The sequence below is a fragment of the Prosopis cineraria genome, unplaced genomic scaffold, assembly GCF_029017545.1.
Source record: "Prosopis cineraria cultivar Desert tree isolate PC_DT_omini unplaced genomic scaffold, ASM2901754v1 PC3, whole genome shotgun sequence".
NCBI lineage: Eukaryota > Viridiplantae > Streptophyta > Magnoliopsida > Fabales > Fabaceae > Prosopis > Prosopis cineraria.
In genome coordinates, this window is record NW_026555334.1 from 47,940,714 (window position 1) to 48,009,896 (window position 69,183).

The 69,183-nt window shown below is 32.9% G+C and overlaps 4 protein-coding genes and 1 pseudogene across 8 annotated transcripts; 4 read left to right on the forward strand and 1 right to left on the reverse strand.

The window, feature by feature from the left end:
• Positions 1-3,356: 3,356 nt before the first annotated feature.
• Positions 3,357-11,935, forward strand: LOC129306011 (uncharacterized). The gene is made up of 13 exons (XM_054946300.1): positions 3,357-3,496; positions 3,702-3,873; positions 3,977-4,194; positions 4,665-4,725; positions 4,945-5,017; positions 5,412-5,489; positions 5,790-5,947; positions 6,480-6,648; positions 7,277-7,742; positions 7,861-8,262; positions 8,614-8,817; positions 10,993-11,126; positions 11,478-11,935. Exons 2-13 carry the CDS (start codon positions 3,702-3,704, stop codon positions 11,659-11,661), a joined length of 2,319 nt encoding a protein of 772 aa, XP_054802275.1. The 5' UTR covers positions 3,357-3,496; the 3' UTR covers positions 11,662-11,935.
• A 6,776-nt stretch (positions 11,936-18,711) lies between these two features.
• On the forward strand, positions 18,712-28,290 carry LOC129305883 (probable UDP-N-acetylglucosamine--peptide N-acetylglucosaminyltransferase SEC). Its single transcript, XM_054946055.1, is given in 29 exon segments — positions 18,712-19,056; positions 19,611-19,756; positions 19,870-19,968; positions 20,077-20,127; positions 20,381-20,497; positions 20,679-20,735; positions 21,291-21,410; positions 21,680-21,742; positions 21,852-21,930; positions 22,233-22,342; positions 22,440-22,475; positions 22,477-22,494; positions 22,594-22,661; positions 22,747-22,849; positions 23,028-23,230; positions 24,658-24,754; positions 24,963-25,034; positions 25,115-25,191; positions 25,283-25,399; positions 25,495-25,579; positions 25,660-25,827; positions 26,023-26,133; positions 26,229-26,315; positions 26,423-26,550; positions 26,769-26,851; positions 27,052-27,157; positions 27,305-27,451; positions 27,799-27,919; positions 28,017-28,290. Coding segments are annotated over 29 exon segments (2,955 nt in total). The 5' UTR covers positions 18,712-18,884; the 3' UTR covers positions 28,131-28,290.
• A 13,430-nt stretch (positions 28,291-41,720) lies between these two features.
• Positions 41,721-47,388, forward strand: LOC129305940 (U11/U12 small nuclear ribonucleoprotein 48 kDa protein). Of its 5 annotated transcripts, none has more exons than XM_054946174.1 (5): positions 41,721-43,238; positions 43,748-43,862; positions 45,132-45,239; positions 45,371-46,044; positions 46,120-47,388. In XM_054946174.1, the coding sequence occupies exons 1-4, from the start codon at positions 41,995-41,997 to the stop codon at positions 45,971-45,973; spliced, it is 2,070 nt and encodes a 689-aa protein (XP_054802149.1). In that variant the 5' UTR covers positions 41,721-41,994; the 3' UTR covers positions 45,974-46,044; positions 46,120-47,388. The 5 variants fall into 5 exon arrangements, with proteins under 5 accessions (XP_054802149.1, XP_054802150.1, XP_054802151.1 ...); XM_054946175.1 differs by having other exon boundaries at positions 46,158-47,388; XM_054946176.1 differs by having other exon boundaries at positions 46,979-47,388.
• A 3,376-nt stretch (positions 47,389-50,764) lies between these two features.
• Positions 50,765-51,992, forward strand: LOC129305672 (bidirectional sugar transporter SWEET9-like; annotated as a pseudogene).
• Positions 51,993-52,266: 274 nt separating this feature from the next.
• On the reverse strand, positions 52,267-54,591 carry LOC129306847 (receptor-like kinase LIP2). The gene is made up of 5 exons (XM_054947609.1): positions 54,206-54,591; positions 53,734-53,909; positions 53,467-53,659; positions 52,974-53,365; positions 52,267-52,892 (listed from the first exon to the last, which is right to left on the reverse strand). The coding sequence occupies exons 1-5, from the start codon at positions 54,306-54,308 to the stop codon at positions 52,701-52,703; spliced, it is 1,056 nt and encodes a 351-aa protein (XP_054803584.1). The 5' UTR covers positions 54,309-54,591; the 3' UTR covers positions 52,267-52,700.
• Positions 54,592-69,183: the final 14,592 nt, after the last annotated feature.

A 69,183-nucleotide genomic window follows, 5' to 3' on the forward strand; every position in this document is an offset into this window, starting at 1 on the left:
CCACCCCTTATAGCATAAGCCAAAGGGAATAAGTAATTACTTGTATCAATTGTAGAAGCTGCTAACAAAGTTCCACTGTATGCAGTGCTTAAATGACTTCCATCAATAAACAACATTGGACAAGCACCTTGGAGAAATCTTTTGATGCAGCATCCACATGCAATAAAAAGTCTGTCAAATGTGTTATTTGTCAAGGCAAGCCACTTTGTAATTGTGTTTAGGTCTGTTTCCTTCAATTTCTCATAAGGCCATAGGATCAATATATATGATTATTGTGAAAACCTATGTATATCATCCGATGACCTATCTTTTCCCCTAAAAGCTTGTTGATATGTGAGGTTCAAGCCATACTCTTTATAAAGATCTTGTTTGATCTCATTTAGAGTTTTCTCCATATTCCTCGTTATGGCATTAGTGATAATTGATGACACTACTTAAGCTAGCCTTTCAATTTAATAAGAGGTCGTCATAAACAGAATGTGTTTGTTCATTGTGGAAATTTTTTGCACAAGGTTGTCTTGCCAAAAGCATAGGCTATTGTCTTCCATTTACAACCATTGCATTTGACAACAATCTTCTTAAGGATATTTCTCACAAATATGTAACTAAATTTATGAGTAAGGCTATACTTATATATTGCTTTTTTGAATGTAGTTACATTGTCATCAAAGGTTTGTCTAACACCCCTAAATAAACCCTTTCATTTTATTGAATTAACCTTAAGGAGTGGTGTAAGAGTATTTCACGCTGAATATGGCAAAAAGAGTGATATACCTTCAAGTTTTTGCCCAAAGGGAGATCTTAGTAGTAAACATGCTAAAAAATCCTCCATCTTGCATTTACAATTATTCACAAGTCAACAAAAATAGTGATTAAACTAATTAAAATTACTAATAATATAGAACAACAACTTATTCCATTAAATACTCTATTGCTTCATCTATAATTTCATCATCCTTTTTTTCAACATATACATGTGCAAACTCATCATTATATTTTATTAAATATTGTACTATCTCATCATCTTAAAGATCTACGAATTTATTGTTATCAAACTTCACTGTAAATTTCAAGTTAGTTGCAATACTTTAGACTCTTGTTAGTGGTGATACCATCCTCAACAATTCTTAATAATTTATGTCTTCTTTAATCAATTTAAAAATTAATCTCCGATCTTTATGGGTCACCTTCCCTTGTCAATCTTTTACAAAATATCATTCAATGTGAAAACAAACAAAAATACTTCTTTTACTAAAGTACTTGTTACATGGGAATTAAACTTGAAAGAACTAGAAGTAATGTACAAATTTATTGTTTCACAACTATCCTTCTAGTAATCCCAACTATAACTTCAAAAATTTAGCATCTATGTTACATTTTTCAACATTAGCTCACTTCTCATCACAAAAAAGAAAAATTTTGCAGCATGATGATAAGAAACAATATAATTCTTTCACTCAATTTTATCCAACACTGTCTTTATTAGAAATCACGATGCTCTCATTTTTTCTTGCATATATAATCATCAATAAGATTACTTTTTTTCTAGATATGGAAGAGAAGCAATAGATTACGATGTAAAGTGGAGTATTTATTTCATATGCACCACAGACAATCACAATGGTTCGATAACAAAGATAGAGAAAAGGGAGAAATGTAAAAGTCAAGAAAAAAAAAGCAATGCATGTACTTTTAGATTACGAAGAGGGGAGAAGGTGATGATCTAAATGACGATTCACTCCACTAAAGACTAGGATCGAAGGCAAGGAGAGTAGCAAGCAAAGTATGGGAGAAAATTTTTCATACCCAGAGAACACATTGTAAGTTGTTATCTACATTTAGTGTTTAGCAGAGGGCAATCTTGTAAAGTCATATATGTTTTTTAGCTCAAGTAAGGACTGTGGTCTTTTATTAGATTTCAATATTTTATAATCCTTAATTAAAATTAATAACCTTAAGGGGATCTTAGTTGTCATTTTCCTTATTATATATATACATATAATGTTAGGTAAAGGTGCAAATTTGGCCACGTACTATTTTTCGAGGAGCATCTGGTAGTCTAAACTATCAAATAGTGTAAAATAAATCATAAATTTTAAAAAATAGAGCATCTAATAACCTACTGTTAACTTCAACTTACGGACGTTATATGGGGCCCACAATGGCATATGGCATGTCATGAGCACGATATGTCAACATGATAAAGGTATAAATTGAGCCACAAATTATTTTTTGAGAAGCAATCGGTAACCTTTACTATAAAAGAAAGGACCATCCAACACCTTCCTCTCAATTTTGACCAAACACCAATTATTTTTATAATTATGAGGCAACAAAGGATTAATCTCTTCAATCTTCTTGCCTTCATTTTCAATCTTAGCTCGAAAAAAAAGTTCAAAGAGTTCTTATTTGAAGACATTTTATGAAGATGATGTTAACAAAGTAGAAGAAATAATTCGTGGCTAAATTAAATTAAAATTAAGCTTTTCTCATGTGTAGTAAATTCAAGATCTACTTTATTGTTATCATCCTTGTAAATGTCTTTAAATAAAAACTCATTGAACCTCTTCTTCTGGAGTTGATATTGAGAACAAAAGCAAGAAGATTGAAAAAATTAATGCTTTGTGGGTCTCATAAGTATGAAAATAAATGGTGTTTTGGTCAAAATTGAGGAAAAAGTATTGGATGATTTGTTTTTTTACAATAGAAGCTACCCAATACTCTTCAAAAAATAGTTTGTGACTAAATTTACATATTTATCATACTGACATGTTGTGCCCATGTCGCATCACGTGTCATTATGAGCCCCACATGACATCCGTTAGTGAAGTTAATAGCAGGCTAATGATATTCCATTTTTAAAAGTTTGTAATTTATTTTGTATTATTTAATAATTTATATTATCAGATACTATTTAAAACTAATATATGACTAAATTTGTTACTTTACCTTTAATATTTCAACAACAAAAATAAACGACTCGTCGTTGGAAATTTGGAATCACATTGTTCGCGCTCGGATTCGCTGTCTGCCTCACCAGAATTATCTACGTTCAGCAGCTGCCTCAGCTGCGTTTCACAGTGTCACTTGCTCTGACACTCCCGATTTCTTATCCCCATGTCCACTGCTCTCCTGCCTTCCACATCTTTCCCATTCAATTGAGTCGACTATCTCGTCGAAGCGTCGTCATTCGGGCTGCGGTTTCAGCTCCAGAGAAGCGAACGAGAAGGAAGAGGCAGCTAAAGGATGACGACGCAGCCCTCGAGAATGTGCTTCGCTTCACTTTTATGGAGGAGCTCATGGACCGTGCCCGGAATCACGACCCCGTCAGTGTCTCTGAGGTTATCTACGACATGATTGCTGCTGGGCTCAGCCCCGGTCCTAGGTCCTTTCATGGCTTGATAGTGTCGCATGTCCTCAATGGTGATGAAGAAGCCGCGGTATTCCCTTTTTTATCACTTGGCTGCACACAAAATCCTGCAATGCGCTTGTTAAGGCAAATTTCTTCGTGCAAAACATCGTCTCCAATAATATTTTTGTAAATATTGTCTCCAAGTTGAAACCTATGTTTTTTCACGGACTTAATAATGGGGCAAAATAGAACTGAGCAAGGAAAAAAAAACAAGGGATCAATTTCGGGTTTGAGCTCAAACCCAGGGCCTTTTTGAAACTAAAACGTATATATCCTTACGTATATGCAGATGCAATCACTGAGAAGAGAGTTGAGTGCAGGGCTTCGTCCTGTTCACGAGACATTTCTGGCCTTGATTAGATTGTTCGGGTGCAAAGGGCGTACCTCCAGAGGTCTAGAAATACTTGCGGCTATGGAAAATCTAAATTATGATATACGTCAAGCATGGATGGTGCTTATTGGTACGAAAACCTCTAAATTATTCATTTGATGCATTTATTGAACACAACCTCTTTATTTTATGGTTTCGGATGTGGTCTTTGTGACCCGTATCATCTCATGCAGAGGAACTTGTTAGGAACAATCATTTGGAAGATGCCAACCGAGTGTTCTTCAAAGGTGCCAAAGGAGGCCTGAGAGCTGCTGATAAGGTTTATGATCTTCTAATTGAGGAAGACTGCAAAGTGGGGGACCATTCCAATGCCTTGGAAATTGCATATGAGATGGAGGCGGCAGGGAGGATGGCAACAACATTCCATTTCAATTGTCTGCTCAGCGTGCAGGTGCCCTTCCTGAATGTGGTTATTGCTCTCTCTTTCATTTCTTTCTTTTGCATTGATGAGACTGAGTAGGTCATAGACGTCAGAATACTTTGACAGCTACAGGCTGTACAAGCAGTTCTTTCTTCTTAGGTATTTTCCATTTGATGACTATTCTGGCCCTGATTCGTGGGCCATATTAATTTTTTATCCTCTTCCTGAAAGCACCAATCAAATCCTTGCTTTGTAATTCGTGGTTCTCTTTTTTATTGTAAGTCTTCGTGAAGGTAATTAATGTGGTTCTTCTGAAGAGAAGATGTGGCTGGGGTACATTAGTTTCACATGTTTTGCACAAACAATTGTTATTTCTGTTAATAAATTTGCAATTAATTGTGAAAAACTGATTGAGGTTGTTTGAGTTTTGCTAGCTACTTCACATTATGATTGAATATTGCACCAAACTTATGTCATCTCTCTTGCTTTAACTGAATTAGGCTAGCTGCGGAATACCTGAAATAGCTTTTGCTACATTTGAGAATATGGAATTTGGAGAAGGTCAATATCTTCTTTTACTTCTTCCATGCCCCTTTTCTGGTGCTTATATTTCTTTACTGCTATTAATTCTGTTAACCTTTTCAGTATAATCTTGGTTTCGCAGTGTGTGTTTCTTGTGTTAAACTTGTCTCCTTCTCAAGTTTCAAATGCTAGAAAAATTTTATCCAGTATCTTGCTCAAATATTTTTCCATGTGAAATGGTTTATCTTTTTGAGACAGATTATATGAAGCCTGACACAGAGACCTACAATTGGGTTATTCAAGCATATACTAGAGCTGAATCTTATGACAGGTTAGTGCATTGCTTGTGTGTGCCATGCACAACATTTCCATATAGCAATATTGTTGCATGATAGTCCATATTCTCAATGAGTTTAAATTGTTTCTCAGCCTCAACCTGCATGGTTCTTGAAGTATAAGCAAATTTGCTAACATGAATTATATATACTTATCATTTAACACCATTTCCTGCCCTTTGATCTATATTCTAAGACATAAGAGGCTGTAATGCCTTTAATTTTCTCTTTAATATGTGCTAATTTACTCACATTTTACTTGTTTTCAGTTTTATGAAGAATAATGTGAAGTCTTCCCTATGGTTCCTTAAATTTAATCATCTCTAGATTGGTTAGTATTGTATGTTTGATTTGATCACCCTGTTTTTTTTTTTTTCCTATGACATTTAGAATTCAAGATGTTGCTGAGCTACTTGGCATGATGGTTGAAGATCACAAGCGGATACAACCAAATGCTAAGACCCATGCGTAAGACGCATTATCTTCATAGTTTTTTTTTTTTTAAACCTGACTCTCTATTATGCTAAATGCTGCACACATGATAACATAGCTATGATAAATTTTGTCATTTTGGGGACAGTCTACTAAGCTATGCATTAATTTTAGTTCCCCTCTAAGTTTTATGTGCTCTGTAGAAAACTGAATAATAACTTATAGTCTTTGGGGATTTATGTATTAACTAAGCTCCTAAGTTACTTCACTTTGGCAGTGGGTCCTATATTTTGTCACCTTGATTTTTTCTTCTAGCCTGTTTAACCACCTTTTCAGGCTGTTGGTGGAATGTTTTACTAAATACTGTGTAGTACGAGAAGCTATCAGGCATTTTCGTGCTCTTGAAAACTTTGAAGGTGGTACAACTTTGGTTCATAATGAAGGGAAATACGGAGATCCACTTTCACTGTATCTACGGGCTTTGTGTCGAGAAGGTAAGGCTATATTACTTTATAATGCTGTTTTGTCATTTTTACTGATGTTATCTCTACTTTTACAGAATTTGAAATTTCATTCTGTCGCCTGTATAATATAATTCTCTTTCCCGTCCTTACTGCTTTTGGTAATCCTCCTATCTCCTTTATGATATAGTTCTCTTTCCTGTCCTTATCCCGTTTGGTAACCCTCCATTCTTTTGTTTCTCCCATCTCTTCCTCATTTCAGCATATTTATTTGTAATAATAACTGAAAAGTTGAAAACTGTTTAGTACCAGTGAATGTACTCTTCGGGCATCTGACCCCTTCTTACCAACTTGTGTTCAAGAAAATACAGTGTTGAATCCTTTTACTGTGTGATACAGGTATTTATGCTGACTAAGAAATTTATATTGGTTATGTTGCTCCTAATCTGATACTAAGGTTTATTGAGGAGGAGAGTTGGAATTAACTTTGGAAGGATTTTTAGCCTGAATTCTCCTACAACTATTTCAAATGGTTGCCTCAGCTTGTAGTCATTTTTAAATTCAGGGAGGATTGTTGAAATGCTTGAAGCTTTAGAAGCTATGGCCAAAGATAAGCAAGCAATTCCACCACGGGCAATGATATTGAGCAGAAAATACCGCACGTTGGTCAGCTCATGGATTGAACCCTTACAAGAGGAGGCTGAACTTGGTTATGAGATTGATTACATTGCTAGGTATTGTTTCTGTTGCAATGTTTCTTCTGCATTCTATGTGCGTGTTTGTGTGACAGTATCTATCCTTGATTTGGGCAATGAATCCCTAATTGAGGCTATTATGATTATTAACTTTTAGTTTGAATTTAAATTTCATCTTTTTTCAAAGAAAATTTAGATTTCTAGATGCTGTGCATGGGCAGCGTGCAGGCTAATCTCATGGTGATGAGTTGTGTGTTTCTATAGTTTACTTCTTTAATACAGTATAACTGCAAAGTAACTGATCAAATTCTAAATATTGGTAATAAGTAACTCCTAGTTCCTATAGTCAAATAACTTTTTGATACATGGTTATGCAGTAAAGAGGGCCTAGTATATTTTAGCAGTAAGAGTCTGTTAGAGGGGTATGGTTGGGATTACATGAAATGAGTTGCAGGTAGTTAGTTAGGGAGAGAGTGGATGAAAGAGGAAAGCTTGTAATGATGCTACTCAGCTTGATGATTCATGAATTCTTTCATTCTCTGCCAGGTTTTCGTTCTTCTCTGTACCCCATTTTAGCATATTCTTTCTGGTTTCATTTTTTCTTTCCCCCTCTATTTAAGGCAGGTGCCAGCAATAATCAAAAGCATTCTTCCTATTTCATTACCAGATATATTGCAGAGGGTGGCCTTACTGGAGCGCGCAAGCGATGGGTGCCTCGAAGAGGAAAAACACCTCTAGACCCTGATGCTGCTGGATTTGTATATTCCAACCCTATGGAAACCTCCTTTAAACAAAGATGTCTTGAGGAGTGGAAACTACACCATCGTAAACTTCTAAAGACCTTGCAAAATGAAGGACTTTCAGTTTTAGGTGATGGTGCATCTGAATTTGATTACATTAAAGTGGAGGAGAGGTTAAAGAAAATTATAAAGGGTCCTGAGCAGAACGTTTTAAAGCCTAAGGCTGCTAGTAAGATGATAGTGTCAGAATTGAAGGAAGAACTGGAAGCACAAGGCCTGCCAACTGATGGAACTAGAAATGTTCTTTACCAGCGTGTACAGAAAGCAAGGAGAATAAATCGATCTCGCGGTCGGCCCCTTTGGGTTCCTCCTGTGGAGGAGGAGGAAGAAGAGGTAAATCCTTTATCCAGTATTCATACATAACACACATGTTAAGAAATTGCCTTTTAATTTATTCTTGCCTTGATCTTCAAGATATAATGTATAAATTTGAATGCGGTTTATTTTCTAGGTGGATGAAGAGTTGGATGCATTTATTTCAAGAATAAAACTGTATGAAGGAGACACAGAATTTTGGAAGCGACGCTTCTTGGGAGAAGGCATGACTAATAATCATGAAAAGCCAATGGATTCCGGTAAACCTGGGCCTCCTGAAATTTTGGATGATGTTGAAGCTGTGGAAGATGCTGCAAAAGAAGTTGAAGATGATGAAGCTGATGAGGAGGAGGAAGAGGAAGCAGAACAGCCTGAAGAAGCAGAACCAGCTGACAACCAAGATGTAGACAGGGTGAAGGACAATGAAGTTGAAACTCAAAAGTCCCTTCAAATGATTGGAGTTCAATTGTTGAAAGATTCTGACCAACCAAACTCCTCATCAAAAAAGTCAAAAAAAGTGTCTAAGTTGCAGGTTGAGGTATGAAAGTCACATGGTGGCCTTTACCCCTTTTTTTAAGTGTGGGAATGGTGTTTATTTAACTTGCTTAGTCAGTTAGGCAAATATGCTAAAAATCCCAGGCTATAAGCAGCATCTGGGTGAGTATTTTTCCAGACAGTCTTGCATATTATTTGCTAGTATTTATTGTTGATGGGTACTAAAGTGAGATGGAAACCCTAACCCAAAAGCTGGCTGTTGAGATTGGAGAACTAACCTTTTTAAATACCCCATTAAGCATCCCATACTGTTTAGTGGGATCCCATACTACCAAGTTTCTATCGACTGTCAACTTGTTAATGTGCTTCTGAGACCTAAAGGATTTCCATGCAGGATGATGATGATGATGATTGGTTTCCTGAGGACATATTTGAAGCATTTAAGGAGCTAAGAAAACGGAAAGTGTTTGATGTATCAGACATGTATACCATAGCTGATGCTTGGGGATGGACATGGGAGAAAGAATTGAAGAACAGATGTCCACGTAGGTGGTCTCAGGAATGGGAAGTTGAGTTAGCGATTAAAGTTATGCAGAAGGCAAGTAACCACACCTTTATTACATATTCATGTGCATCTTATTTTTAGCAGTCATTTTTATGGTCTTTGTTGTTTTAAATTGGTTTCAGCTACTAGTTAACTTGATTTCATGTAGGCATTAGAATTTTTGCTTCTTCAATAGCATCAATTCTTATCCCAATTAAGTAAAGTTAGCTATATGGATTGCAAAACACTTTGTATATCATTCACCAAGAGGTTCTGATCAATGACCTCCTCAAGTGTCTTTCTTGGTCTTTCTCTACCCCGTTTGGTATCTGGAACTCCCTCTGTCGTGTTTGGTAGTTGGAATTGGTTTTGATGAAAGTGCAAGTAGAAGTGGAATAAGAAGTAGAAATGGAATAAAAAGTAGAACTAGATTAAAAAAATATATTTGGTATGTCCACAGAATTCATATATAATTTCAATATGATATACGTGTTTATAATATTGAAAAATCATAATGCCTTGAGCAAAATAAAAAAAAAATCTATGGAAATTATTCCACCATGAAGAACTGTGTACCCCCATCAACGCTCACTGTAGCCATCATGTCCAGCCAAGAACACCAATTGTCACCAATGTGTACCACAATCAACACCCACCTTTGAAGAACCCATTCAAACTAGAATAAACAAGATTCATTTACCATAACAAGAAACATAAATTTGAAATAAAGATATGAAAAATTGGGCGAGATCTGAAACAGAAATTTTTGCATAGATCAGAAACTATTGAGACCGCCGTTTATCATAATTGAAGTGAGCCACAAATTGATTGTGGTTCAGTGGTCTGATGCTGAAACCACCTGCCTGCTGTTGAACCCATATCATATTTGATAACCACCTTTTGAGCTTAGTTGCTGATGTTGGTGAAGGAGGTTGAGACTTGAGACAGTGTCAAAAATGGCAGGGGGCATATTTATGAAAATGAGGTTGGGGGTAGGAGGTACAGAAAAAGAGAACCAGCGCTTTCACAAAAAATGGGAACTTTGGTAAAGAGCTTGCGAGATGGAGACTATAGGGCAATGGGGTCACGATACACCAATCAAAAGCAATCATTGCCACTAAGGCCCCGTTTAGCACATGGGAACCAAAGAGAGCATGGAAATGGAAGTGTTTAGTGCTATCCCTTCCTCCACGCCCTCTCACCCAACCTTCCCCACTTCTCTCCTGCAACGTCAACTGCCTCCTATTATCTGCAATAAAGATTTGTAATGCCACTCTTCACTCGATGAAGAGCAGATTTTATTCTTAGTTTTAATTTCACCCATGGAAGTCTGCGTGGATTTTGTTCAATTGCTTGTTTGGAAATGGCTGTCTTGCTTCCTGATAAATGTGTATTTGATTTCTGGTTTTTTTCTCTTGCTGTAAATGGAGTCTAAGCAGTAGTTTGAGGTCAGTGGTTCACAACAGTCCACAGTCTTCTAGGATGGTGGTTGTCCAAGCACTGGGAGTTGTTACTGATGAATATCACGGTCTTTTCATATTACATCTACATAAGTTAAATTAAAATGATAGAAAATTTCCATAGGGATACCAAACAGACTTTAAATCCCCACTTCCACTTTCATTTCTACTTTCATAAAAAGCTCTTCCAAGATACCAAATAGGGTGTATGAAGTGTCAGGTATAGTGGATGGGACTAAAAATGGTGAAAGGGTAAATTTGTTAGTTAAGTTAAATAATTAAGGACAAAATGATTTTAAAAATACAATTCCATGGAACTCTGCTCATTTCTATGGTCACGAGGAAGAATTAACTTCCACCCATTTTGATGAAAATGGAAATGGAAAATTTTCAGCTTCCATCTAACCAAACAAGCATTTTGGTGACTTCTACCCTCATTTCTACTTCCATGACACCAGACATAGCACTACATCTTTTCATAAGACTAAATGCCATTTGCTCAACCCTCCTTACTGGTTCTTCTAATGGCCTTCTTAGTTAAATCATAATGTAAGTGTAAAATTAATTCATATTCTAAGTTTGGCTTCGACATGCGCGCGCACATGCATACCTGTTACTCTTGTAACTATCTACGAGACTTCCTCTGGTCTTGTTAAAAGTTCTGTATGATATTAAGAGCAATCGCTGATACAGGCATAATGATTTCTTGATTTCACCAATGAAGAAGAAAAACTAAATGCTGAATGAGATGTTGGGTTGTATGATGCAGGTTATAGAACTAGGAGGAACACCGACTATTGGTGATTGTGCTATGATATTGCGTGCTGCCATAAGAGCACCTTTGCCTTCATCTTTCTTGACGATATTGCAGACGACTCATAGTCTTGGTTATAAATTTGGGAGGTAATTCTATTTTTTCTAATGACAATGCTCCTGTAATTCTACATTGCTTTACCTGATGAATGAAAATTTTGAAACTCAACTCATTCCATGCTTTCTTAAATACTAAAGCTCTACATAACTTTATAGAAAGTTTCCTTTTTTTGTTTCCACCTTCGTTTTAATTTGTCTTTCTTTCTTTTGGGCATTGATGGCATTGTTGGTTGTCGGCCTTTTGGGTTATGTTAGATGGTGCGATATTTTTATCTCTTTGATTGTTAACTGTAAGATGAAGGCAACATTTGTTTACCACTTTCCCTGTTCCCATATACGTAGTTCGCTGCTTACAAGTTCCTTTTTAATGCCAAATTTCAGACCGCTCTATGATGAGATCATCTCAGTGTGCCTTGATCTTGGGGAACTAGATGCGGCAGTAGCAGTAGTTGCGAGCTTGGAGACAACAGGGATCGTAGTTTCAGATGAGACCTTGGACAGGGTGATATCAACTAAACAGATGATTGACAACACTTCTAATGTTGGTGGTGCTGAATCGTCATAAGTTTGTTGCTGTCGTTCAAATATGGACAATGCACCTTGCTAAATACCTTGGGCTCAGCCCAATGTATAGCATCCCACACCAGTTTTGATGTAAGTTTGCAACAGATGCACGGGTATATATGATAAAAAGAACTAACTTTAAGTAACGAAAATATATTTCATATAATTATAATCATAATATGTGGCATGTGGTGAAGAAAGAAATGTGATAATACTTGACAGAAGCTATTGTATTTGGCCACAAAAGAGTTCAATAAAGAAGTCATCATTCACTACATAGGCAGCCCAGTTTTGATGTAAGTTTGCAATATTGTCAGTGAATAGATATGATAGAAAATGATACTTGAGAGGTCAATGAATAAATATGAACAATTCAAATTAAATCTGTACTTTGTGAGGCTTATGTATCCATGTGAAAAGTTCCCTTCGCTTGTAAGGGTTTAGTTTCTCTCCTGGGGTTTCCTTAGTGTGAGCATTAGTCCTCTCCTTTGGTGAGAGTTTAGTTCCTAACGCGTCTTTTCGGCCATTAAGGGGGAGCACCTTAAGTGTCAGCATTATCGTATCATCAAAAACAGAGGTTGAGTTTTTGACAAAAACAAAGGTGGTGAAGAATGGAGCAAATCACGATTCAAGGTCTGATGGAGAGTAGCAAAATCACAAATCGATGTGATCGAGAAAGAAAGAGGATAGTTGTTTTCAAACTGAGTTTGGTGATGAGCTTTTTCTGGCAGATCTAAAGACAATGATATTGAGGATGAAGAAATCAACATTGGCAATATTTAGATCGACGAGTGGTGATAGTAATTAGGTTATGGGAGTAGTTCTTTGGCCAATTAAAGAAATAAATTGAGTAAACAATTTCTTCTACACCAGTGACTTCAATATTTGGCAGTGGTGACGGAACTCAGATTGGCTATTCTAGGCGTAACAATTGGAGAAGATTTCAAAGGTTCAGTGGCTACTCTTTCTCATAGAATACAACTTTCAGAGGCAATGGAACTTAAATATAATGGAGAATGAGACAAATCTAGAGGTGATATTGAGTTTGGTTTTGAATTGCTCCACTTGGCATGGCCTTTCATTGTCTCTATATGACTTTGTGTGAGAATTTGGTTGATGATAAATATTCTGAGTTTGGGGAAAACAAGTGGCATGACATTTTCCTTCCTGCTAGAATCATTGAAATTGGAATGAGATTAATGAATAATCTAAAATGCACTCCTTTATCTGATGATGGATTGGAGAATATAGATGTTAGTGCCATGGGATTCTGCTAGTGTCTATGTTGGCATGATGATTTGACTGCAATCAGTGGAAAAATTGTTAAAAAGTAGATGACAAGAGATGGGTTCCACCAGGATGTTATACTTGCAGCGGTGTATTAGTTGCTATATATGAGGTGACATTGTTAAGACATGAGGTTAAAGGTGGATTTGACCTGTGGTTAAACACTGAATGGCTAATTTCTGCAATGTGTTCTGAATTTCTGGAGGTGTGCGAAGGCTTTCAGAGAGTTTCTTCCTCCTTTGGTTCAAGGCAGTGTTTTTTTTTTAGAATTATAAGGCCACAATAAAATCATACAAAAGATTAAGGTCTAGTTATATCCAAAACCATAAGGTTTCTACAATCATGCAGTGGTTTGAGGCAGTGTTTGAAAGCTATAAGTGTAGAAGTAGCAAGGGCGTCTAAGGGGTTGAGCTCTATTGTAGAGCAAATCTTAGGATTACTACCCTTTATAACCATTTTTCTAGTCCTCGGAGCATCATATGTTGGCTATTTCATTGTTGGATTGCAGGGTGTCCTTATGAGTGTTTCTTTACCATCATTGGATGTTTCTTTTGTTGTTTTTGTTTGTTTCTGGGTTGGGTTTATCTGTTTTTGAATTTTATGTTGGTACTTTGTAAACTCTTTTGATCATTAATAAATTTGACCTCATTAGCCCAAAACATTATAAATCTAAATAATTAAAATCAATTTAATAATCTAGATCTATATTTGCTCCTCCTCTACCTTCTTTTTAAAGGAGGAAAGCCAACTTTTAAGGGAGATTGGTCATCCTTTTTTTATACTTCTCTACTATTATAAAACACTGAGAAAAATTATTTGGTCATTAACATAAGGTGCACAAAATTTATTTATTATTATTTTTCAATTTACTCTTGTTGTATGTTTAATTTTATTGCTCATTGTATATTGTGTATCTCCCTTATCATGTTTTTGATAGAGATAAAGTTGATTTTTTTTTATTTTGAGACATGTTTAATGAACCAACCATTTATAAATTTCAATAAAATAGTTGATTATAAATGTTTTATAATAGAGGTCGAGGGGGAGTATCCAAGACCATAAAGCATTGTATAAAAAATTTAGATAAAGATATGCTAACAAATAAAAAAATCTTGAAATCCAATTGGGAGCTTGTTTGGATACATAACTTTTAGCTTTTGAAATGTACTTTTACACTTTTTGAATGAAGGATGTTGTTTGAGAATTTTATGATTGAGCAAACTAACTTTTTAAATGTATATTAAGAAAGCTATTGAAAGTAGATTTGAAAACTTAACTTTTTGAAGCTTTTCAAACTGACTTTTTGGTATTGAGTTTTTGAATTTACTATACTACCTTTATTCCGTTATAGTACTTATTGCGTGCTTTGTTTTATTAGAATTTGAATTTAGTGTATATAGGGAAGCAATTTTATAAACCTTTTGTATATGAAAAAGAAAAAAATATTTTTAATCCTATTTATAGGGTATGCCATTCAATATTAATGACTGTTGAATTATTTATTACATTTTTTTTCAATATTAAACTTTACATTTTTTATTCTTATTATTTAACATATTAAATTTTATGTTATTTTGAATTTTTTTCACATTTTTAATATATTATATTTGTATAACAAAAGTTATAAATTATCATAAATCAATGTCATTTGTGGTCATTATATATTCAAAAGTACATTTCAAAAGCACAAATCATCGTTAATCCAAACAACTTTCAATTTACTAAATTGACTTTTAAAAAAATGTATCCAAATACAAATTTGATTACAAGAACTGACTTTCATCAAATAGACTTTCATCAAATGAACTTTTAGCAAACTAAAAACCAAACACACACAGAGTTTATTAAAAATCTTTAACAAAAAAATCCTTGTATTAAGCTTTCTATGTAGCCTGATATCTTTGATCTTCTATTTTTTTAGGTTAAGGTGTAATTTTATCACTAAATTATTCTCAAAAGAGCAATGTTGTTCTTAAATTACCTGTAACCTCTCTAAGGTTAAACTACGATTAACTCCAAATCATAGTTATCTGAGATTTTAAAGAGAATTTCACAAAAATTATTTCATAGGAATTCCAATCTCGATAGTTTAAATCTCAAACATAATTTAGGGACTCCAAATTAGAGTTTTAAAAACAAAGTGAAAGTTTGGAAACTAATTGAGTCCTAAATAATGAGTTTTAAAATTCAAAAATTATTTCTGTATAGAAAATGACACGTGCACCGCGGCGTGTCTCCTCTGTGCCATGCGCCACGGTGCATTGCACGAGATTTAACAAATTAGTGCTGTCATTTGACAACACAGGGAACGAACTTTCGGCGCATCCTAAATCTCCGTCCGACGTCCGATTGAAGTGGTTTTGGTGTCTACACGGAGCTTTCTTCTAACTTTAGCTAATGGCATAGGTTTCACACTCAAATTTATTTTCTATCAAAAGTTAGACACCAAGACCCATTTTGATACATTTTCACAAAATTTCTCAAATGGGGTGTTCCAACTCAACCAAACGTGCCAATAGCTTACAACAACCCTCCAACCACACTTAATGGACTCTTGCGGACTTGTGCAATACACCACATGCAATCAAACAAACTTGTTTCATAAAATCACCACTCAACCCTAACTTTCACAAAATATAGAGAAGGAGGAAAAGTTGTACAAAATCAACCATTTCATTTATATTTCTCAAAAATACATATGTTCTTACTTGTACAAGTATTTTGGTTTTATCCACAGGTTCACAATAAAAACGCACTAACTCAGGGCACAAAATATACTAGTTAAATATAAAATCATGTAAGTAGTGCACCAATCATGACAATTGCTACTAGTTGGCAAAGACATTGACAAATACACATGTAAAGAGCAAAAGAGAGGCATATAGAGGATTTACTCCACCAATCCTAAGCCTTTGTATGTTTTTCCCGACTTGGATCCGATGAGTTAGGTCCTGAAAATATTAAAAATTGAGGGGTGAGTACAACCACTCAATAACCAAGTTTCACTTAACCCTTGCAGTTACATACTAATTATAAATAGATACAATTAGGCACATAAATATATATTTCACATAGCATTAGGTTATAGTTCACAAAACTAACAACCATGTGACTGGACTTACCACAAAACACCATATCATGTCATTTCACAAAAACATAACATAAGGTCACAAAAATAATAACCATGCACCCTTAACAAGTGTCAGACCACAAAACTAACAACCATGTGGCCAGACTTATATGCATGATCATGCGCCAGCCTTATATCCTTTTGTTACCTCCGACACGAAACCGGTGGCTTTCACGTGGCTACGTCTTTCACAGACTAACCCAACCTTTTACTTGTAAGGAGCTATTGGACCAAGGGTAACTCACACACTTATGTAATCCGATGGGATGTCGTACCCTTAACTAGGCTCCTCATGAACCGATGGAGACTAGTTAGGTTTGAGTCCCTCGTAGAATAAGTGGGACAGTCTTGAATCAACCATGGGACAAGGGCTACCTCCCGATTCCAGCGGTCGGTGCCAAAGCTAATTCTCAATTCCAACGGTCATTGCCAATACCACATGGATTTCTACTCCTCTCCCCAGACGAACTCCTGCCAATGATCATGCTATGCATATTTCATACATAATATGCATTTTAACAATCATTTCTCAACACATAAACTCACATAACACAAATACTTCACAATTTAACATATAATTCATCAAAAATTCTCTACCCATAGTAATAAATCACAAGTAATTTCATAAAACATTGAGGGTGGTAGAATCAAGGTTTTCTCTTTCCCAAACTATTTCGCAATCAAGTATTTACCAATATGCATCATCAATTTATCTTACAAATCACATTTTACAACATAATTAACATTTAACTATAAGAATTAAATTTTCCCTAATTACCTCAAATCTTTAAGAGGTCAAAAGTTTACCCCTCACTATATCATCTTTCCTAAACTTCAACGAGCTCGAATGGTGTCAGAACAAACCTCTCTACAACTATATCATAAGGATATCATCATTATCTAGCTCTTGCAACTTTATCAACATAGACTTTACATATACTATTTTATTAACTCATAATCAATAATTATTTTTACCTAATGGGCTCATTAAAATCCATTAATGCACATTATTATTGATAACACCTCAAACCATCATTAATGTACATTAACCTCTCCCATCTACCTCATAAATACCAATTTCGGATATTAAATGCTCCTATGGACCAATCACTTGCAAAATCATAAGTGTGGTGTTTCAATATATTAAACAGCTCCCATTTAACTTATTTTAACCAATAGAATCGAACCCATACTTTTATGAACCGAAAATCCATCTTCTAACTTAAACCTTGTCATAAACAATTATAAACGAGTGAGAGAAAGGAAGAAGAAGGCACCATGATCTTACTTTAGGTATTTGGGAGCTCCAATCTATCAACAATGAGATCAAATGTCGTGCCCTAACAGAGCCAAAACCAAGCTCTTCATTTTTCTCTTCTTTCTCTCTTCTGTTTTCATGCAGCTTATGAGCTGATTTATTTGACTTTTAGCCGCGCGTGCAGTGGTACACGTTGCCCTTCACTGTGGTGCATAGCATAAAGGAGCTCGTTACGTTTAAATTGTCTCCGTGCGCCGTGGTGAACCAACCACGCACCGTGACGTGTGGCACAAAAAATAATTTTTCACTTTTTTATCATCTTTCCTTGTCCGAGTGGCCCGCTATCGATTCGAACCCACTTTTAGGGCTGAAATCATAAAATTTATACCAAGTTAAGCTTCTCTGGCCACACACCTCATTAATTCACTAATTACTCTAATTAGGTTAATAAATCAGGGTTAAAATTTTTTGAATGTTACATTACCCATCGTAACAATGTTGTCCTTAAGTTAATTAAATCAGAGCAATGTTACTCACGTCGTTTAAACATCCGTTATTGTAGTTGGTAGGACTTGTTTTTTATGAGTTAAGGTATAATTTTGCTCCTAAATTATTCTCAAAGGAACAATATTGCTATCACTGTTTTAAAAATCATAAACATTTGGTAATTGTAGTTAATGGACCCACTTTTCATTATTTCTCTAGTAATGATTTAAAAATCGGACAATCAAACCATCGACTGGAGCTGTTACCAGCTTGCTTTGGACTAACAAATATAGTTTTTTGATGCAAACTAAGTCATTAATGGTTTCGATCGATAGCTTGACTATTCGGTTTTTAAATCATTGCTAAAGAGATAATGAAAAGTAGGTCCTATTAGCTACAGTTATTTGATGTTTATGATTTTTAAAATGACGAGGGCAACATTGCTTCTTTGAAAATAATTTATAAGTAAAATTGTACTTTAGCATATAAAAAATGGGTCCCACTAACTACAATAACGGATGTTTAAACAGTAGTGACGACATTACTTTGATTTATAATTTAGGAATAATATTATTTTTTTAAAAATAATTTAGGAAAATTACACTTTAACTGTTTTTTTTTTTTTTTTGTTTCCCTCCTTTTCCCCGTCAACTCTGATTTTCTTAATAGTTGTCGAGAACGTGACGGTGAATGGTCCTTCCATCTTCCTTTGGATTAGGAGAGCATGATGATTTGGAGGAGCTGCTCAGGCGTCTTCCATTGAAGAAATGAAAAGGAAAAGAGTTTACTTACGTGTCAGTCCTCCACCTAACATCACTTTCCTTCTCCATCATCAACGGTCCAGATCCCTTCTCTACCACACCTATAAATTCCCCCCGGGCGCGGTCTTTTCCATTCTCTTTGCTCCATCACAGAACACCCTCGGAAATTTCCCGTATTAGGGTTTGAGTTCCCGGCCCACTGTCTCTCTCTGTTCTTTCCGGCGATCCTTTCTTTATGATCTCCTCTAACCCTCGTTTCAGGTGATCTTTTCTTCCCTCCATCGCTCTTCGTCGAGCTCGCCATGATCTCCGTCCAGGGCGACCATCGCCACCATCATCTCCACCCCCAGCTCCCCGGTTCTGGCAGTATAACTCGCCCTTCCTTCATTGCTGATCGGGTCGAATCTTTCTCCGTCAAGCCCGAGCCTTCGTCCCTTACTCTACTGCCGGTGCATCGTCATGATTCTAATGAAGGTGTGGTTTTCTCGCGCCTTGTATCTAATTGAGTTCAAACGTGGACGAATATATGAGGAAATATGGAATGCCCTACCCCTTTGATTTCCCTAAATTACCTTTCTACCTTTATTATCGGCTCTGTGCATCCATTTTGTGGAGTTTGTTAATATTGATATTCGGATTTTAGTGGAAATAAGCTTGTCACTGGTTGATGATCTCAAATCAGATGTTTTCAGGTTTTGTAGTTAGGGCTTTATCGGGATATGATTTCCAAATCGCCCCTTCCCTTTTTGCATGCTAATAATGTGTCCTTAAGGCTGATTTGGTGAACAGTAACTAGCCTAGTTTCATGGTCCACAGCGTTGCCCCCTTATCCTTCAGTGAACACATAAGAAAATTTAGCATCTTTAAACTTCTGCTGTTGACCCAGACGTTTGATCTACATCATATTGAAGTGAATTAATTCATGCACTACATTCGACGCTTCTCTCATTCCGGAGAATGCTAATGCACACTAAATATTTCATCTCTCAAAAATCGTGTAATTTACTCGGGTTTTGTCCTTAACACAGTTGACGAGGATTTGCATATAACTCTTGCACATCAAATGTACAAGACTGGCAATTACAAGCAAGCGCTAGAGCATAGCAATACTGTTTATGAGAGAAATCCACTCCGCACTGACAATTTACTACTTCTGGGCGCAATTTATTACCAGGTTTCTTTCTTTTCTATTGTTATGTCTTTTCTTTGATGACTCTATATAATCCTTGGCATCTACTTCTTGTTCACTTGCGATGCATTTGACTATGTGAGCCTATTTGTCTGTAGTTGCATGATTTTGACACGTGCATTGCCAAGAATGAAGAAGCACTTCGTATTGAGCCTCATTTTGCCGAGTGTTATGGGAACATGGCAAATGCGTGGAAGGTAGGTGAAATTTGCTGTGACTGGTAATGACTTGTTCTGCTAATTTATATGTCGCTTTTGAATTATGTGCATCTTCTTCTATTAATAAAATTATTCTCCTTTGTGCAGGAGAAAGGCAATATTGACCTTGCTATTCGCTACTACTTGATAGCCATTGAGGTCTGCGCACAATTTACGACTAATAATTTTTTTCCCTTTTATTTTCTTTGTGGACTTGCTTGTTATTTTATGCTTTTCTGCCTTGTAATTTGTCAATATCTTAGAGATGCTCCCCCCTCAAAAAAAAAAAAAAAAATTCCCGCTTTCATTAAAGCTGCTGTTTCATCACAATGTTATTTTTACTTAAGTCTTCCTTGTATTTCTTTGATCGTTTGCTAGTTTCTATAATTATGTTTCTGTTCTGTTGCTGTAGCTTCGGCCCAATTTTGCTGATGCATGGTCGAACTTAGCTAGTGCGTACATGCGTAAAGGAAGACTTAATGAAGCAGCACAGTGTTGTCGTCAAGCACTATCTATTAATCCTCTAATGGTATTCTCTGTCATTCTAGGTTATATATTCTTGATAAGCATTAATTGCTCAAATCAACTGGTCATCTACAGAGGGAATTGAGATTTATGAAGCTTTATCTTATATGTGATTATTGGTTGGGCATTGTATACGTTGTGATTTACTGATTTTTATGAGATTATGAGATATCTGTATAATGCAGGTAGACGCCCATAGCAACTTGGGGAATCTAATGAAAGCTCAAGGATTGGTGCAAGATGTAAGTCCTTGCTTATTGAATTTCTTTGTTTAAGTGAATGTCCGCTTTGCATATTTTTAACTGAGTGACTTTCCCTCGTAAATAATTATATCTTGTAGCATTGGGGATAAGGCTTTGCTTTTCTACGACTCGTCTGTCATAACCCCCATATCCGCTACTGGATTTTAATATAACACTTTCTACTGCTTGAATTGATACTGTTTCTGAACAGTGAATGGCTTCCCAGTTTTAGCTAATGTTCTACTGGATTCCCCAGTATGGCTTCCCAGTTTCATTATGCCGGCACACTCTTTTCATTTTTTTAAGGTTCTATTGTAGTTTGCTGTGTGCTGGCCTAGAAGCCTGGAAGCTCCTTCATGCTTAGTATTTTGTACCCTTCGCCTCTTGTTTACATTTTAGTTACTGATTTAAGTGATTCGTGCGTGGAACTGTGTCCAAATTCACAGTTCGGTACAGATGTCAAGTTCTTGTCTTCAAGCCAGGGCTCAGATGATGGTTGGTCTTGTTGTAACTTCTCCAAGACTGCAAATAGTCAGAATCTAACATTTTGTGCAGGCATACAGTTGCTATCTTGAGGCGCTGCGTATTCAACCTACTTTTGCTATTGCATGGTCAAATCTTGCTGGTCTGTTTATGGAATCTGGTGATTTCAACCGAGCCCTTCAGTATTATAAGGTACTGCTAATTTAAAGGGGTACACACTTGGTTGTCTGATATTATTTCTACTGCTAATTTGTTTTTCTCGTTTTTCAAATTGAACTTAAACTGTAATGGCAGCAACTTGCAATTTTCTCTATATATAGCAAGTGTGCAGTGGTTATGTCTTCTGAAATTTCTCTATTTCTTCTGATATTTTAAGAGGAAAATTCTGTTCCATACTCCTCATATATCTTTTGGGCAGATAATCTGACTCTGCTTATGTTTTCCTAACTCAAAAAACTCAGGAAGCTGTGAAACTCAAACCCTCTTTTCCTGATGCATATCTGAACCTTGGGAATGTATACAAGGTTAGTTAAAGACGTCATGTTAATATGGTTGGTTGGATCAAATTACTTTAATTACCATATATTACCTGAATCGTTATTGGATGAAATAATGATGATTTTTCTTTGTCAGGCTTTAGGGATGCCTCAAGAGGCTATTGCATGTTATCAACGTGCATTACAAACTCGACCAAATTATGCTATGGCTTATGGTGAGTTCCTCTGGTTAATGATTATGGCTTATTATTGCTACTTCTGATTCCTTTCTGGAAGAGGGGAGCAAACAAATGGCAGAACGGGATTGTGTGATTTTGGTGCATGCTTTTTTAAAATCTCCCTTCCTTTGGAAGTCTTGTTATAGTTTTCTGAGTTTCTAGTTTGACGGGAGATTGTAAAGACAAATCTCACGATGGCCCTGAGAGTGGGGAGCTTAACTTTATGTTGATTTGCGTGCTTAGATTTTGCTACTTATCTTTTGTAATCACCTGGACTTTATGTATCAATTGTTGCACAGGTAATTTGGCCAGTACATATTATGAGCAAGGTCAACTAGACATGGCAATTTTACATTATAAGCAAGCTGTTGCATACGATCCCAGATTTTTGGAGGCATATAACAATTTGGTAGATTTTTTTGCTGTGTCTCAGTTTGTTTTTGACATATGCCAAATATGCAAATTTTATGTTAAGCAGCATAATATTATTTGATTTTCTTCTGTAGGGCAATGCACTCAAAGATGTTGGAAGAGTTGAGGAAGGCAATTCAGTGCTACAATGTATGCTTTTTCTCTCATTGAGCTTGTTTCGTTTGGTTTAGGTCAACTGATGGCTAAAATGTCTGTCCTATTACTAAACTTCTTTTGCTTGGTGTGAAGCAATGCCTTTCATTACAGCCTAACCATCCGCAAGCACTCACCAACCTTGGAAATATATACATGGAATGGTATGCATTTGTGATGACTACTTTTAAATCTCTTCATTAGTAATGGTTTAAGTTGTAATGAATTTCCATGGTCAAAATTATTCAGGAATATGGTTGCTGCTGCTGCTTCGTATTACAAGGCTACATTGAGTGTAACTACTGGACTATCTGCTCCTTTCAACAATCTTGCCATAATCTATAAGCAGCAGGTGGTAATACCTATCATCAATTATGTTCTCAGTGGATGTGAGGTGTCTTAGTGTTGATAAATTATGGGTCGAGTCTATGTAGTTTTGACAGATCGTAGGAGAAGTGTGAGGAAAGTGTCACCATCAATGAGAATGCTGCTTGTGATTTGCTTGTCATTTTTTTGTCACATTATTGCAGGGGAATTATGCAGATGCCATTTCATGCTACAATGAAGTTCTCCGCATTGATCCTTTGGCTGCTGATGGGCTTGTAAACAGGGGAAATACATATAAGGAGATTGGCAGAGTTAGCGATGCTATCCAGGACTATATACGAGCAATTGCTGTCAGGCCCGCAATGGCTGAGGCCCATGCTAATCTGGCTTCAGCTTATAAAGATAGGTAAGATGTCTCACAAATTTATCTCCATGGCAATACAGCTAATGTCAGCAAGCTTTGACTGATATTGTTGAGGTTTCCATTCTTATATCAAGATCTTGCGTTCCCAAATATCCCCACAGCAATTTAAAGTCTATGTATAATCTACACAAATTCTGGGGTCCTTGATCTTTTTGTAAAATCTCTACAAAATAAATCTTTTCATAAAATCTCTAAACCATCTAAAAATTAAGTTTTAATCTTAAACAAATGGGCTCTGAAAGAAGTATATGGTGCTGAGTGAACTGGCAAGAGGGGCAAATGGGGGAAAGCCTGCGACTATTTGACATTCGTCATGGAATATAAGATAGTGTGAAGGCTGGATGTTAGATGATTTTATCAAGGTTGTTGGTGGTGAGAAGATTGAAGAGAATTTGCAGAAACTTGAAGAGGTTCCAGCTTCTCAGAAGCCAGCTGTATCTATTCTTCTTTGTGATGTTATCTTCTTTTTCTGCTGCTTCAATTTAGCTAGTTACCTCAGGGCAATAGCTAATTGCTATCATGTGCAAAAATATGATTAATCTTTTGGGATTTCAAACAATTGCAAGGTTTCTGATTTGTTTGGTTGAGTTTAGGGGAAAGAAAACTATTATCGTAGCCCAAGCCCTTTGTGATCATCTGCTTGTAGCCACCCCAACCTTTATTTGTCCAACCTTTTTCCTTTGATGAAGGTTGACGATGAGATATTATACTGCCAAATATCTGTCTTAAATGACTGTTGTAGCTGGATCTTGGGGCTTTCGGAAGGTTCTTCCTTCACTGCTCGCATGTTTTTGAAATGCGTACCAATTTTTTGTGTTACTTTGGAAGTTGCATTTTACTCCCTCCAGTCCTTTTTATAGGTCTTCTTCTAGAAGCTTTCCATGATCCTATTTACAAGTCAGTTTACCAAAGCTATGGACCAATTGATGATTTTTTGTCCAATAGCCTTGATATTAACAAGTATATTTATTGTGGAGAGAGGGATTAAAGGAGATGAGTAAGGTTGGGTTATAATTTATTCCAACTAAGGGTGATATTGGAAAGATGGGATACTTTTAAAAACATTGGCTAAAGTTAATCGACTTTCTTGGTTATAGTAAAGTAGATAGAAGTGACTTGCATGCAGGAGAGGAGAAAGTATTTTATGTTTTGGTTCTTATTTGTTTAAATTATATATCATTCATGTGTCTGGTGCTTTATTTTACGTTAACATGCTTTTTGGTACCTTGAAATATACCTATATTTTTCATTGTTATATTTATTTAATGGGATATTCTGGTCCCTTGTGCAGTCCCAGGACTCAATTCTTTAAACTTGATCTGATCACCTCTTTTGTAGTATCTTCTCTTTGTTCCGCGTAGATTTTGTCTTCCAATTAATCTCTCAACATCTACGTACTACTTGTGCAGTGGACATGTAGAGGCTGCTATAAAGAGCTATAGACAAGCATTGATTCTTCGTCCAGACTTTCCAGAAGCTACTTGCAATCTTCTACACACACTCCAGGTATTGTAAAAAATGTATTTCCCCTCAGCATGTTATCAATGCCCTTCAGCTACTTGCAATCTTCTGCAGTGTATGTATATCTGTCATTATCTCTGTGGCTGCTTTTACAGCACCTTTTTGGTTATTTTCACAAGCCTATCTATCGTTGTAATAGCTTTACATGATAAATTTGTGTGGGACCTAATAAGGTAATCTTGTGTCATTGTAGTGTGTCTGTAGTTGGGAGGATCGTGATAAAATGTTCAAGGAAGTTGAAGGGATCATCAGGCGGCAGATCAATGTATTATCATTATATTTAGTATATGACATTTACGCCTCTTGCTAATTATGTTTTATTTTTCGTGATTTTCTGCTCTCCAGATGTCTGTTCTTCCTAGTGTCCAGCCTTTCCATGCAATAGCATATCCTCTTGACCCAATGCTTGCTCTGGAAATTAGGTATGGGATTTTCTAGGACTTTTCTAGATCGAAAGTTTTGTATGGTTCCTTTTAAAGCTATGCTGCTAATTGATAATGTATTCTCTTGCAGCCGTAAATATGCAGCACACTGCTCCTTAATTGCTTCTCGATTTTCTCTTTCTCCATTCAACCATCCTGCCCCTATTCCGATCAAGCGTGAGGGGGGCTTTGATAGGCTAAGGGTTGGGTATGTTTTGACTAATTATCCTTTTTTTTTTTTACTCTTCCAACCTCACAAGGCCTTGTTCGTTTATTCAACTATGGAATTCTTTTGGATTGTAGGTATGTAAGTAGTGATTTTGGTAATCATCCCTTGTCTCATCTCATGGGATCTGTTTTTGGTATGCATAACAGGAAGAATGTTGAGGTATTTAACTTTTACAACCCATGTATGATTTCTGGAATTTCTCCCTGTGCTTGGTGTGTCAAGTGATGTTCTCTATTTAGGTGTTCTGCTACGCTTTAAGTTCAAATGATGGTAGTGAATGGAGACAACGCATTCAGTCTGAAGCAGAGCACTTTGTCGACGTATCTGCCTTCTCATCTGATATGATAGCTAAAATGATTAATGAGGATAAGATACAAATTCTTGTGAACCTTAATGGTTATACAAAGGTACCTGTTTCCCCCATTTTTGTAGCCATTCATTCATGGTATCCTTTTGGTGAATATTGGATGTTCCTTTTATCTGTTGGGCTGCAATTTTTTTATTTTGTCTGTCTTGTTGGATGAAACTTTTGCTATACCCTTTTTGGAAGGTGACTCTTGAAATTCTGATTACCCAGTGTCGTTATCCATTTTATGCTTCAGGGCGCCAGAAATGAGATATTTGCTATGCAACCTGCACCTATTCAAGTTTCATATATGGGATTCCCTGGAACTACTGGCGCTACTTATATTGACTACTTGGTCACTGATGAGGTTGGACTACTTCCAGACTTGCATGATTTTTTTCTTGTCTTTTTGGGTATTGACTCATCTGACGGATTTTTCTTTTGCTGCATAAAATTTCTCAGTTTGTTTCACCACTTCAGTATGCACATATCTATTCTGAAAAGCTGGTCCATCTCCCCCATTGTTACTTTGTAAATGATTATAAACAGGTTAGACTTCAGACTTGTAAAATTTAAAACTTTGTCCAATTCCAGGGTTGTTGTGTATAGGTAGATATATGGCATTGAATGTATTTGTGCTTTTCTATTTTTTCCAGAAAAATCAAGATGTGTTAGATCCAAAGTGCCAGCACAAACGATCAGACTATGGTCTGCCGGAGAATAAATTTATATTTGCATGTTTCAATCAGTTGTACAAGATGGATCCTGAGATTTTTAACACATGGTAATGTCAGATGTTCTTTATTAGTTGTTTAGATGAATAGTTAGCTTTTGGTTTTGTTGTCAACATTATCATTAAAATTGGGTAGTTAATGCTGAATAGGTTTGATCTTTATTGTTTGTTTTGGTGAAATACAACTACTTTCTCATTCTCCTTTAAAGTGCTAAAGTTTGTCTTAAAGTGGCATTTTATTTCTTGTAAGTCTGCCTTTTTTATTCCAGGTGCAATATTCTTAAACGGGTGCCAGATAGTGCACTTTGGCTCCTGAGATTCCCTGCCGCTGGTGAAATGAGACTGAGGGCATGTATGTGTTGTTTAATGATGCTTTAAAATGTTTACTGATTTGACCCAAAAAAATGTTTAGTTGATTGAGAAAAATGTGTAACCCCTCGGCCCTGGCCCCTAGTTAGATTTGCATTTGTATTGTTAATATCTTAATGTTGTAATGTTTGGAGAGGCTTGTTTTTATCTTGACATGATTTGTGATTTTTGAACTCATTTCAGATGCTGCAGCACAAGGTGTCCAGCCTGATCAAATTATTTTCACGGATGTTGCAATGAAGAATGAACACATCAGGCGCAGTGCTTTAGCAGATTTATTCCTTGACACGTAATTTCCTGTCTATCATTCACCCTTTCCTTTTTGGCTGTGGTTTGCCCTGGACCTCTTCATTTTCTAGTTGCTGTTTTTTTTTTTTTTTTTTGTGAATTTGTTTTGTATGTGGCTTCGATGGAGTTGGTTATATTTTTGTTTTAGGCCTTTATGCAATGCGCATACCACGGGAACAGACATATTATGGGCTGGCTTGCCCATGATTACTTTGCCTCTTGAGAAAATGGCTACAAGAGTTGCCGGGTCCCTTTGTCTTGCCACTGAACTCGGAAATGAGATGATTGTGAGCAGGTAAATTTATTTTTCTTAAAAAAATGGTTTTATTTAGTACTGTTGAGTCCCTGGAGGATGGAGTTAAGGGTATAATCCTCATTATATCAATTTTATGATTGAGTTTATGCATCAAGGTATGATGTAAGGTGATGTTTTAAATAAATTGCTGTCGTAATATCCTTTTTTATTGTTATTACGGTTCTCAATTATTTCGATGTTCATTTGGGACATTGCCTCTGATTTGATTTTCTTTATTTAATCTCTTACGGATGATATTTGTCATGGAACAATTTCCAATGGGTATCTTATAATCCAAGGCAAATATTTAATAATTTTAAACTGCTTCGCTTTTGAAATCATGTTAGCATGAAAGAGTATGAGGAGAGAGCGGTGTCATTGGCTTTGAATCGTCCAAAGCTTCAGGCCCTTGCTAACAGGCTTAAAGCTGTCCGAATGACTTGCCCTCTATTCGACACATCCCGCTGGGTGAGTTGGACATGATGGTTATATTCCTTCTAATGATGGTTTTAGTCTTATCTAATGACGTGGTGGTGCAATTCTGAGGCAATGTTGAATTTTGCAGGTGACGAATCTTGAAAGGGGATATTTTAAAATGTGGAATTTGCATTGCTCTGGTCAGCGTCCGCAACATTTCAAGGTCACGGAGAATGATGTTGAATGCCCCTATGATAGATAGGTTATAGAAAGTTAGACGGGAATGTAGATAAGAAAATCAAGAGAAAGTAGTAGTTATCTTGAATTGGTGGTGGGTGCCCTAGTAATCCAGATAATACAGATTGTGACGTACATCTCATCTATTAAAGGAAATATTTGCTCATTACGACTATTAAATTAAATCCGGGCTTGTTTTTGCCTCGCACTGTTGGGCGTTTACTGTTCCAGATTGGAAAGAGCAAGAGACGCAATTTGAATTATTTGTGGCGAGTCTGACTTCCCTGTTCCATTGAGCTTCTGGGGACCGGGTCAGGCGAGGTCTTCCCCGTCGAGTGAAGGAGGTCGGTGTTTAGATCCGGCGATTTTCCGCCGCTATGGATGACAGCTAATTGATATTTCGTCTTCTCTGCGGCATATTATTTGTGGAGGGAATGGCCATTGGATTTCAATGAATTGCAAAATTTACAAACTTGTACAGTTATTGTCAAAAGAGTAAGTCATTTGTTTAAAATTAAATGACTAATTTTTATTTGAGAGAATTGCAGCCCTTTTTTTTTTTTAAGAAAGTTAATTTCAGATGAGGATTAACAAGAAGTTTTAATTAAGAAAAGTCATTTTTACATTTTCAACAGTTTATTTTATATTGATTTTTATTTGTGATTGATTTTGTTGAGAGGAGTTTGGTTGTAATTTTTTTATTTAATTTTTTTAAGTTGAAAATATATTAGTCTTTATAAAAAATTATTAGTAATTAATGTTTGAAAGATCTTTTGAAATTGAAAAAGAATTATGATATTTTGTAAGATTTTATTATCATTTGTATTGTATATTTTATGGGCTTTTGTATTGTACTTCGAGTTGAGTATCTTATATTAATAAATTATTTTTTAAATTATTTTTTAGAAGAATAAAAATCTTCTTTTGTTAGTGAACTACTAATGGGAGGGGCTTGAGGGGCTTTTTGTTTTTCTGAAAAATTATTTGAAAAAAAAATATTTTATTCATTAGTATAAGATATCAAATACTTGAAGAAAAGTATGTGGGGAAAAATGTATTTTAACCTAATGCCTTGTTTGGTTATCACGAAAGTACTTGAAATGTGAGGTATTGTTTGAGTAATATAATTTATTTTGAATTAACTTTTAAGAAATACTTTTAAATGTCATTAAATGAAGATTTGGTGAAAGTATGGTTGTATTTTTGAAATATAATTCCTAATTTTTGATATGATTGTGTTACCCTAGAATTTTTAATGTCTCTCCTACTTTTATTTTCCCTTTCTATGTTTTCACTTCTTAAATTATTTTTGCATAATTATTTTAAAAAAAATATAGCCATGAGTTTGTGTTGTTTGTTAGCGTTTTGTTATTTGATCTTACATTTTTTTTCCCAATATTTTAAGTTTTTATATTTTTGTTCTTTGATGGTCTAGTTTTTTTATAAACATAATGTAAGGGCTTAAAATGTTAAAAAGTAAAAGTGTATGAATCTAAAACATGAGAAAAAAATATAACAAAATGCAAGTAAATTGTAGGAATTAAAGTTATGCTTTTTAATTATATTTTTATTTTATTGTCAATGATGATTGATCTTTCCTTAAAAAAAATTAGACTAAAGAAATTTAAAATAGCTATTATGGATCAAGGAATTCAATTGAAATTATTTTTTGCTGGAAAATTATCAAAATGAACTTCATCTTTTTTTTATAGAAAATTTCATCTATTTTTTTAAAAAATCATTTACCATGAAAATGTTTATTTGACCTTAAAAAATTATATTTAAAATGTGTATCATCTATTTTAAAAAATGTAAGATTTTAATTGAATTTTATCCTTTAATAAATTAATTATTTATTTTTAAATTAATATTATTTTTTTACATCCTTATTTGATAAAGTGTTTCAATTTAAAAAATATAAAATAATTTATTTATTATAGGAAAATTTGGAAAAAAAGCATATTTTTAAAAAATGCGTTACATTTTTAAATATTCAATTCCTTAAAAAAAGCTTTTTATTTTTTAAAAGAGAGAGTAATATATTGTATTTGTATAACAAAATTTATAAATTATTATAAATTAATATTCTTTTTGATAATTATACATTTAAAAGTACTCTTTATTATATATGATTCAAATAAATTTCAATTTATTTAATTGACTTTTAAAGTATATATCTAAATATAAATTTTATTATAAAAATGAACTTTTACTAAATTAATTTTTGTCAAATAAATTCTTGACAAATAGAAAACTAAACATGCACTAAATATTCCTCATGTATTAGAGTTACTAGCCAATGTATCAACCTATTTACCACCTTTGCTTACAAACATTGGCCAGAGATTTTTTAGTCCTTGTTAAATGGTTTTTTTCTCTAGGAATTAACGCCTTTATTAGAATAAAAAAAAACTATTAGAAAGCACCTACAAAGGAAAATTCATGCAACGTGATGACAAATCATGTCAAGGTATAAAAAAATCTTACACCTATTGGATGGAATATAAAAAATATTAATATCTAAATTATCATTCGAAGTTAGATATATAATCTTGCAGCAAATTTATTTGCTTATCTAAAAACATAATCAAACATGATTGTATATTCAAGAGAAATTTTTTGATTTTCTTGATAATTTCAATGAGGGGTGGTTATCAATGAATTATGTTGGATGAGTAAGCTTTAAGAGAGTTAGAATAAATGTTAATTTTATCAAACTTATTATTCCAACATATTTTGATTCATTCAATGATATCCAATAGTTTTGTAGCGACGATGTGATAATCAAGATATTTTGAGAAGCAATTAACCCAATTACCTTGATTGTCTAGAATGAAGTCATAACAAGCAATAACACATACAAGGATCCAATTGAAACTAGGAGAAGACCATAAAGACCTTAGGAATAATTTTTCATAAAAAATTGAAAAGATTACTAGCATGGAAAAAAAAAACAAAAGAGGCAATGACCAGTAATTTTGAGTGTTTGAGTGGACTACTCTATCTCTATGATAGAGGCCTTTTTTATTTGCAGGAGAATCTTACTTAAGGCTCTTAGAACACACATAATTGCATTTAGAACCCAATAGAATTTGAAATCACACTATAGGTCTAAAGGCCCTTCTTGTTATTTTTTATGGACAAAAAGACATTGTTGCCCTTAATAAAAAAGAAAGAAATAGATTAAAAGTGGGAGGAGTGAAGACACAGAGGAAGAGCGTCTTAGCTCTCTAGCTCCAAGAGTTGAAGGTTTTTTAGTTCCGATGGTGTGGAAAAACTTGTAAGGTGCATAAATTTTAAAATGTGTCAATCCTAATTAGTGTTTTGGTTCAAATTTTTTCTATGAACTTTGATTAAGGTTGTCATCCACTATTTTTGTATTGAAATTGGAAAGAGTTTAGAGTTAGACGATAAAGCTTAGTGAGCTAAGTGACTCTTTGGTGCGTACAAGGTAAATTTAGTTGTTTAGATGAATCATTAATTTAAATGGTGTCATTATTTTGCATGTCAGTTACTGGTGAAATAGTGACACAGATTGGTCTTCACTCATTTAATATGTAGCCGTTACATTTAATGGAATAATTCAATGGGAGGTTTTACATGGGATAGTAGGGTATATATGAGATTGACTTTTTGTTGTACAAAATGCACAATAATGTTGTTAAAATCAAAATTTTATTGGTGATTTCACTGCTGATATAAATTGTAAGTTGATGAACTATGCAAGTTGGTTGTGAAAGTTTTAGAGTTGATTAGTTATTATAAAATAATAATAGTTGACTTGTTCGTATTGAACTTTGACATGTGAATTGAATAAAACATGATGCCCAATATGAAGAAAATCTACCATCAAAAACATTGAAGTATGTGTTGTACGAACATGAACTTTGAGTTGTTTATGTTAAATGTTGAGTTGTGTAAAATAAAAGTTAGGTTTCTGTATATAGACATTTATTTAGATTAATTTTTTATTACAAGTTAATACAAGAGATGGCAAGTAGTACTAGAAATAAATTTTGTTTTTTCTATTATGGTTGTCAAGTTGTGAGGAGTGTTAATAGTAGTATAAGGTATGGGGGTGGAAATGTGATTGCAATAACCATAATAAGAAGATTGACGTATGCAGAGTTGAGATCATTTATTTCATTAGAAGTTTGTCATGGTGATAATGAAAGTGACATAAAGTTTATAGTTGTAATTGATTCAATCACATTGATAGATCTTCTTGATAATGTTAGAGTAGAACAATTGTTTGAGTACAATAGAAGAATTGCTTATATGTCTATTGGCAGACGGGTTGTACTTGAAGATGATCCTCAAGAGTAGATGTTGACATTTATGTCAATTAAGTAATTCTTCACTTGTCCAATATAATGAAAATGCCTTATAAGAAACACTAGATTATATGTTGTACAAACACGAATATTGACTTGTTTATATTGAATGTTCGGTCCTGTAAAATAGAAGTTATTAATATAAAGCATTAATGATGTGAAAATATTCATAAATACATGATAGACTAGTTTTTATCATTTTCAAATAGAAGTTCTCTACTTCCACAGCATTGGGATATTGATTTGGAAGGTTTACCTTTCCCAACTCTAGAAGAAGCATTCCAATAGCTATTGCAAATCATAATTTAGCCATCTATTGCATTGTTATTCATATTCCAGAAATGAATGCTAGCAAATGCAAAAATCCTAATCTAGTATAAGAAGTGCTTACATTCTACATTTTTTTATGTGTAGGAGCAACTATAATTATGTGTATAGATTTGTTTCCAAGTAATATTTTTAAGGTAATTAACAATGGTAGTTATTTTTTGTTTGTATATAGACAAGAAATTCTTACATGCTTTAAATATAGTTTCTAACTTTTTGTACATATTAGACATGAAATTTAATGTAAAATTTTATGTGAGTACTTGTTTTAGCAGTTAGGCTAGTACTAACATGAAATTATCCATGCCTGATATAAATATTCTTATTATTTCAATGAAAGCATATTGTTCCTTATGGACTTTATATATGTTGACCATATATGATGTAAATGTTGCAGGTCATTCATGAACATTATGTTGAGAATTTATGGACATTTTATTGTTCATTATTTGCTTGCTTGTATATTTTACTTTAAGTTAAATTATGTCTACTAGATGTGTTGCAGATCATTCATAAACATTGTGTTGAAAATTTATAGATATCATGTTGTGCATGCATAAATATTCTATTATTCATCCTTTACTTGCTTGTATATTTCACTTCAAGTTAAATTATGTCCACTAGATGTATTGTGCATTTATAAATATTATATTGGAGATTAATGGATATGATGTTGTGCAAACATAGACATTTTGTTGTTCATCCTTTACTTGCTTGTACATTTTACTTAAACTAATAAATAAATTAAACATTGATGGATACTATCTTGAGATTTTATAGATCTTTTGTTAAGCATTCATGGAACTTTTGTTATCAATATATCAATTGAATATTCATGGACAATGTCTTGAATTTTATGGAACTTGTGTTGTGAATTCATGGACATTTTGTTATCAACAAGTCAATCGAACATTTATGGACATTGTATTGAGATTTTTTAGACCTTATGTTATGCATACATAGACATTTTGTTACTAACATATCAGTTGAACATTTATCGACATTGTCTTGAGATTTTATAGACCTTGTGTCATGAATTCATGGATATTATATAGTGCATTTATGAATATTGTATTGTGAATGCAAGGACATTGTCATCAAGTACCTTAATATTTAATAATTTTATTTCACTTTTACTGAAATATAAACAAAATTCCAACTACAAAAACAACCAATTTCAAATTAAAAAAAATCTTAAAATAATACATCATCCAACTATTAAAAACTAATTTCATAATCCTATGATTTTTGTTTTCCTTTGGTTGCTCTTGTAAATGCAAGGACACATTCAGCTATGACATTATTAGGATGCTCTACTAGGCGCACAAAATGTCACACCTCATGTTTGATAGTTTTTGGGTTGTGTATTTAGATATGGTAAACAAAATATGGTCAATATTCACAGTATTGTTCCAGAATTTATGCCATGTAATGAGATGTTCTCCACAATCATCACCGCATAAATCGTGTAATAGAGTGAGATATGAATCAATATTTATTTTTAAAAAAATTAATATGTTATACCAATATAATTTACTTGTTATCTTGCTTGAACACACGTGGATAAAGTATGTCAATTTTGCACCCCACCTCAGATAGTTTTGGCTTCACGTTGAGCAACATTAATTTAAAATGCCTCTTCTACAAAGGAAACAGGTAAGGCAACATGCACGATAAATGTTCACAAATGCATAAGTAAAAGTTCATTAATTCATAAGTCAACTTTCATAATTGACAAGTTAATGTTTTAAAACTTACAATATTTGCATCCATCATTGTTTGGCCCTTGCATATAGGATTCTTGAGGCATTTTGCCAACTTCCATTTCTTTCTTGCTTTTTTCATCTCTTCCTCCTTAGCCGCCAATTGCTCATGATTAATCATAGAATCAAAAACATAAAACTTTATTGTCCTTGGCTCCATCACAAAGCAAAACTAGTAGTTTCTAACAACTATATGCTCAAATAGGAAATCACAGTCTCCCAAATTATATCCCAGATGCTCTGACATAATTTGCTTTGTGTTCTCATCAATATTCCAGCATAATGGATTTGTTATCATCTTGCCGTAAATTCAGTATAAAAAATGTGACACTACTCAAGATGATTGCTCCTTTTATTTAGCTACAAAAGTCTTGCTGACTATAGTAATTACCTACATAGATCTGGACTTTCATTGTTATATACGAACATTTTGTTATAAATACATGGACTTTCATTATTAAATACAAGACTTAATTTTTTTTTACATATACTCAATTACTGATCCACTTTACTGGTCTAAGAGAATGTAGCTCACTCTGTGTAAGATAGTAGTCATACATTTGGACAAATATCCTATGGCATATGACCAAAAAAAAAAATAAACTACTTTGCAATAAAGCATATTTTTTCCAAATTTGTTATTAAAAGGTTTTTCCATTTACTTTTCACCATCCTCTACTGTATACCAATCCATGCTTGTCACTAAGTTTCCTCTACTTCAAAGTAATAAGCGGCATTCATGGATCTCCTGACTTTTCATTTCTCTTCATCAACTACTTTCTCTTCATATGCATCTATGTCTAATTTCTCCTTTTTTTTTAAATGTTCGTATGCATCTCCCTCATATTTCGCTTCTTCTTTACCCTATTCAATTGCATATTTCTCTTTATCACCCTCTTGTTGTTCTTCTATTTCTATGTTTTTATCCTCCTCTTAATGTTCTTCTATTTCTACATCATCCTTATCCTTGTCATCTTCCCTATCTACATCCTCCTTATCATCCTTATCCTTTACATCTTCTTCGTCCTTATCATCTGCCACATCCTCATCCTCATCCTCTTCTTGTATGATAACTCGCTCGATTGTAGCTCTAGCAGCTCAATAGCCATATAAGACGTGACTCTCTTCTATGCTTCTTTCATTTCCTACACAACATACAATGTCTACTTATTCACAACAAAATATTAATATTTCACAACAAAAGGTTTATAAATTAATATTGACAAAACACACCTTCTCCATATAAGCCTTCACTCTAACATACATTCCTTCATATCCTGCACAATAAAGGGTTCACTTATTCACAATAATGGGATCATAAATATTGTTAACTTAAATTCTTACACATCTTATCGTGAAAGGCTGTAATTAAAGATAGGTAGGTTGAGGCACCGGGGTTGGCACTTGTGTACAAAGGGCCATAGCAGTTTTGGTGCTCAATCTTGACCCTTTCATTAATTTTTTCTTCGGTCTAGTGCCCAATTGCATCACTAGCCAAGGTTTATAATAAAATTTTGAAGATAGAAAATATAGAATATCAGTTTAATGTCAAAATAATTATAACGACCAAGGTTTAACATGTAAGGTCTCTCTCATTAATTCACAATTAACTCCAAAAACTAAGGTAATCATGTGACTAATTCAATTGAATTATCAAGTTTATAAAATTTACATAAACAAGATCCCAAGTTTTCAAACTTGAAATACTATAATATCATTTCATAACTCAAATCAAAGCAAAAACATATTTATGGAAGCATGGGATAGCAATTTGTACCAAAGTATTTGCATTTAAGTAAAAAATAGTAAAACAGTGTAGAATATATGAGGTACGCCGTGGATTTTCTTCTGTACACCACAGCACATCTTCCTCTACATCATGCGTGATGATGCAATGTATAGGATAAAAGCTTCTATTATTGTCATTTAATAGCAACAAGGGTGAAACTCTGGCACGCCCTTTTTGTTTATCTGACATTCAATTGAGATGATTTAGGTGCCTATAAAAAGCTTTTTCTTATCTTTAGTTAATGGTATTGGTCTCACATTCAAATTATTTCTCAATTAAAAGTTAAAAACCCATTTTCAAACTTATTTCTTTTTCAATCACAACACAATTTGGGTGTCTGATTTCAATCCAGGTGCTAAAAGCATAAACTTAGTCTTAGAACACACTTAATAGACTATTAGACATTTGTGCAATACACCACAACTCATACATATGCACAATTACAATATTTTTAGTGCTAAACCCCTTAACAATGAAAACAAAAAGGGGGAGTCTCATTCACATTTAACTATATATATATGTAATTCACCATCAATCATAAATATACTCCTCACTCACTTGCACTACTATTTTAACCCTTTTTAAATATATTATTTAATGCTTGCATAATTTAGGGCCCAAAATATATAATTTAACTCAAGATTCACATAGTGCAAGTAAATGAAAATATGAAATCTCTTAGTCGGCAATATCATAACAAATTATGCACATAATTTTCAAAACAAACAAGGCCCACAAACTACAATGGATATCCTAGGCCTTAGGATGTTCCCTCGATCTTGTCCTGATGAGCTAGTTTTTGTAATAGTTAAGAGAGAAGAGTGAGTACAATTACTTAGTAGTTAAGGTATATTTAACCTATGCTAATGCATATCAATTAATTAGAAAGAAAGTGGCATAATAATTTTAAACTTACGTAAAAATATCAATTCACTAAACACGTTTTTGGCATAATATATCATTAATATCACAAATTCATGTAATATCATCTTGGTAACTCATTTTCACATTAAAACAATACTAAACATGTGCTTTCACAATAATTTCATCACAAGGGTCACAATATAAACAACCATGTGCCCTTTATCACAATATGCATGATCACACTTTTTTTATAACTTCCTTATGCTTTTGATATGAAACCATTGGCTATTTTATTGTAGACTCATCCATATGATGAGATTATCCTAGCCTTTTATGCATCAGAAGCTACCTAGCTAAGGTTATTTAACTCAATTGTGAGTTATGGTTTCTCCCAAATCTTACACTATGGGGTGTCATTCTCCATAAATTAGCTTTTTCATCGAATAAGTGAAAACTAGATTAGGTTCAAGTTCCTTAATACATAATGGGACAATCCCTCATCAAACAAGTGAAACAATAAATTTAAGTATATCCAAGTAAACCATCAAGCTGCAAATGACAGTTATACCACATGGATTTAAAATTACTATTTCTTTTCCTTGGTGAACTCCCATCTCATCAGATCATGCAATGCATAAGTATAGTGATTCATGGTAGGTATATTACTTACAATGTTCAACATGCCAAATAGCTTCATTGTATTATATACTTAGTCATTTTTCAATTTATCATGAAACTTCACATATCATATTCTCACACATTATCATTATTTTATCATATAACTTACTTTTTATCTCATTCTTGTAATTTTAGCACATACATGTATAATCATGTAGATATTTATAAGTGCATAACATTTCACAATTTACAAATTGCCTTATGACAATTATTCATTGTACCATAATACTTATCCATAATATATGCCACAATTACATTACAAGCAATTTTCACATATTACATTAATAGTTATTAATCAAAATAACTAATTAACACACACAAAAGTATAAAAAAATTTCCTTTAGTTATCTCAAACCTTTGACAGGTCAAGGTTTACCCCTTACACAATCCTTCTAAAGCTATTTTAAGCTTGAATGGTGTTAAATTGTGATTAATCAACATTTCATCACATCAACAATCATCAATATTTTCATTAGCATAAATCTCTAATATCCAACTCAACACTTCCAACACTCAAAACCCAATGTTCTTCTATATAGGGTTACCCATAGGGTTTATTGGTTCTCTTTATCTCACATTAGTTTCATTAAGTTCCTATATTACAATTAATGACATTTCAACTCCCCTAACAACTTTAATAAATTTCATTTTTGGATATTAATGGCTTTCACTAACCAAATACTCCTAAGGCCTTTAATGTTAGGTTTAAATAGTCTAAACAACCTATTAAATTTATTTAAGTCAATGGATTCAAACCTATAACCTTTATCAACTGAAAATGATCTTACTCAAACAAACACTTACTCAAAACTTTGAGAAAATAGAAAAGGATGGAAGGAGAGGGCTTAGGATACTTACCTTAAATGCTTACAGGCTTCAAAACATCAAAAATCTCCCTTAATAACAAGCTTTAGCATAGCCCAGTTCATGCTCTTTTGTTATCTTGCTCAAATTTCCTTTTCTCTTTATTTTTTTAATTGTAGAATGCTCTTATTTCTATAGGATTTTAACTGTGTGCCATAGCGCAGCATGTGGTATAGAGAGCTCCACTTCATGTTTTAGTGGCTTGTGGTCCATAGCGTGTGGCACAGAGGCATTTATCCTTATTTTTCTCCCATTTTAAGGTTTGAGTATCTTAACTTTGCTCCAAACTCAATCCTCAGGCTGAAACCACAACTTAAAACATTCGCTAGGACCCTTTGATGACACACCACATTATTTACTTAATTAACCTTATTTAACATAGCTAATAAGGGGATAATCTTTCAGGATGTTATATATTACATTATGAAACATAATGTAGCTTACTAATAAGAAGTAAAGCATCCTCCAATGTATTTTGGTGCCTTTGACTTCCCTTTCTTTACATGCTCCTTGTAGAGCTAAATCTCCTAATTCAACTCTTCTAATACAAAGCTTGCCTAATTAAATTCTGACCATGCATTGTTTGTACAAGCCATCATCTTCAACACCTTATTGCTAACTTTAGGACTTCCACCGAGACATAGCAGAGTTCACAGTGTGAACAACAAAAAATGAAACTCAAACTTCTCATTCTTAGACTTTGAAGCTATCTTGTTCTTTAAATCATTTGATGTCATTACTGTATAATTTTTCTTCAAGTTTGCTACCAAGTCCTTGTTACAATTCAGATCTACTACTCGTCCAGGATTAGGTAGCCTTATAATTTATTGAATGTCTCCTGCTCTCACTAGTATTGTTTTCCTCTTTATAGTCATTTTCTTTATTAGAGGATTATATGATCACAATATCTCCCATCATAACTCTCTCAAGATCTTGACACCTTCAACATCCATCAATTTAGCAAAATCCAGTTGCCTTAACCTTCTCTTTTAAATGCTCATTCTCTTTTATAGTATCCCAATTTCCTTAAATTTTGATGGAGAACGTCGAGTGTTGAAAGGAATTTGATTTTTTTTTTGGTATTCTCACATCTCTTTGTTTAATGGCCTTCATTCTATATGGCTCTCTCTCTTCTTTGCTCATTTTTTTCTAGATTTCACTTGACTTTTCATTTGAGTTAGCTACTTTCTTGTATTTTCTTTTATTATTCTCTAATAGTTTTCTCCTAAACTCTTGTTATCCATTAAAAGAATGTGGCTTTTTTGGTTTGTTCAATGATGTTTTATATTATGTACCTACACAAATTAGCAATGCAAATGTTTAGAGTTAACAAGTTTAAGTATTGATAGAGTTAAAAAGTTTATAACTTAAACTTTAAATATTCACAAGTTTAGGTTTATCCTTTCCCAAGTACAAGTCTACAACTTCTAACTTCACATATTTACAACTAAGGTTTAATGACAGCAAGTGAAACTTTCATTTTTTTTTTTACAACTATAAGTTCACAATTTTTCAAGTCATAGATTTACAAGTAAAAGTCTAAAATTTTTAATTTTATCTAATTAGAAAAAATGTTCAATGACAACAAGTGGAAGTTTTGAATTTTACTATTATAAGTTCATAGTTTCACAACATGTGTTAAAATTTTAATAATTAAAACTCTGTTAGTAGTGAAATTCTTATTCAAAGTTAATAAGTTGTTGGCCAACTTCACAACAACTTAGAGTTCATGTATTCACAATTATATATTCACAAATTCACAAGTAGATGTCTAGAATTTCTAACTTCATATAATCAAAAAACATTTTCAATGACACTAAGTACATTAGAAGTTTATAGTTTCACAATGTTGGGTTCACATATTAACAAGTAAATATTTACTGGTAGTAAAATTTTTGTTCAAAGTTGACAAGTTGTTGGCCAACTTTACAAATTTACAATTTCAAGTTCACATATTCACAACAATAGGTTCAAAGATTTACAAGTAAAAGTTCATAATTTCTAGCTTCATGTAATCAGAAATAATGTTCAATGATACCAAATACAAGTCTTGAATTTTACAACTACAAGTTTCAAGTTTCATAATTTTAGGTTGAAATATTAATAGGTTAAAGTCTACTGGTATTGTAAGCTATCTTCAAAGTTAAAGCCCAGGCAGAACAAGTTCATAAATTTACAACTATAGGTTCGTATATTCACAACCATAGGTTAATATATTTACAAGTCAAACTCTATCAAATCTGAATAAAATGAAAAGAAAAGCACAAAATCTATAAAATCGAAACAAAATGTCGATGGCTGAAAAGCTAGAGCATTTACAACATTTCGAGCAAGGAGGATAGTATACCTTTGTAATAGCAACTCATTTGGCATAAAGAGGAAGAAATAGGCCAGCCTTCTTCACCAACGAGAATGTGTAGGAGTATTTTAATATTTCATCACTTTGCTTCTTCTTTTCACAAGCCTCCTCCATGATTGCTAGACAAATCACCTTTCAAACACCAAAAATGAGTTCGCCCAAGTCAAGAACATATCGATCCACCTTTAGGCTTCATTGTGTGGATGAGAAAAACGATCATTGCTTCTTGCTTCACGCGTGATTCTTTGTTTTCAAATGAAACGAGGGCAAATGTATCTTTTCATCCATAAAATATTGCAAGAAGGACCCTCAAACTTGCAATGTGTTTTTCAAATTCTATTGGGGCTTTAAATGCAATTAGTTATGTTCTTGGACCCCAAGTGTCCCTTTTTTTCAAAAAAAAAATCTTATCAACAATCTTATTCTTTTTTTTTTTACCAACAATCTTATTCCTTCTTTAAATGTTTTACAATCTATTATCTTTGACTATAACTAAAGCTTTTAATTAGTTTTCTGCCTCCTCCTCTTCTTTTATAAAACTAAACAATTGTTTTTTATGTTTTTTTTTTCCCGTCCTAGTTTTCGTCTTCGTGCTGTCCTTTTTGTTCTTGATTGGGGCTGTTGCCGCTTCTGGAACACCCCAAAAAAGGGGGTAAAAAAAAACCTTTTCTTCTCCCCCATTCAATCAAACCGAACAAGGAGGGATCACGGTCTACAGCCTCCTGTGTCTTGTACAAAGTCCGCAATTCGAAGGGAAGAGGACGTGGGGGGAGACCTTTCTTTCTCCGCCAGCTCCAGGTCTTGATCCCAAAAAAAAAAAAAAAACGAATCTGAAGTTACGGAGTAGTGGTAATTAGTGATGAATTTTTCTGCTCCATCTGTCGTTCCGCCCCACAATTCCTAACCCCAATATGTTCAATCCTCCCTGCAATCCGCTGCCCGATCTCTCAACAGCTCTCTCATCCCTTAACCACCTCATTCATCTCTCACACACCACCTTTCCCTCTCTCCCCTCTCTCTTGCGATCGCACTCTCAAAACCCTAACCCCAATCTCGTACCATGCCCTTTCAACTATCACCACCTCATGCCTCCTGAGTTCCTCTTTCTTCACTACCTCCGTTGCCCTTCCTCTCCCCACTCTCTTCCTAATCTCGACGATCTCCTTCATTCTCTATCTTACCCCAAAACCCTCGACTTCAATGTTCATTCCCGCCAACAAACTCTGCATGATCCTCACGCTGAACTCTTATTCTCTTTGGAGGATTACCTCGACTTTGGTTTCAATTTCTTTTACCATGATTGCCCTAGTGTTGTTACTTCGTCCGACGTGGATGCTATGAAGAGAACATTTACGCTTCCTGGTATATTATCAACTGAATGCGTTGATTTTGTTGGGGCTGGTGATATAGAGATTACTGAGCAAAAGCATTTGGGAATTCTTCCCTCCGAGTACTGGACTCTCAACAAAGAGGTCGAAGCTTGGAATGATTATCCTACTACATACTCGTGTGGTGTTCTTCGTGCGATTGTTGGTATAGGAATTGCTAAGGAATGTGATTTCATGAGATGGATACTGGCAAATTCGCCTGGATATGGTGTCGTGATTGATATGGCTATGCGAGAGCATATATTTTTACTGTTAAGTTTATGTTTGAAGTCGATTCTCAGAGAAGCTTTAAATACGTTGGATGCGTTGAACCATAATCTTTTGGAGTTAAATTGGGCGAGTATGAGCTCTGAGTGTCCCATTTTGGTTCGGTCATTGACATGGTTAACATCAGAAATTTCAATTTTGTATGGTTCAACAAAGGGAAAGCTATTTGTTCTTAATTTGTTTAAGATGTGTATTTTAGACGGTGCATCAGCTCTGTTATTGTTTTCCTTTAGGAAAGCTGACATTGAAACCCCCCCATTAAAAGAAAAGTTCCAGAATGAAAATATTGCCTCCATGGAAATGAAGGACATAAAATTTGACATTCTGCAAGAAGGAAATACGCACTTTGGGCAGAAAAAAATTTTGGGTGAAACTGTTTGTTGCCGTAAGGTCTCCGTGTCCCAAGTTGCAGCAGCTATTGCAGCATTACATGAGCGATCTTTGTTTGAAGATAAAATTAAGAGACTGCGGTTCTCTCAGCAACCAAACAAATTTCAGCTGTATGTTGCTTTCACATTTCATACCCCGGGGTGCCGGGGGGCTAATTTAGAAAGATCCCTTGAGTTACGGGAATTGAAAATTACTGGGGAGTTCAAAAGATTTAATATATCTGTATTTAGCTTCCCATAAAAGTTCATGGGCATGATAGATTTTCCAAATGTTTTGAATTCATGGAATTTGCAAAAAGATTCATAATTTATGATTATGCAAATTCCAGTCATCAATTAGTAATCTCATGCAGAATATGCCTTACTTATACTATTCTGGATAGATGAAATTTTGTTATGAGTTTTTCTTTTTCACCAGTTGGCTACTATGTGCGCATGCGTGTTGTACTTTTCACTTTGCTTTCTCTGCATGTTGTATATTTCTCTAAACATTCAAGAGATGTGATTGATCTGACATTAGCGATCATCATGTTTAACTTGCCTCTGACCATTATCAACTAAATTACTGTTGAATACTATGTCTGGAAATAGATCTTTTATGTTTTATCCTTTTCCTTTAGGGTTGCTGAGCATTGTTATTTGACTGAGAAAGCAAGTGAGGAGAGGAAGAAGAGGCCTGATTATAGAGCTATAATTGATTATGACGGGCTTCCACAGCAGCAATCATCTAACATGGTAAATTTAATTTGATGCTAATGAGCAGCAGAGTTTTCTGAGCTACATTTGCGTAAATCATTTTTTATTTGTAATCAGATAAGCTTTTACCCTTTTTTTTTTTTTGGCCTTGTTTAGAGCACCGAAAGTAAAAATGACCACATGAACTAGTTTGCTTCAATGATTTGTTGGACCCTTACTCTTAGTTGAAATCTCTTATGCCCTGTTTGGCATGCTGGAATTGAGAGGATGGAAATGAATATGAAAATTTTATATGTTTGGTTTGGACAAAATTAGGCTGAATTGGATTTCCACATGGAAGTCATTTCCATCAAAATTGATGGAATTGGGTTACACAAGGGAGAGCATGAAGTCCATTTCCACATGTACTGGACCAATGCTACCCTTGGCAGATACTAAAAGTGAGATGGAAGGGAGAGCGGTGAGGACAACAGTGAGGCAACAGGAGGATGATGGCAGTGACAATGGTGAGGACGGTGAGGGTGAGTGCATTGACAGTGGTTTGCAAATCTCTGGTTGAAGTTGGTTGATCCATCATCCTTGTCTTGTTCCCACCTCGTCTTCTTCCCACTTCATCTTCTCCATTTCCATCACCTTCGTCTTCTTTCTATCTCATCTTCATGATTTCCGTTACCTTGTGCCTCTTCTTTCTAGATGGAGATGTTCGACAGTTTGACCTTCCTCAGGTTTTTATTTTGTTTTCTTTCAGTTCCACAGTTTGACAGTTCGGACTTTTCCGTTGAACATATTATTTTATGGCTTTGATTTAATATTATTTTGCTTGACTGGATCTGGTTTTGATGCTTTATTTATGAAGGTGGCTGCAACTTTTGATTGTGGTTGAAGGTGATACTGGATTAGGGCATGTTTTTTGGATGAGGGTATTTTAGAGTTATCATATTATATATACCAATACTAAATAAAAATATCTCAATTCCATGAGTATACCATGCATAATTTTTAAAGTTGATATCCATCTCCATTTCTATATTTATATCCATATCCACCTCGATTTCCATTTCTTTCAAAATCATTTCTGCCAACCAAATGGGCCCTTAATATGACATCATAGGGCTGCTATGATACATTTGCTAACGGCCTTCCTAACTAAGTAGTACAAACTGTTAATAACATTAGAGAAACTAATTCTAAATACTTATTGATCCTTTTTTTTATTTGATGGCTCCGTGGCATAGGAGTAAATGTAATCGTATAATCGTACTCCCTACTAGATGTACTTGATGCATATCATTTTTCTGTTGGTTACAGGAAACAAATGGAGTGAAGACACGGGAGGAGTTACTGGCTGAAGAAAGGGACTACAAACGTAGAAGAATGTCTTATCGAGGCAAGAAGATGAAGAGATCAACTGTGCAGGTCAGAGTCAGATAAAATCTTTTTCTATAAGCATGACTAAATAGTACTGTGACACTTCATTTCTTGTGTAATTCCACTTTGAAAATTTTAATCCAGTAAGCTCTATATTCAATTCCGTTCTCCTTTTGAAGGTGATGAGGGATATAATAGAGGAATACATGGAAGAAATCAAGCAGGCGGGAGGTTTTGGGAACCCTATGAAGGAATCTGATGAGAGTGGGATGTTGCCTTCGAAATCTCTTTCTTGCTTTGACAGAGATATTGAAGCAAAGATTCTAAGAGAAGGCCGTCATGAATCATCTGCAGCAACTGCTTGTAATCCAAGTCATTATGAGCTGAAATCACGAACTAACTATTATAACAAAAACAAAGCTATCGAGGTCCTAGAGGATGCCTCTCCTAGAGATTATGAACAACCTAGACAAGGACATGGATATATAGAAGATCATTGGAATACTGTACATGCACGTTATGGTAGAAAACATGCTTCTAGAAGCCCTGAAGGACCCAAAAGTTATGGCCCACCAAATGACAGTATCAGTCGTCATAGAAAACAAGATTGTTCAAGTAGAAAAAAGCATGATCAGAAGTCAAGATCCAGAGATAGGTGGCAAAGGAACTTACACAGGAATAATGATAGCGATTCTCCCTTGAAAAGTGCATTTGAAGATCGATATGACCCTTCAGAATCTCTTGATGTCTATGAAGATAATGTCTCCTCTGGTACGAAATGATATACGCTGGTGACAGCCGCCATCATTTATAATGTCTTTACAGAACTCTGAAGGGACAGCTTCAGAAGCAGGTAAGTTTTTTTCCTCCCTCTTTTTTTAGGGTTACGTATACCATCTGGCTTTGACTTTATATAGGTTCAAAAAAGTTCTGCTTTTTGATGCAGTTATGTGCATAACATTGCAGTAAGAAGTTATCTGGATTCAGCATATGACTGTATCCTCCTTTGTATCCTTAACTGTGAATTTTGTTCATTTAAGCAAATTTTGCTCTGGTTTATCGTTTTGTTTATTATGGTTGTGATTTTTTTCATAGAGGAAAGCAATAAAAAAAAACAAAGAAAAAAAGTTGGCAATTATAGCAACAACCTATCACCATGCAATGAATGTACATTGAAATTTGCAAGATCAGTGGTGTCTTTTAGTTCAATCCATGATTGTTTTACTTCACCTGAATGTGCACACAAAGAGAATCAGTTATGTATTTTCTTGACGAATCATCTTAGACAGAAGTTGTATTTTTATTTTTATTTTTTTGGTGCTGACATGCTTTGCTTTAGATATTGAACACCTGAACTTCTGAAAGAGCAAAGACGTGCGTTCCTCATTTTGTTGCTATAGATATTGATATGCAATAGGAATAGTGGGCACCTGTAAAATCTGTCATATTTTGGGTGCCTTAACTAGCAATAATTGAAAATAAATTGTACTTGCCACTTTTCGCATATTTTCTTATCAACATTAGCTTGCCCGCATTTTCCCTTCCACATGACATGGCGTTAGACTACACTTGTTTGATGCATGCAAAAAGGCTGGTCGTGCTTTCTTTGTGACCCAGCTACGATTTCATTGCAACAAAATGAATTTGAAATGAAGCTTGTGTTCCAACACTACCGGAGAATGAGATTGCATTCCTTGAAGTGTCTCTACTACTTTCTTTTGCATTGATTTCTGACTTGCTAGAGCTACAGGAGAATTTCCGGTGGGTTAACTTGGTCAATTGTTTAGTTCATTGTAGACAGCCGGAAATGGAGCTGGTGTTACTGATTGTATAATAGAAGAGTTAGGATAAAATGCGTGGAGGAGGGCGGATCCTGTAGGGGAGATTAATTCACCGTGGGAAAATATTCTTGAATCATGATTGCGTGAAGCCCTTCATCATTCTTGCCAAAGGGGAGAGATGACACAACCGATGCTTTTGCGGCGGAAACCACCAAAGCCTTGCTTAAGGCTCAGTTGCCGTTTGTCAAAGCATGTATTCACTTTTTCATTTCTGCCTTTTAAGATATTTCGTAGTGCGAATGAATCGTTTGCTCGGCGCTTTTTGCAAACAGTAGGATTTGGTTGGCTTTTGTCAAAGAATGGACCACTGAAAGCTTTGTTGTGGCTGGTTAATATTTAGGCCGAATTGTTTGTTATATGCGAGTTACTAATAGCATCCTTCAATGCAACTTGTGTGGAAAGGTTTGGACTCTTTATAAATTTAATTTGGATTTTTCAGATTTAAAATTTTTAAAATGATTTTTTAAAGTGATGATTTATCTATTTTTAAAAGTGAGTTGAAAGGCTACTTGTTGGCCCTAAAAAGGTTATTAAAAAAAGGAAAAATGATAATAATTTTTTTTGAAATATATAAATAATAATTTGATCTTTTGAAATGTCATAATTTTTTTAAAGTCTTAAGGGTTTTTCTGTCATTAATAAATTTTTATAAATTATTTAATTATTCTTGTTAAAAATAAATAATTTATAATTTTTTTTATATATTCATAACTTTTTTTTTATATTAGTAATGATGTAACAATAAATAAGGAGTTTAATATGTGAATTTATGATTTACTGTTGTTTTGTTATGAATTTAACAAGAAAAGTTGTAAATATAAGAAAAAAAGTTATAAATTATTTATTTTTAACAAGAGTAATTTGATAATTTATATAAATTTATTAATAACAGAAAAATTTTTAAAGATTTCAAAAGAATTATGATATTTTGATAAATTAAATTATTATTTATATATTTTAAAAAAAATTATTATATTTTTTCATAAAAAAATAAAAATAAAAATAAAACTTAATTAGGTCGATCTAAATTAAATTTGGATGGTTATGGTGACTGGTGAGCAAGTCAAGCTCGTCATTATAAGCTTGAACATGGTTTCCACTTTTAATATGAACTGCATCTCGACGTTAAGTGTTTATGATTTGATTGTTAAGTGTCTATGTTTCTCTACAGTCAATGGCAGAAGGTAATGGTTGGTGTACGAAACTTCTGTATTCCTTAGAGCTCAAGTCAAGGCCATATGACGATTTTTTGTATGTTAGAAAACTTGATGGCAAACATGTACGAAAATAAAAACCAATATATAACTAAAATCTTTTGACTCTAAGGCATTGCTGTTTACTTCCTGCTCGATCATTGATATTTGATACTTACAAACATAGTTTTTTGGTAAGCAATACTTGAAAACATTTTATTAATAGTTTCGAATGAAAATTTTGGGAAGCCTATGCATCAGTTAAGCGTGTGATGATTGCTCCGGTATACTCAGCTGTCAACCACAAGTCCACAACGGCTTAGTGATTGCCTTCAATGCCAAATATAATTTATTATTATATTCGACGAAGTCCCATAAAAGCCTGCATTAATTGTTATATCCGTGATATCATCTCTGTTTATTTTTGTTTTTAATTTTTTTATGCAAAAAATTTGATGTAGGCCGACTTCTATGGATAATGAATCTTTTTAGCCTGCACTGAAAGCTACAAAGGGGTCTGTAGGCGGTGCAAGTTATGCTTGTGCTGATGATATTCACTAGCTTGTTTGCATCTCTCTCTCTCTGTGTTTTTTTTTTTTTGGGTTAGTACTTTTAGCGGGGATGGCTCTCTAAATAACAAAAGAAATAGAGATAAAAAAGAAAATTGTGCTGGACAACACTTTCCTTTATGTTTAATTCCCCCCCCCCCCACCTATACCAATCTTTCAGTTCAAGATGGGTTGATGGTAAATTTCTTTTATGATATAATGAAGATATTTGAGTATGGTTTGCACTATTAAAATTCAAGTCAATACAACAATGATTTTTATAAAGTAATAATTTAACTTTATCTCTAGTGCATTCAAAGAATAAAGGTAATAAGTTTTAATAGATGGATCTCCTTTTAATTTGGATGTCCCAAATGAGTGGTGGTGAGGAGTATTTATAAATTACTAAAGTGATGTTTTGAAGTAGTGTCTCTTGAGCAATAAAACTTTTTTTAAAATTTATAACCAATGTTAATTCATAACCCTTTTATTCGCTCATGAACAACCTTATATTATTCATGAGCATTCTTATTTTGGTTCATAAACCTACATAGTTCAACAATTGATATTAATCAAGAGTTATTTACAATTACTTTTAACAAAAAAGAAACATTCTTTTAATATACGGAGTTTTCTTAAAATACTTTTTATTTTACCAAGAAATACTTTTTATTTTTACATAATTTTTACATAACTTTTTATAAAGATTTCTTAATTTATGAGGACATAATTTTTTAATTTATAAGCACAGAACTTTTCAAAGAGAATGGTTTTTTCAGAAAACGTCTTCTCATTTTAAAAATATTTCAACAAGTACGGCATCCACGGAGTGGGGTGGTTGAGGTGAACAAAAGACGGGAGCTGGAGGATGAATTGCAAGGGAATGTGTTGAAGAATCAAACCGCGAAGACAGAGTACGTGGAAGTGCTTCGATGGTGCTTTGCCCGTGCCCTGTCACTAACGTCTCCCATTTTAGCATGGTCGCTGCTTTCATGCTTTGCTTTTTCATTCCTATCATGATAGTCCCCATTAATCTTTATTATAATATTATTTTTTATTCAAAATTTTTTTCGCCAAGATAATTCATCAAATTAAAGTAGCTCACATTTTATTTTGTTTTGCATTGTGTTTGAGCATTAATAAGAAAAGGTGAAGATGTCGATTTTTGTTTCGCACGTATTAATTGAAGAAGTAACAAAAAAGGGGAAAAATAAAAATCAACATCAAAAGAGTATAAAAAAACTAATGTCAAATGACTAAAGGAAGTGTTAAAAAGAGGTGGGAAGGGAGAGCGTGAAATGAAAATGGAAAGGGATGTAACGAGAAATGAGGCTTTTTGAGATGAATAAATAAAAAGGAATGGATATGAGAAGTAGGCAGTCACATACAACACTGCTCAACTGCCTCCCCATCTTGTTTTCCCTTTCCATTTCCGACTGAAACCCAACATTCCATGGTTCCTATTCTCTTCTCACTTGCTTGACCCTGTCAAACTCCCTCAATCCTCTATGCAGCGTAGCTACTTACATTAACATTATTATACATATAGAGTTGTATTTACCAATGTAGTAGCACACAGCCACGCCCCCCCCCCCCCCCCAAAAAAAAGCACACACACAATATAACTTAACACCCTGAACCTGCAGATGTTGATAAGATAAAGCTTAGTTCTTTGCATGACATTGTGGCATGACACGTAATATCATCAATCATCATGTCTTCTTTGTGCATGCACACTGTACGAAGCAAACCGCACAAAAATGCCTTCTCTTTATATGCTGCTACTTCATCTTTTCATCCTTTAAAATTAGTGGCTTCTGTGAAAGATCGCAAGTCGGGTCAGAGGCAGGCCACTACAAAGCCAAAATCACCATTTTTAACTTGACCGGCCTAGCATACCCATCTATAGGGGGCACCCTCAGTCCACCCAACTACATCTCGTCTTCCCGCACCCGCTAAGCTACTTATTCCGTAACCTGAGCCTAGCAAAAATGTGTTCCCTGGCTGATCACGAGTTGCTTTTCATCTTTGGTCTTTTAGCTAGGTATATCACTTACGCTCGCTCCAACTACAAACTGATTAACACATAACAATCATCTCCTTCAAATCTTATGCTCCTTCCTATATATGCTTTTTTAATCTCCAACAGTGCTTGGCTTAACTTTTGTCCGCTATTTTCTCGGGTTAGTTAACTGCACTGATGCTTCTCTATATCCTTCTATTCTTTTATATATTGTGCAGGTAATGTTGTGTCATTCATGGTGTTCATAGTGCCCTTGTAAGTAAAACCCCTCCCCCAACTCTTAGTTACATCTGAGTGAGAAGAGATAGAGTATATGAATGTGGTGTGGTAATAAGATCAGTTGGGAAGAAACCAGATACTAAAGAACTTAGGTGTGCCGGAGTGGCAGGCTAACCTTCTACACTACATGGAAGAAGAAATCGTCGAAAGGGATTCAATCCATCCCGCATGTGGTTACACTGCTGAGCGCAATGCTACTGCTATATCATGGTTTCCTAAAGAGCAACGCCATTTTGATCACCACCACCTAGTATTGGGTGTGATATAGAAGTCGCTTACCTGATATTGTACCTGGTATACGCTCCCAGGAAGTAGAAGGTTGCCGTGCGTGGACTTTGAATCGTCTTTGCAAATTAATTTGGGATGTATAGGTGCGTGCTGATAATATTATCAATCATGTGTGGGTGCAGATTTGAACTCTGGGGATGATTGGGATATTCAACGCGGGGGGTTTGGGCTGACCCTCATAATTTCCGTCCTGGGCATGAAGGAATGGCAGCATGTTCATGCCGTGGGATGGATCTACGGCGTTTTCAATATCATTGTCTTCGCTGCTCCCCTGAGCATCACGGTACGTACACGCAATATAATTAATTGATTAGTAGGCACGTGCGCATCGTTGAATTAATCAAGTCTTACCCGCGGTCACAGAGGAGGGTCATAAAAACCATGAGTGTAGAGTACATGACGTTTACTCTGTCCCTGTTCCTGATTTTTGCTCCACAATGTGGTTTTTCTATGGCTTATTCAACAGAGATTACTGCATCATGGTGCTGAACGTGGTGGGATTTATGTTTGGAGGGGCTCACATGGGCTTATACATGATGTCAAGGACGCCCAATCCAAATGTGCCTCGCAGTAGCCTCCACCTCCAAACCTTGTCTGATCTTTTCTGTAAACTTATATTTCTGTCATAATAAATTAACGTCTTCTTCATTTCTTATTTTTCTTAAAAGTACACTGGGCAAACTGAAATATCTTTGATAATATGTAGGATTGAACCGTCACCATTCGCAAGTTAATTAGGGGAGCTTTGTGCCACCAGGTCGTGTATAGGTATTGAAAACCCAAAACCAAAAAAAAAATAAGGAAGAATGATTGTAATGAAATTTTGTCTAATTAGTTCGTGTTTGGTTTATGCTTCGGTACGTAGCTCCATATAATCAAAGCATCAGAATGGCCACTCGCTAATTTGAAACTGAAGCCGACATGGAAGTACCAAAAAAGTCGACACAAACTTTCATGAGCCAGCGAATTAACAGTAAAAACTGATACAAGTATAAGAATGGTCATGATTAAGCTCTCCTGTTGATGCGCATCTTGGGAGTGAGTTAACTCCTTTGCGATCAAGTCCGCCCTGGATTAAATTCACCATGTCCACGCTGACCTTGCTGCTCATCCATGCCATCCCAATCACATTCATTTCATCTTTCATATTTACTTCCCTCCTTCCTCTCTTGTTTTGCCCTATCCGCCTGACGCCTGTCACATTCTTCGTTTACGCTCTCATATACACTCACACAAAGCACTACGTACCATTTACCTCATGCCGTCCTTTAATTCCATGCTTTCTACTGCATGACGTCACTAGTTGTAATCTCACCGTTGCATGCCTCTCCATTGTCTCAGCTTTCGCTTGTAAGGAAACTAAGAGCTGTCACGACGTCGCTCATCAAAGGACGGGCTCCCGCTTCTTCCTGCAGGCACATGGCTGCTATTGCCACCGCTTGATTCAGGTCCTTCTCTGGAAAATGTCTCTCCAGGTCTGGATCCGCCATGTCTGGGAATCTTTTCGGGTCTTTGAAAAAAGGTTGTGCCTGCTCAGTCCATCATAACACGAAAGGCAGCCACGTTATTAGCACTAGCCCGCCTGCATGCGAGGAAGAGAAATGACTTACCCAAGACACCAGGTTTTGTTCGTGGTTTGGTCTTGTGGTGTCGATGGCTCTCCGTCCGGTGATGAGCTCCAGCAGGATTACTCCAAAACTGTAGACATCCGACTTCAGGGTGACATTGCCTGTTGTAACGCACTCTGGAGCAGAGTATCCGTAGGTGCCCATAACAATAGAAGGGGCGGGGCCGGCTTTCTGTCCGCCGGCAAGCTTGAACAATCCAAAATCAGAGAGTTTAGGATTGGAGTGATGGTCTAGCAAGATATTTGAGGACTTCAAGTCTCTATATATGATTGGGGGGTTGGCCTTGTCGTGCAAGTACTCCAGTCCTCTCGCAGCATTGTACGCTATTTTCATCCTAGTCATCCAATCTAGTAGACCATTATTTGGTCCGTCCTCTGCACCCGCAAGATGGAAAAGGAAACAAAAGCTAAATATGAGAACTTGAACTCCTAGATAATATTATTATTGGTTTGCAAGGGGGAAGTTATGAGAATACCGAGAAGATGTTCTTCCAGGGAACCCCCCGTGATAAATTCGTAAACCAAAAGACGTTGATCCCCATCGGCGCAATAGCCGATGAGATCTACTAGATTTTCATGGTGCAAGAGACTCAGCATCAAAACCTCGACCAGAAATTCCTTACTGTCTCCGGGCACCCCATTTCTATCCAGTTGCTTCACAGCTACCACCTGAAAAACTCAAAAACTTAAGAGAACCGAAAGGAAGCGACCGGCATTTGGGAACTATATTTGCAAGATTAGACCTGGCCGGTTGGGGGAAGCGTGCCCTTGTAGACTCTGCCAAAGCTACCTTCACCCAGAAGGCCTTCGCGACAAAAATTCTTTGTCGCGGTTGCTAGCTCCCGAAAGGTGAAAGCTTGCGCTTTAATACTTGCCGGATCAATTTGGCCTGGGTTTTCTGGCTTTTGTTTCTTCACATCTGCTTGTCAACAACCACCCACAGCTCTCAATCAATTTAATGCTGATAGCTACCTATTCTAATGGATTTCATACAAGCTAAGCACCGCTCAAAAATTATGAGTGCCAACCAAATTTACGCCTTTCAAGTCCTATGCATTAATCATGTTTCATCTGGTCATTCTATCACATGAGATTGGCGTGTGAATTCTTTTGCGGCTACAACAAATGCTAGAAAACTAATCATCATCATCATCATTATCATTATTGATGTAGCAGAGATGCTCCTAATTAAACAGATGAGTAATAGGAACTAACCGGGCGGTGTAGACGGAATGTTTTCGGGTGGCGCGGAACCATGCTCCATCTTGCTATGGCTTTTCTTACTTTTGCGAGAGGAGAAGCAGGGGAAGCAATTCATGGCACTAATACCAATGCGCGAAACCAAAGGGCGAAGGGTCCTCCAAATAACGTTGAAGGAACCCGAGGGAGAGAGAAGAGGAGGATATAAGGGAGGCCAGGAAAATTAACATTAACATGAGGAGGAGGAGGAGGAGGAGGAGGGGGAGAAGAATATTGCTATTGTGACGATGACAACGACGACCATGAAGAGGACAGAAGAAGGAGAAGAAGGCAATGTGCTTTGCGGTGGGATGGAAAATGGAGAGGCTTTGTGAGAGCTGCGAGAGGGCGGGAGAGAGAGAAGTGGGAGATTTGAGGGGACAGGGTTGAGGGGTGCTTTAGATGGATCACGAATGCCAAAAATCGTGGAATTTGACGAACGTGTTGCAGAGCCAGGGTGGCCATTCATGGATGGCATCCAACTTTTGCTTTATTTTCTTAATTTTGGTTATAATTTCGATTGCTTTCCATTTTCCATTTCCAACCTAATTACAAACCATGATGCTACTTCCTTCCTTTTAAATTATAAAATATTTTTTTAAAAAAATTTATCTTAAAATATAAAACATTTTAAATAAATTAATATTTTATTAAATATATTAATTTTAATATTACTCTTTATCTCTTTATAATTAATTTTTATATTTTTTTTAATATACTAAATGATGAATATTTTTAAAATTTCATATTTTTATTTTAAAAAAATAAGATTGTTAAATATATTTAATGAGATTTATTAATATATAAAATTTTATTTAAAAGTATTTTATAATTTAAGACGGAAGGAGTATTTTTTTTTAATTGCTTCTATAAGTCATCGGGGACATGCATTATTTTTCCTTATCATGCATCACTCAACCATTTTTCATATCATGCATCACTATGGTGTGTAATTAGTCCTTTTATATATATAAAAAAACAAGAGAAATAATATTAAAAAAAAATGTCCCCCAACTTTAGGAGAGTCAGGGGAAAATAGAAACGTGATCAATATGAACGGTAGCGGTAAAAACTAGCTCATATTAAATATTAACATTAAAGTTTAACATTCTTAGTGACCTCGCGTTAAAATTGGAAAAATTGGGGAAATTGTCAACATCATTAATACTGAGATCCATCATCAATGCAAACGAAAGTAAGGTTTTGCGAAAAGGATTAGATAAATTAAGTTTTGAATTTTCACTTGAAGAGATATTTATAGGTAGCGTCCGACAGTGTCTTTACCTGTGGATAACCAAATATATGTGTTTTCTCATTCTTGCTTGATTCATTCAAGGATATTAATTATACCATGTAATATATTTTTTATAAAGGGTTCGTAATTAAATATATTTAATTATTTATTGCGCCAATGGAATCATTCGATACGCACTGGCATCATGACATAGCAAACTAAATATATTAACATTGACAGACAGTTTAATAATATTAAACTACATATACTATTCATTTAACTATATTGTGGTGATAATTTGTAGGGAGAATTTTAATAAAGATCCTCAGGTCATACTTATTTACATTTAAAAATTTTAAATTTTTAAAATTTCACTACAATTTAGAAATACTGATTTGATATTAAATTTTTTTAAAAATAATAATAAAATTACCCATCATTTAATCTAATATCATAACTGGTATATTTTGCTTATTCATTATCCTGCTTTACTTTTTTATTTACTTATAAAATATTATCAATTGTTTCACTTCACTTATTCATTTTATTGGAATGCAATCAAATGAAAGTCTAGCAATAAATAAGTGAAGTGAAGTAATTAATAACAGTCTGTAAGTAAATAAATAACATACAATATTATTAATAAATTATTTTAAGATAATTTAAATACCTAAAATGAAAACAAATTAAGTAAGACAATAAATAACATTTCATAGGTAAATTAACAAATGAAGTAGAACAATGAACAAATTAAAATAAAGAAGTTCTGATTTTAATTTAAATGAATGGACAATTTTAGTATTTTTCTTAAAAAATTAATATCAAATTAGTACTTTTAAACTACAGTAAAATTTCATAAATTAAAAGTTTTAAATTTAAATAAGTATGATCCAAGGGCCTTTATTAAAATTCTCCCTAATTTTCACAATAAGATATGTGGTTTAAGTTTTTAATATAAACATGGTAACAAATTAGAAAATAAAATAAGTTGTTATTTACATTTTATGGTATTATTTTAATACATTTTCCAAAACACGTAGAGTACTTTCTAAATTAGCTCCTAACTTTAGAATAATTGGTTAAAATATGCAAGTACCCTAAAGTTTGGAGTAATAGCACATAATCTCTTTTACCTTTAAAAATTTAGAGTTAATTTTTTCAATCTTTTCTTTTTACCATAAATTTCCTATTGTTATTTGCTAGTTATTTTAGTAATAGAAGTTGACGTGTCATATTTAAAAAAGACACATAACAACTACTTATATGACATACAATGTAGAAACTAATAATAGTTTTATAAAAATTTTGTCCATATTTTTTCTATTATTATTAATCTATATCAAATGCCACATAAGTTGTTATGTGTCTTTTTTTTTTAAGATGACATAACAAATTCAATTAATAAAATAACTAATAGTAGTAATAATAGGGGATGTCACAATCCAAAATCTAAGTCGAAACTGGCACAGAGGCTAGGCTAATTTATTCCCACTTAGCCTAGCAAGCCTTAACTAGCTATACCTCCCACACAGAAATGTCCAATAATATATTTTTTTTATCCAAGTTTAAACCATTCCTACTAGATTGGAGTGTCAAAAAAATGATAAATCAAATTGAAAAAAAAAAAAAACTTCATATGAAAGCCTAACAATTTATTTAACATTACACCTTGACTCAAAACACTACCATAATAGTCACAACATCACAGAATTCCATAATTATCCAATTGTTTGCAGTTTACACCATTCGACTAAGAATGATATCTCATCATTAAAAGATTTAACAGTAGCCTCATCTAGAAAAAAAAATATTAAGAGAGGAGTGAGTCTACCATTGACTCAGTAAGTGCATAAATAATAAAGTGCGTGAAAGGAAAGTAAAGGTGCACCAGAGTTTTTTGCAAATGATTTTTTATCAAATAATAAAATAAAATAATGTCATTACATTCAATTATTCATATTCCAAATTTTGAGAAGGATAAGAAAATTTTTTAATCTTCATTAATTAACCAAATCGACAATCATGCAATAGTAATCAAATATACAATCAAAGTATTCCTTCAATTAATACACCAATCTTGGTGGAGAATAATTATCCCACCTACTATATAATATATCATATATTACTCATTACTTCATGGGGAGGAATAACTATCTCACCCAATATAATATATCATGTATTACTCTTTATAAATCCATAGGGATGAATAACTATCCCACCTATAATATAATAAATCTACAGGTGAGGAATAACTGTATATACAATATATTACATGCCACATAAATCTATGGTGAGGAATAACCGTCCCACCTAATAGCTGATATATAGATATAAGATAAAATGATGATTAAGAAATTAAAAGAATGCAAAATTAATTAAAATAAAAATAAGAAAAATTGAAATAAAAATATTGTTCTACTAGGGAAAATAAACAAATTTATTGTATTAAAAATAAACTAATTTAATTTTTTTAACACCAAGTCAAAATTAAAATTAATTACAAACACAAGGAAAAAGGAAGAATATAATAACATTTTAGAAGTAGTAGTACCAACATAAATAGTCACCATCATCCTTTCAATAACACACTCGCCACATCAATTTTAGATAAAAAAAACACGTCTCATAGATTGTCCAAAGCAAAAAAAAAAAAAACTAAAATGATAATTAAAATTAAATTTTGACTCAAAAGCTTATATAATTTAAGAATCACAATAAAGAGAATAAACAAGTTTTGGATTTACTTTCAATACAAATAGACAAGTACAAGATTAAAATTTGATGAAACTAGAAAGGACAAATATATGTGAAAACAAAAACTGTCACCTTGCTATTTACACACTCACTTGTTGGGATCAATAGTAGAGATCTCTTATTATTCTTCTATGACTTAGCACCAACTAAGGAGACTCACTTGTGTCACCTTACGGGAGAGATCATGATTATATTTAAAACTTGAAGATGTATTTCACAATAAAATACCGAAATCAACCATCCTTCAAAATCTCGTGGGAGGTAAAAGAACGACGCTGGGAGTAGGGGAATGATGCTATGGGGTGTGAATGTACTTTTACATGATACGATCAAGCGAAAGATGCTAGGGAGCCAAAGATGTGCGGCGGGGAAGGTGAAAAAGAAAAGGAACAGAAGGAAAAAAATGAATTAAAAAAAAAGAAGAAGAAGAAGAGGATGTGGGTTTGGCGGCTTTTTAGAGAATAAGGAAAGAAGATATACTAACTTTAGGTTTATATATAAATATAAAGCTTATAAAATTTAAACTTAAAGTTTAGCATTATTATTTTGAATATTTATATAAGATCTATATCTAGAGACATATTAGGATAGATTTTTGTGTTATTTAAAATTTGATAAGATTTGCTGAGTTTTGCTATTATTTTAAATACTTAATTTATCTTCTATTAAAATATATATTTTGGTTAAACTAACTGTTAGTTATTATTTACTACTTAATCTCTCTCTCTCTCTCTCTATATATATATATATATATTAATTTCTTTCTTCTTTTATTAAATTTTTTTTGGGCATGTTACAGGAGAGTTGGTGATTAAAAAAATAAAATGTTAGAGAGTTTAAATTTAAATTTTTTAAAGTTGGGGGTTCTATACAGCTGCCCCAGAATTCAAAGCAGTTTTGTATATCTAGCTAAAATTATTTATAATTATGATACACATGGTACATGGGGGAATGAATTCTGAAATAAAATATGTGATTTAAGTTTTTAATGTGCATGAGATGACATATATTATAAAGTGGCTAGAGCAAGTTACTGTCTAGATTTTAATTTGCATGGGGTAAAATATTTTAAAATAAAATAACGTGTTATTCATATTTTTTTATGTTTACAAGGATTAGAAATCCTAAAATAAAATAAGTTTTAAAAAATAAAACATGTTTTATTCATGTATATGAGTGACAAATTGTAGACTAGAACACATTGTTTATATTTTAATACGTACATCTAGGAAATTTTGAAGTAAAAGAAGTTATTTATATAGCATGGGACTCGGGAGAAAAAAAAATTAAAATAAAACATATGTTCCCCATTTTTAATTTACACTGGTATAACAATATTTGTCGTCTAAAAAAAGTTGGAGCCTCTATTTCAGTATAATTAAGAGTCACAAACTCTGAAATAAAAATGTTGTTTATAATTTTAGTATAAACAAGTTTTTTTTTTATTTCTACCTTTTTAGTCAATAAAAAATGTAACGTTCCAGTTGTTACTCCTAAAATTTAAGTAACATTTTAGAGTATGATTTACTAAGTAAATTGAGATTTAGGGTGATTTAATTTATGTTATTCAATGATTATGATTTAATGAAATATAATGTGAAATTGCTAAAAATCCTGGTCAAGATAAATTTATTATAATTATTTCTTAAAATTATTTTATGAAAAATAAGTACAAATTGAATTAAAGGCTAAATTATGCAAAACTTCCCTAAACTTTGAACCGTATATAAATAACCTCATTAACCTTTAAAACTTAATAATAAATCTTTTTAAATTTTTAGGTTTATGTAAATAATTCCTAATCATTAATTATATACCCCTTTAAACTTTATTTTCATGTGTATTTAAACTTCAAAATTTGATTGATATACGGATAACCTCCTAAACTTTAAGCTATGTGTAAATAATTAATGTATAAAATTAATCATATAGAGTTATCTGCAGAAATTTAAGAGTTGAGGGGGTTCATTGTAAAGTTTTAAAAGTTAAAAAAGTTATATGTAAATGAATCAAAATTCAATGTATAATCTAGCCTTATTAATATTGATTATTTCATGGTGATTAAAATTTACCATAATAATTACATGAGAAGAGACAATGTATCCAAGAAGAATTAAATTTTAATGATATAGTATCAAGTCATAATATTTAAAAAAAGAAAAAAATAAGATTAAGTGAGATTAAATAAATTATGTGAATCATTTATTACTTAAGAGATTATAACTATTTTGATATTGTGAAAATTTTATTTGAATAAAATACCTAAATTTAGCTCAATCCTTCCAATTTTTGGAGAGTCTGGGAAAATACATATTGAATAAAATTATTAAAAAAAGTAAAAAGAAGCTGGAAGGAAACAAAAATAAATGGATTAACATATTAAGAGCTGATAATTCGGGCATGCTGAGCTTATATGAGTTAGGCTCAATTTATACCGGGTTTATTTAGATCAGGTTAAAAATATTTTATCCTTTTTAAAAAACTCATATAGTCAAATTTGGCCTTAATATCTTCGAGTTTCGGGCTTTTTCAGGCCAGCTTAAATATCCAAAACTTTTTAAAAATATTTTTCTTTATTTTTAATCAATTTTAATTTTTAAATAATCTGTTAAGCCTAAAATATTATTTTAAGTTTAAAAAATAAAAAATAATAACTTATCAATTTTATACTTAAGTAGCCCTATTACTATTTATTGTATTATGTGTAATTTATTCATAAATATTTTCTTTACTTGTAAATTAATGTCTTAGTGGTTTAAATATTGCTCTTATTATTATTATATATAAATATTTTATATTTTTTAATTAAATTATATTATTTTAGTTATGATCAAGTTGATCTCAATTCAATTACGATTAGACTACTAATTTAAAATTATTATCTTAATTAATTTAAAGTTTTTAATAACTTTAGGTAAATCGTCCTTTTTATTTTTAAGATTATGAGAAAAATAGCTATCATTATATTATATAAAAAAATTATTTAATTATGAATAAAATATTATTTTTTGAAATTATTTTTTTCTTTAACTTTTTATATTGTTTAACCTTTACATATAAGAAGTATTTACTCTAGTTTATTCTTAATTTTTAACCAAGTTCAGTGTGGACGATAACCAAATAATTATCCTAAAATATTATTCTATTTATTATATTTATCTAATAGTAAAGTTAGGAATTCATACATATCTGAATTTTATTTTTAAAATTATGTTTAATTTTATTTTTACTTTAGAATTAATTATCTTATTTTATAAAAATATAAAATATATTTTTTTGGATATGAAAATTATGTATATGATTCAAAAATTTGTTTACAAAATTTGGATCTTAAAATATAAAAAATAATATTAAAAATATATTTTAAATATTATTTTGAGATATTTTATTGATTAAATATAATAAAAATATGAAAATATAAATAATTTAAATTTTTTAAAAAATAACTATAGTAATGCATTCAAATATATGGTATTTTAGTATAAAATGATATAAAACTTGAGAAATTAATTAATATTTATTATATTTATATATTTTTAAAAAATTTATTTTTTTTATTTGGGTATTTAGGCTAAGCCTGAATCTAATTAGGCTAGGCCCAAACATTAAAAAATTATAATTTTTTGGGTTCAGCTCTAAATTTTTCAAGCTGATCTATTAAGCTTAATTCAAATTATCAACTCTTACTATATATAAGAGAGGGAAAAAAAGAAAGGGGGATCATATTCTTTTTAAGTGGGTCGCGTGGTGTTGGGTGGTATCAACTCTCTTCTTTCCCCAACATTTATCCTGCGTCCAGAGAGGAAAGAAACATATTTCTCAATGGCGGGTTTCATTATAGGATACCTTGGGGATGATTTGAAACAATTTAAGGTCAGATAAATTTTCTAAATATACTTTTACTTTATTATTAAATTTTTGACGTATTTAAGGTTTTTTATAATTTTAAATTTTTAGTTATTTTGATTTTGGGAAAAATTTTGACTGATATAGATAGATGAAGTGAAATTATTAAAAGTATATTATTATTGTTAGAACAATGGATATGAATTATTTGAATATTATATTTAATTTTGTTAATTTGACAAACCCTAGGTCAGGAATAAGTAATATGAGAAATAATTAAGTGGATAATAGGTTTAGTCAGATTCATTGGGGTCTAATGAGACTAGTAGAACTATTAGATAGCAAGGTATCTAATAAATTAAATTTTGAAATTTTTGACTTAAATGGGTAGTTAAGAAAATTGTGGTAGTGGTAGAAATTAACATTTTTGAGTTGTCTAAATCATAGGTTAACTCTGTTGAGTTGTTGGAGCATTTGAATATGTTTAAGAATTGAGTTTGACAAAAAATGCATATGTTTATAAAATTGAGTATGATGTATGGAAAGCATGATATTACGGCCTATGGAAATATATCAGTATATGTGCATGTACTAATGAACATGATGACATGACTGTAAAAGTAAAATAGGTGAAAGTTCACCTTAAATGAAAAATTGTTATATTATAAGTCCATATGACATGTGCAATACTTAAATAGCTTTTAAGGCTTGATAGTTGTGGCACCTACTCCAATGAGAGTTTGGTGCAGCTTTGGATTAGTTGATGATACTGACCTGGAAGTGTTACCAGCAATGTAACACCCTCAAAACTTACAGAACGATTTTTCGCAAATAATTAAAACCATTATCATGGTAGAAAATTTTCTTACCATGATACATCCAAGACATAACGCAAGTCTTAAAATATCCAAAAAGGTAATTAAAACCATGAGGGACAGATAAAATCCTCATGACATAATATTCAAATCAGATCATAAATCAAGAGGGACAGACATAATCCTCTTGGTCATATAAATACTTTTAATAAAAAGGATTAGAGTTTACATGCTTTACAAAAAAGATATGTCCTAAGTTGGCACAAGATACATTGTATAATAAAAAATAAGAGGCAACGTAAAAGATGGTGTCTCATACACCATAGTTACACCTCTGGTGCTTTCTCGGCCGGACTCGATCCTGTAAAAATATTAACCACGGGGAATGAGACTTAAAAGTCCCAGTAACCAAAAATTAATATGTAATGATGCATGCGGTTGTAACTAATCATGCGATTGCTAAGTGGGCATACAAAACATTTAACCGAACAATATTTTCAAACAAACCGAACAAGTATTTAATTTGCATGACTACACCTTATATCCTCCTTTCGCCATGCTCGGACGCCAAATCACCCGGCCAAAGGTGAGTTGGACCAAGCGACACGCCACTCATTGGGTCTAATGAGGGCTTACCACATGGTAATAATTAACCGAACAGAAATTTCCATTAACACTATATATTAAAATACCTTGACAAGTCATGCATCATTCAAATATCCAAACAAAATATATTCGAACAATTATATCTCATCATGATAAACAAAAATAAATTTTTGATCCACTTGGCAATAATTTCAAACAAGTATATAACAGTATTTATTTTCAATAATTCATAATTTTTCCAAACAACAAAACAACACATAACCATTCACAAACACACTCATCACAACACATTAATAATGGTCACCTTGTGTCTTGAATAACAAGTTCCCCTTCAGAACTCCTTTTTCACCACTATCTTTGTCAATATAATCTACATAATTATTTCACAATACTATATATTAATTTTACATTAAAATAAATAACTCTAATTTAAAGAGTTAGAAAGTTTTAGATCTATAATCCATATTAACACTAATTTAAGATTTATGCCTCATTTAACTTCCTAAATTCTTTTTCTAAAATTCTCATACCCTAATAAACTATTTTTTTTATCCTCAAATTACTTCTCGTATCACAATTTCATCCTTCTATATTTTAAAAATTCATCCAAAAATAAATTAAAAATTTTAGAATTATCCTGAAGCCTCAAATCACCTTTCTATAACCTCAAAAATACCTATTCATACTTAAATAAATATTTAATAATTATAGGTTTATCCCTACATCTCAGATTCCACATAAATTCAACCATATAGATCTAGATTTTAACTCAAAAATTCTTAAACATGAGTTTCAACCTCAAAAAAATATTCTATAATATTTATTATATCCCTAAGAGTTTTAACCTATATTTTTAATCCATTATATCATCAGATTAACTATCATATAGAAAAATCCTAATCAAAATATTTACTCTATCCTACAAAATAATCATATCACTAGAAAGCTAATATTATTTAAAAAATAAATATAAAATTAATTTTGTAATTAAATAAATTTTTAAATTCTAATCTAAACAGGAAAGTTAGAACATACCTGAAGAAAAAGAAAATAATCCCCCTTGCGAGAAAACGCCGAGCAATGTGAGAGGAAGAGAGAAAAATAATATAAAAATAGGATTGTGGTCCCAAAATTATATTAAAAAAAACTATAGGTTTGAATTTAATTATTCAAACCTTTGGGCCATTACTTGCAATTTTTCACAAATTACATCTTGGGCCCTCAGTTGCAATTTTCACAAATTACAATAAAAAATTCCTCATGCTTCCTCCACAATGCACCTCCTCTTTTTATACATGAGGAGGTACCTTTCATTCTCACATCTAACCGATGTGGGACTAAACCCCCTCCCCTTTTTTTTTACTTTCTTTTCTTTTCTTCTTTCTTTTTAACTCACACACACATAATAATTTTTTTTTAAATCTTAAAATTATATCTTAATAAAATATTTTTTATATAATTTTAAACATAAGTTTTTAATTCATAATTAAATTTCTAACCATATTATTATTTTTGAATAATCTCAAATAATATAAATGTCTATTATTATTATTTATTTATTTTTTTAAATAAAAACTTAAATTTCACAACAATTTTTTTATCTAAAAAAAAATCAGGATGTTACAAGCAACAACTATAAAACCTTGCATAAATTCTATTAGTAAGGGAGTCAATGGTCTAAGTTAGAAGAGTGGTGACCTTTGATAAGGTTATCCTTTTAACATTGAAGAGCTTGAGTTAGTTTGGTCATGCAAATTGGTCCTATTATGAATTGTAACCTATAAATTTGGTCGGAAAGAATGAAGAGGAGATGAGGGGAAAATTAATGGTCATGCATGTTTAAATGTGATATTATGATTATAATTGTATATACAGCTTTACAAACCCTTAAATGTTTATGCTTGTATATGTTAGAAGTTAGGATTTCTTGATTACTAAGATATTTATTTCATCCCATAATTTAACATTTTACAAGTAAAGGTTGAATGGTGACAATGGAAATGAACTAGAAGCAAACAATTGGCTTCCATAGTTGTAATGCCTCTTGGTGTAATGTGTAGGTAATGACTATCTAGCAATTTTGTGGAACCAAGCTAATGTGGGCTTGTATTAAGGCTAGTGATTTGCTTGTGGGCAAAATATGCTTGAAATATTATTGAATATTGTAAGTCTGGCCAATTTTATTAATCCATGCTTATGGAGCTTGTGATATGGCTAGAAAATATTATGATTAATATTTACATGCGAACTTAATGATGATGCTAGTCATGGTTGAATTGTGAATTGCAATGTTGTGTTGACTCAAGATGAATGTGCTTGCCTTGTTGGTTTAGGATTTCAATTGTAGTAAAATGTTTAAATCATGTAAAATGATCATCCTATCCCTATGATGTTGGATAATCTTATTTTAGGATTATCCATTGCTTCTATTTGTTTAATAGCTTTGAGCTCGATGGTTTTTTAGAAATTAGTTTTTATAAGGCGTACATTTTCAAAGAGTCTTAGCAAGCTTGTTCTCTATAATCGTAGTTAAACGTATTCTAATATGATAATAGTTAACTTGAAAAATTAGTATTAATTACTATAGTAGTGTGGTTTAATTAATGTGTTAATTTTTTGGTCATTACAAAAAAGCATTTTTATATTTTAAGTGTTATATTTATTTACAATAATAAAATATATTAATTGTAATTTTTTATTGTTATAGTTATTTATACAGTGATATTTTACAACTTCAAGAAATTAGTCTTTTTAATAAAAGGGTTAGAGGACACAAATGCCCTATTTTTTTTTTTTCAAGGGCGTCTGGCATCCTAATTTTTTTTTGAATATTTTTGCCTTAAAAATTTTAAAAAGAGAGCATTTTCACCTTATCGTTAAATATTAAAAATGTTGATTGTTAAATTAAAATTTGATCAAAAATATTTTTATATTTTACATAACTATAACAATAAATATATCACTGTAGGGCGTTAGAACAAGCTTGTGAGTCTGGTCTAGTGTCGTGGTCATAGGAAGAGGGAGAGAGACGAGCTTCTGGTGAATGACACCTGTCTTTTATTTTAAATTTTTAATTGTGAACATTTTTTAGTTGGAAGATGATATTATATCCTTTTTTGTTACCAGTAGATATTATACTTTTTAAAAAAGGGAGAATCTCAATCAAATTAATAGCATGCAAGATTCAAATCATTTTGAAATGCTTCTACAGGATTAAAGGCTTAAACTACAATTAATTGTATTGATCCAATTATCAAAACACCCTTATCTTTTATTGTTTTTTTTTTTAAAAAAAATCATATCATCGACTGCTGAAGCTCTTGTGCCAATGCGATGGTCACCGATTGATCAAATGTGTCATCGAGTTAAGGGTGGATTTGAACCCTTAATTCCCAAAATAAAGGAAACCACTAAGCTAACAAGGATTTTAACAGATATAGAGCAAAATTATACATAATACATTATAGCTTTCATTCCTAAATTTTTTTACCTATTATTGCATATCTTAGATATCTTGTTGTGTATACATAAATATTCACTTGTACATATTCGAACATCACTTATTCATACATAAAAAAAGTTATTAATTTTTTAAAACTCAATTTATTCTATTTTTCACAACTTGTTCATTCAATGTTAACAAGTTATCAATATTATGTTAAAAAAATATATATGTTATAGATTTATTTTTCAAGCATTTTCATGAGCATTTGTTAACCATAAAACATTTTGTTGTGTATATTTGAATAATCACTTGTACATATTCAAATATCAATTATTCATTAAAAAAAACTTGTCAATTTTTTGAAACTCAATTTTTTTTCACAAATTATTCCTTCAATATTAATAGGTTATTAAAAAAGTATATGTTATAAATTTATTTTTTAAGCATTTTCACTGACTTTTGTTAACCATAGAGATCTTGTTGTATATATTTGAATAATCACTTATACATATTCAAATATCACTTGTTTATACATAAAAAAGTTGTTAATTTTTTAAAACCCTTTATTCTATTTATAATATACATACATACATACATACATACATACATACATACATACATACATATATATATATATATATATATTGTTTATTATAATTTTGATAACTTGTTAACAATGAAGGAACAAGTTGTGAAAAATAGAATAAATTATGTTTCAAAAAATTGAAAACTTTTTTTTATGTATAAACAGGTGATGTTTGGATATATACAAGTAATTGTTTAGATATACAAAACAAGATGTCCATGATTAATAAAAGCCTGTAAAAATGCTTAAAAAATAAATTTATAACATATATATTTTTTATTTAGCATATTATTGATAATTGTTAATATTGAAGGAACATGTTGTGAAAAAAAGAATAAACTGAATTTTAAAAAATTGACAAGTTTTTTTATGTATGAACAAATCATATTCAAATATGTACAAGTGATTATTTAGATATACACAATAAGATATTCATAATTAACAAAAACCTATGAAAATGCTTGATAAAATAAATAAATTAGCTTGTTAAAAAAATGTGACAATTAGGTTTTAAAAAATTGACAATTTTTATGTATGAACAAGTGATATTTAAATATGTACAAATGATTGTTCATATATGCACACCAAGATGTTCATGATTAACAAAAACTTGTGAAAATATCTTTTTTATCTAGCATAATATTGATAACTTGTTAACATTGAAGTTGTGAAAAATAGAATAAATTATATATAAAAAAATTTTTTTATATATGAACAAGTGATATGCACAAGTGATTGTTAATATATATACAACAAGATGTCCATGATTAATAAAAGATTATGAAAATGCTTGAAAGATAAATTTATAACATATATTTTTTTATTTAGCATAACATTAATAACTTGTTAACATTAAAAGAACAAAGTATGGAAAATAGAATAAATTGGGTTTAAAAAGATTGACAACCTTTTTATATTTGTAGAAGTGATGTTTGAATATGTACAAGTAATTATTCATGTATACACAACAAGATGTCTATGATTAATAAAAGTCGGTGAAAATGCTTGAAAAATAAATTTATAACATATACTTTTTTATTTAGTATAACATTGATAACTCAATAATACTGAACAAACAAGTTGTGAAAAATAAAATAAATTGAGTTTCAAAAAATTGTCAAATTTTTTTTTATATATGAACAAGTAATTTTCAAATATGTATAAGCAAATGCTCACACACACACACACACAAACAACAAGATATTTAAGACATGCAATGACAAGTGAAAATACTTATAAATAAAAGTTATATATAATATATATATATATATATATATATAAAATTTTGCACTATATACATTAAAATGCTTATTGGCTCAATAGTTCCCTTTATTTTGGAGACCATTGACGCTTTGCATATTTGATTGGTCATTGACTATCGTGCTAGTGCTAGAGCTCCAACAAGCGACAGCAGCAATTTGACACTAACAATGGCTTTGATAGTTGATGATAAGACACCTTTTGTTTTAAATAAATAAAAGGTAAGGGTATTTTGGTAATTAGACAAACAAAATTATTGCAATTTGGGTCCTTAATCCTGTAAAAATATTTCAGAATGATTTTGGCCCTACATGTAACACTATAGTAATGTCCGCCCGACATTACCAATTTAGCACACAAATCTCAATACATAATCATATTTAAAGATTTCACAAACCTCTCGTAACG

Excerpts from the sequence above, each read along its gene's own strand:
- LOC129306011 (XM_054946300.1), top strand. The coding sequence starts at position 3,702 with ATGCAATCACTGAGAAGAGAGTTGAGTGCAGGGCTTCGTCCTGTTCAC. Across the intron at positions 3,874-3,976 it reads AGCATGGATGGTGCTTATTG|AGGAACTTGTTAGGAACAAT; the intron begins GTACGAAAACCT and ends CATCTCATGCAG. Across the intron at positions 5,018-5,411 it reads AGAGCTGAATCTTATGACAG|AATTCAAGATGTTGCTGAGC; the intron begins GTTAGTGCATTG and ends TATGACATTTAG.
- LOC129305940 (XM_054946174.1), top strand. The coding sequence starts at position 41,995 with ATGTTCAATCCTCCCTGCAATCCGCTGCCCGATCTCTCAACAGCTCTC. Across the intron at positions 43,239-43,747 it reads CAACCAAACAAATTTCAGCT|GGTTGCTGAGCATTGTTATT; the intron begins GTATGTTGCTTT and ends CTTTTCCTTTAG. Across the intron at positions 43,863-45,131 it reads AGCAGCAATCATCTAACATG|GAAACAAATGGAGTGAAGAC; the intron begins GTAAATTTAATT and ends TGTTGGTTACAG.
- LOC129306847 (XM_054947609.1), bottom strand. The coding sequence starts at position 54,308 with ATGAATTGCTTCCCCTGCTTCTCCTCTCGCAAAAGTAAGAAAAGCCAT. Across the intron at positions 53,660-53,733 it reads CGCTTCCCCCAACCGGCCAG|GTGGTAGCTGTGAAGCAACT; the intron begins GTCTAATCTTGC and ends TGAGTTTTTCAG. Across the intron at positions 52,893-52,973 it reads AACAAAACCTGGTGTCTTGG|GCACAACCTTTTTTCAAAGA; the intron begins GTAAGTCATTTC and ends TGGACTGAGCAG.